Source organism: Myxocyprinus asiaticus, chromosome 43 (genome assembly GCF_019703515.2).
Source record: "Myxocyprinus asiaticus isolate MX2 ecotype Aquarium Trade chromosome 43, UBuf_Myxa_2, whole genome shotgun sequence".
Classification (NCBI taxonomy): domain Eukaryota; kingdom Metazoa; phylum Chordata; class Actinopteri; order Cypriniformes; family Catostomidae; genus Myxocyprinus; species Myxocyprinus asiaticus.
In genome coordinates, this window is record NC_059386.1 from 28,859,458 (window position 1) to 28,931,546 (window position 72,089).

The window sequence follows — 72,089 nt, forward strand, 5'->3', positions numbered from 1 at the left end:
TATGGGGCTTACGCCATAGAGAGACATTGCATTTCAGTTTTATATTCATCAAATAAATGTCATCTTGAATTTCACTCAATTCTGCGAGTCTTCCTGATAGAACTTAAAGGAGTACTGGATATGAAGAAAACGTCAAAATTGACAGGAGGAAAAAAATTATGTTTTGATTTTGACATCATTACATTTATGCAATGTAAAATATTCACACACTCCAAAGGTTTCACATTAAACCATAAAAACAGAACAAATTTGTGATGAGGATGAGGGTGGGGCCGGGGCCGGGCTGTGACTATGCAAGCCCAGACCCCAATCGGGCTAATCATTCGAGGAGAGAGATAGGGATGAGCCAGATGCAGCAGTTTGAGAGAGAGAGAGAGAGAGCCACACGCAGCTGCCGTGTGTGTTTATGTTTGTCTTTTTGTTTAAGTTTACATTAAATATTACTTTGAATGTTCAGTTGATTCCTGCCTCCTCCTTGCCCATTTTAAACCCTGTTACAAAATTATATTTGGAGTTTTCCATTGGGGTCCTTTGGGGATGAAAGAACTGAGGTAAGGAAGGAAGATGAATGAAGGGATTTATTTTTAATCAAACAGTTTTCTTTTGGCTGCACAGCTGATGGTATTCTTGAAATGTACAGCCAGCACAGCGAAATCACAAAAATGAAAAGCAAAAATCCACTAGTTACTACTTGCAGACCATACATTCAATTTATCCAATCGGGTTCAAGGTTGTAATCATAAATGACACAATACAGGAAAAAGATCAATCTTTACTCTTAGCGCAACCCTCTACTACAATGAGAGGAACTAATTTGCGACTACAATGTATATTGGCAACTGGCTGGATGTTTAGATTTCACTCACCAGTGATTGTGTAGTATTGTGTAGTATCACTGAGTGTTGAGAGTAAATGTTGTTCCGTATAATGTGTCTCTAAAGACGAGATCCACTCAACCCATCTGTCATTAAATAATGTCTCTTTTAATACCCTTTCTGTTCTTTACAGTCAGTAGTTGATCAAAAACAACAAAAAAAAATCAGACGTGGGACAGATGAGATAAAGCCAATCAAGTCTCCCTTGATGATATATGCTCATTTACAAATGCTCAGTACCGACAGTACCGTTTTTTAACAGGTGTTCAATGTAAATACCTGTAAATAGTACAAATTATGTAATTAAACAATAAACATGTAAACAAAAAATAATATATGTAATATATCGTCATATTTATTGATTGAATACATGGATTTGTTCATTTTTAAAAACTAAAATGTGACCAAAACGATAAAAAACTAACTAAATATAATTAGTAAAATTAATATTTTCGTAATGTGCCAAGTTAAAAGGTCCCCTGTATAATTATCAGCATTAGCTGGGAAAGAATTTCTTTCATATGTAAGCAAAAGGGACATTATAACTAAAATACACCTATATGAATCGATGTCTAAACTAAATTGGAATCGAATCGAGAGCTTAGTGAATTGGAATCGAATCAGGAATTCTGTATCAATACCCAGTCCTACTTTTAAACTTCTGTTAATCAGCCGAATGTGCACAGATATCGGCTGTCAATTGCCCTATAATTGCAAAATAGCCAAATATCGGCTAATTAATTGGCCTTGACAATATATTTGTCTATTCCTAATGTTTAGCAAAGTGTCTCTAAGTTCTCTAGTGTTATTTGGTGAAGAATCGATTGCCATCTATGCATCTAAAATAGGAAGGGAGAGAGAGAGACTAACGGTACGTCAGAGGTAAGTGAAACACTGGAACATGTCCAGGGTTTAAACGACCAAAGAGCTATTCATCCATCGCTTGGGATATTTCCTGTAACCAGAGAGTTATGGTGATTGAAAGTGATTGGTCAGGGTTGGCACTAATGAACAATAAAACCAAATGCAGAGCTGGGAAACAAGGGGGCTGATCAAAAGGCCCCAACTGGGCAATCCCCAACCACAGAGAGAGATTGCCTTCCATCAGCGATGCCTCTCTGACTCTCTCATTTGGAGAGCCGATCTGCCTGAGAAAAGCTTTTTACGATGAACAAAATCCATTATTGTGTGATGTTATAATGCTCCACACCACCTAAGCCGGTGATTGGTTGAAGAAAAGGGTCATTTGTTAATATATATTAAAATTAATATTTTCGTGAGGTGCCAAGTTAAATAATTATCTGTATAATTATCAGCATTAGCTGGGAGAGAATTTTCTTTCATATGTAAGCAAAAGGGACATTATAACTAAAATACACCCATATGAATCGATGTCCAAACTAAACTGGAATCAAATCGAGAGCTTAGTGAATTGGAATCGAATCAGGAAATCTGTATCAATACCCAGTCCTACTTTTAAACTTCTGTTAATCAGCCGAATGTGCACAGATATCGGCTGTCAATTGGCCGATAATCGCAAAAAGCCGGTGATTGGTTGAAGAAAAGGGTCATTTGTTGAAACAAGACGGAATTGGCTGTGGGCTCCTAGTAACAGCAAAGCAAAAATAGAGCCCGGCTTGTCTCTATTTGTCGACTGATGGGAATCTTGTTCAGTCATCTGCGTTTCCATGGAAGGGGCACCTTGAGAGGGTCCCGAAAGCCACCCCAGCCCCCCCAAACACTCTAACATGACTGCCCCCTCCCGATTCGTCTCGATATAACTGTGCACCCAGCTGGGCTGCAATGTCTGCCATGAAATCACGGTCTGACACCCAGATGCAACCCAATGAGACAGCATCATTAAATGCGAAGGAAATGGATGGCTGGCAATTTCAGTGTATTTTTCTCATTTTGTTTTTATTTTCGTCTAGAGGTGCGGTGATTCTTTTCGCAAGCTTTAGCACACTAAAGAGACACCCGTTGATTGATATTCAGTTTAGGAAAAAAAAAAAACTCTCCAGAACAAAAAATATTTCAGTTGAATAGCTTTGAACAGAGTGTCCTCTGAAGCTTTTGCTCGCTGGTTTCTCAGAAAACAGACATTGGCTTCCTCAAGGGACCGGGGATATTTTAGTAGCCAGTTGTGCTCTGTATCTGCTGCTGGTCTTGCATTTATCAGACAGCATCATTTTGCATAGTTCTTAAAGATTTTTATAAAATAATAACACTTTAAATGCTTCTAGCTTTTTTCTGCCCCAAAAGACAGATACCTTTACCAGTAAATTATGTAAACACCTCCAATCATGTTCTGCACGAAGCAACCAATCACAGGGGACTCAATGCAGAACAAAGAAAATAGAGCAGCCATTTTCATTCAGTTCTTGCTATTACAGCTGATTTAGAGCAAGATCGTTCAGCAAATCTTAAACAAATTCCACCTAAACTGTTCTTTTGAGGAGAAAACAATAGTTTTACTGCAACAGAGCAGAATAAGACAGCTGGGGGTTGAGTTGCACCTTTAGTGCTTAAGCAATAAAGGGGAACCAAATATGATATATAATATATAATATTTAGACCAATATTATATAAAGCCATACATACATAGTAGTTCATTCAAAAATGAAAATTCTGTCATTACTTAGCATTGTACTGTGGACAGGGGAAAAGGAGATATCAGAAAACGACAACATATTTGTTGTCATGTATCGCAGTCATATGATCCATTCAATCCAAAACAATCAAGATGGTGGCCCATGTTCTAGCTGTGTTTTTGTGCCTGCTATTTATTTTGATACCATTGTTAAAGAATCATGTTACTTTGTACAACCTTAACATTGCATTCCTTCAAAAGTGATGGGAAGTTTACTCGGAATAGCTGTCTGTCAACGGAAAACGAGGACAATTGTGTTTCAGACCTTACATGGAACGGCAATTTTTTGCATGCACAGTAAGGGATTTTAAGAGTTTTCATACGTTTTAGTGTGGACGAGCTACTTTTGAAAAATGTCGACGGAGAGTGTTTTGAAGCAAAAATGCCATATTGAAACATATTCGGATGAATGTGGACGTAGCCTAACCTTTTGAACCTATATGCTGTTTTTCAGTGAAACACAAAAGAAAACATTTTTGAGTCTTCACGTAGCTCTTTTTCATACAACGACAGTTCATAATGACCATGTTGGTTTAACTCCAAAAAGGACAAAAAAATTGACTCTTGCACTATATTCCAAGTTTTCTCAAGCCATAAAATAGCTTTGCGAACAAACAGACCATCATCAAACATCGTTGTTTCTCGCATGTCTTGTGACCAAACGTCGTTGGCGTCAATGGTGCTATATTTGTTGTTGTAAATGTTGTAGTATGTCTTCAGAAGGCTTGGAATATAGCATATGAGTCCTCTTTAATGGTGCTTTTTGTCCTTTTGCTGGTCCTTTTACTAACTGTCCTTGTATGGACAAGAGCTGTGTAAAGATCCTTCTAAATTCCCTTTTTGTTTTTTCTATATTTTATGGGTTTGGAATGAAATGATGGTGAGTAAATAATGAAAGAATTTTAATCGTTGGGTGAACTACCCTTTAACGTTCAAACGCTGACAAAGATTTGAGCCTCTGGTGTAATCCATTCAAATAAACAGGGACAACCATGTTGTTAAATAAAACTACAATTATTAAAATGAGCAGTCATTTAAACAGACTCTTCCATTTTGCAATAAAGTTGGTAAAGTCTCTGTGGACCTACAATAGCAATCAGAAGAGCAGACGCAGGAGGCAGCTGAGCCTTTGATTTTTGACTCGCACAGCCAACCGCGACCTCCGGGCTTGTGTCAGGTGTCACAGGGTGTCTAGACAGTCAGACAATGACTTATCACCATGGAAATGGGCAGGCTGTTATCAGTGGAGTGTGGCAGTCAACAGTTGGGACAAGTCATGTTTAAAAGATACTCCGTCTGACCTTTTAAAGTCAAAACTAATAAAAATAATAATAAAAAAAAAGCCCCAACAGGCATCAGAAAGCAATGATTCATTGAAGTGAAGAAAAAAGACCAAGACACAACAACTCAAGTACAAGGTAAGTAACAGTTCTGTTTGTCTGGACATGGTTAAATAATGACACATAAGCAGATTAATACCTTCACAGATTAAGATGGTACCAGTAAACCTCTGCAGAAGAATTCATATTATAGACTAATACTGTATAGAGTGGAAAACACATCACCTGTTCAGGATTATGAGGAACAAATGTAATAATTCAAGAATCAGCTACTGAAAATGCCATACTAGTCAACCAATATTATGAATATTGAGGGGGATGTGTCTCTCTAAATGTCTATGGTGGTTACAGACCTGGAATTCTACTCTTAAACAGCCAGTGGGAAAAATCTAAAATGTATTAATGTGATTTTTTTTTTTTTTACCCCCGTTGCTGTGGTCATTGTCAGAAAATAAATATTTGCTTCTTTGTTTGTTTGTGATTTAACACCATATCATATTCCATGGTTATTTTCATGGTGAAACACAGGTTAAAATATAATAAAAGGTATAGTAATTAAAAATCTATAAAAGGCTTTTAAAATCTATTTTGATCAACTGAATTTGGTCTGACTTTGTTAAATATTTCTGGCATGGGGCAAATAGTGGGGCGTCTTCACCTGATTGTCAAAACTTAACATTCATTAATAACATTAACATACTTTATTACATTATATAATGCCTATGTACATTCAAATAGTCAGAAGGGACATTAGGCTAATATTGGATTGTTTTCATATTCGCATTTGAATGTACGTAAATTACTGATATGTATAGTATTATATAATGTTTGTTAAATGCTTACAGATTGTTATTATAAAGAATTACTTATAATCCTATTAAAACGTATGGGCTTAAAAGTCAACAGCTTACTATAAAACCAGCATTTAATTGCCATAATTCCCTATTATTCACGTTCGACATATTGCCCAATGAACTTTCAATGGAAATTCGAGATAAGCTTCATAACATGGAATGTTATATTTGTGATATATATTTATATTTGTGAAAGCTTTTAAATTAAATGCTGTGATTTATAAGAATTATCATCACATTTAAGTATGTATTTACACGCAAGTATTTCTGTCAGTTCAGAATGTAAACAAACAAATTTCACCCACTTACAAACCTCGACATGTGTAGGTCAGTCAGGAGTAGGACTGTCCATCTGCCACTTTGACTAAATAGTATTCATACAAAAAAAAAAAAAAAAAAAAAAATTTTTTTTTTGAAAAATTCTCACTTTGTTTAAATGGGACTGTCGCGAGGTCAAAGCGGTTGCCGCGGCCCGCGCGCGCCTATTACAGTGTTTCGCGGCAAAATAACGTCACGGGCAGCGTTTCCAACATTTAAAATGTACTTGCGCCTCATTCTACGGGATATGCCCACAAAAACTGATTCTTTAAAATATTGTTTACAGTATATGAGCGCAGGATATTGCTTTACTAAAACATTGAAATGAATCTGAACACACTCAAATCTTACCTTCGCGTTAATGGAATAATCAGAGTGTTTTTAAATGCTGAATGTGGGCAATAGATTGCTGTATGCAGTTAATCCACACATCAGCAGAAATCTCATTTAGTGCTACAGTCATGCCATTCATTTCTTTCTGTTTAACAAACAGGTCTTTGGTAATCTCGTGATGAATGGCTGCTCTGCATCTCTCCATCAGTGACCTTATTTCTCTTAAAAGTGGGTCATCGGGTGCACCTCTCTGGCAGAAATCTAATAAAATTGTTCCTAGAAAGCCTCTTACTTGTGTACTCAGTTTCTGCGTAGAGGTTTTAATGCTGGCTTCTTTGAATTTCAACTGCTCGTTTTTGTTCAAAATGATTGTGCCATGTTTTCCAAAAGATGACTAAAAGCTGTGAAGAGAAAATTGTATAATACAGGTATTTGCAAGACTGAATGTTTGAATAAAGAAATGGGCGTGGTTGTTGTCAGACACTCCTCCCCCAAAGTTCTCACATGTGAAACAATGTTTTAATTCAAAGAGAATCATGATTTTATGGAGGGTTTTGGTTTGTTTATTTGTGTCAGCTTTGTTTAATAGCTTTTTATGTCAAATGTGCTGAGCAAGCTGCTCCGACCAGAAAAAGAAAATGATCACACTCTTTGACAAACATAAGGGTTTAAGTATGTACAATGATAATCACTTTTTTATGAGCGCATCCATCCAGGAAATTTCCACCAGTGTCAATGATAAAATCTCAGTTCTAGTTGATGCTTGGTGGCGCCAAATTCCCCTTTTCCCATTACACTAGTGTGAACAGCTTGAACAAACTTAGAAACAAAGCATTTTATCTGCACATTATACAATGACTGCACAGCGATGGACTGTTAAAGACAGATTTAGTACATTACTGTACTCTAATGCATTTTCTTTGGGAAAGCAGTAGTGTTTGTGCATTTTTACTCAACACCTGGCTATTCCTGTATATATGAAACACCTTATGGTAAACCAAACTCAGGAAAAGTCAAAAAGGGATTTAGGCACAAACAAATCTATCCAAGTCCATAGAGAAAACATGCTCTGTTCTCTTTGAGATACCCAAAGCAGTACAGCACAGTTTCATTCAATGCCAAGTTCAATAAAGATTAGGAACATTTAAAAAAATATGTATCTGGCCTAAAAGAGCCATAAATAAAACTTTATTCTCTCAAAGTATTAACAAGCCACAGTGTATCCCATGGCTGTCAACCACAGCACTTAAAACTTGTATTAAAGTCCCAGTCGTCAGGTCAACAGACCCGTTCGAGAACCTCCAGCGTTATGTTTCACCATCCTTGGAAAACAAACAAAAACACAATGTAATAACACTGTAACAAACTGAGGATGGAGCAGCAAGTTGTTCCACCTCTGATGTGAAAGGGGTTAGTGGGGGGCAAAAAAATTCTATTTAAATTAAATGAAATATAGAAATGAATCCTCAACCTCATTTCACAAAGCTAAAGCTGCATACGCCAATGTCAAAATTTCACTCTGAGTTAAATGGATAGTTCACCCAAAAATGGAAATTCTGTCATTATTTACAAGTACATGAGGATGACAGAAATGACAGAATTTTCATTTTAGGGTTAACAATCCCTTAAATGCTTTTTTCTTCCTCTGCTCAATTTCACACATTTCTTTCTGTTGCATTAGCTTTAAAATATAACAAAATTCTCAAAATAATATTAATAATACCAATAAGGATAAACATAAAATCTCTAGCAGCAAAAGAGAAAGGAAAGGTTGGTAGGTTTGGGAAAGCCCTGCTTTAAGGAAGGCATGTGTTAGTGGAGGGAGAGGACAACGGCGCAGCTCATCTGCCATCTGCGGGGGTCCGACTCAGGGTGAGCGATGTCATGACTCGGCTGTAACGCTCGCACAGCTCCAGCGTGGAGTAGGAGGGCAGTTTGGGCGGGTCGTGAAAGCTTTTGATCTCGGCTGAGCAGTCGAGCAGTTTGGGAAGGAAGTCAGTCAGTTTCTCCTGGAGATTAGCTGGAGGAGAGCGGGAAAACAGCGGGAGAGAGTTTGAGACGATGTCACAGTGTGCGTGGGACAGTGTGGATAAACAAGCACCTGCTCTCTCTGCTGAAGCATCACAAATAGCTCAAGTCCTAACAGAACATAAATTATCCTCAGACAGAAAACCCCAAGTCTCTATATTACCCCTTCAATGCAAATCTAAGAGTTTTTTCCACCTGTTTTGTAGTCTGCTAGCTAAAAATCCTAAGTGTATCTGTCTGCGTCTCGTAAGACTACAAGGAACACCCACTACATGACACGCCCACTCCAAGTAACACCCCCTTGGATCACAAAGCGATTCTACTGACTGAAAGAATTTTTAGAATCCTATTCAATCACTGTGTGATTCATGTTGTCTTAACTATGTAAATATGACAAATAATAACTTTTAAATTGTTACATTTAATATTATTAAACCAAAGATATAAATGGTGAAATTAAACATTTCTCTGTTCCGTTTTATCCAGTTAGCTCACAAGATAACCTATTATCTTATAAACTATAAGCCTATTATCTTGGCATACAGCTAGACAATTAGCCTGCTAGTTACACAGTGGTACAGCCTCTTCTCTTTATTTTCATCACGTTTTTCATCATTGTCACCACCTACTGATACGGTGGTATGATTGTATTCAATAGAACTTTTAATTTGTGGTATATTTAATAATTTTACAAACTTTTCATTTTTTTAATCTTTGTGGTTAGGTTTAGGTGTAGGGTTTCTGTGGGACTCCAAATAAACACAAACAGATGAATGCGACATCCAACTGTTGCAAAACTTTAGCATTTTGCCACTTTTTTGAAGGGGGTGTAACTTGTGTGCGTGCCTTGTAGTAATCTTGCAGGAAGCAGACAGACCCTTCACAAAAATCAGATCACTGTTAAACACCTCTCCACAACAAAGTCCATGATTTGAGGTTTCATTCATGTCGGTAGTACAAATGAAGAGCAATAGTAATAATGATGCTTGACTTAGAAAGCATTCTATGGAAGTTAAGTGTGCTGCGAATGCCACTTAATGTAAGCCTGAGTGTTTATTGTAGACTTACGTTCCATTTCTTGGCCCAGATACGAACACCATCGGTTCCTCATGTCTTCCACGGCCACCATGTCTTTCTCCTCCATCTCATCCACCAGCAGCAGTGGAATACAGGCCACCACCAGTTCATTCATGATGGTCAGACCAGAGTTCACCTCTCTCTCCTCGCCCGTCTCAAAGAGGGCGGCCGCATGTTCGTTCAACTTCTGCAAGACAAGCACATAAAGAAACAAAAGTTAGGCTACATTCGCTCTAGACATGGAATGCGACATAGGAGAGAAACTCCATGCAGTGATAATTTTCAGAGCTTTTATTTTAGTCATTTTTGTCTTCTGATGAAAATTACCTTTCCTGTAAATTCAGACTAAAATGGCATATAATTTTATTCAATAAAAATAACATTTTAGTTGACAATGTGTAAAATCGCAAAACCATGTATCAAACTGTAACAGACCAAACTTTAACCAATTTAACAATTTGTAATTTTTTCTGATAAACTTTAAAAATTAATATGTTTTATATGTAAGATTATACAACATGAGCAAACTGTCCTGAAAACACAAGCTCCTGAAACAATAGCACATAATGAATATACTGAAGTATAAGATACTTTTTAAAAGTTACTCTGTTATGAATTCCTCATGTTTAGACAGTTTAGGATATTGTGTTACAAGTAGCGTGTTTTTAAGGAAACAGCATTTTCAAAGCGCAGGTTATGCATTCTGACTACCGCATAACTTAGTCTGTTCATTCGCTTCATTGACTGTGCGGATGCAAGTTGTAATATTAGGTTTATGTTGGGGAAATAGCAGATTAATCTCACATACACAGGATGTATTTGAGTAAGCGGATTAATCATTTAGTAAAGTTAATTGTACAGGTGTTTAGCTCTTGCAGCTCAAGCAGGGAAATCTCCAAACATACTATGACTGGATTATTTGAATCAGATCTTGTTAGTGCATTGTGTATCTTGCAGTATTATTTTTTCCATCAACAGTATTTTTATTGCTTAAAACACTTTTATTATCAACAGTGTTTATCACTATGATGTGTCTTTTTAAATTAGTCTTTGCTATTGTTGACTAAGTAAAAAAAAAAAACCTTCGTCAACAAACATTTGTGTCATTAATTTAATTGACGAGATGAACACTGACTCCAAGGATCCCACACTTAAAAAAAAAAAGAATTTCCATGACTTTTCCATGATCTTTCCAGTCATTCACTGAATAACAGTTTATAAAAATAAATGTGTTTCAGACAGATTCACTAATGAATCTTTCACAGTGATTTGTGATGAGCGAGTTCCATGAATTTTGACACAAAACTTAAAAATTCCCGGACATTTCCAAGATATACATGACCGTGAGGATCCTAGAACTCAGTATAAAGAAGAAGAAAAAAAAACCTCAAACAGCCTTCACAAGCCTTCGTCCATTCAACAAAGCGTACTCCACATCCGAGACTGTTCCGAACCGTTGACGTAAAAGCTGGCTTTCTTGCTGGAGCACTTGAATGCTTTGAGCTTCAAAAGCAGCAGTAAACTCACTGACCCCTTTTGCCAGTCCGTTTTGGAATTAGCAACTAGCTACAATGCGCAAAAACATCGCAGTACATTAGCTATGTCAATGTTAGCGGTATTTTCAATTGAAGGCAAGCAGAGGGTAAACGGCACAGCTTGAGATGAAGCCAAGGCCTCTGCGGTGCTCAGAAAGGGTGAATCAAGGACAGCAACGTACTTCCCACTAATGCGTTTACACTCAGAGCGCTGCATGCTTCCTATTCCAGGACTGATGATTACATTACAAGCACAATGGCTGTGTGGGGGTCACCGGATGCAGGAAAGAGGTTCTAGACCTAGACACTCATACATGCAGAATGGCAGTAGATATCAATCAAAACTAAAATGTATTATAGCTAATTCTGTGATGGCAACAAATGGGCCTTTTAAAACTTTGACTTTCAGATTTGAAAATTCAAGTGAATCCAAAGGGCATAATTCAAAAGCTTACGAAAAACACCCACTTCCTCTTGAAAGTCCAAAACCACACATATGCAAACTATTGCCTTCAGTGAACTCAAAAGCTATCCAGATTTGTTCCAATCATTGGCCTTGCATCTAAAAAAACACTAGTGTTTACAGGAAAGTCAGTGCAAGTCATTGAGGAGATTTTAGCACTGATTTGAGTGCAGTTTAACTTTTGGGAACACAGTTTCAGCTGGAAGAGCTGGTCATAAATCAGGGTAAATATGGGGTCATTATTTACTCACCAGTAGGCACTCTCTGCGGTAATGGGCAATAAGTTCCTCGTCATGGCCTCTGTACGGCCCTTTCGCCAGAAGCTCTTTGTTATACTGATAGGCGTAGATCAGGTACATCAACGCTTCCACGTAACTGCAGTGAACAGAACAGGATCATCTTAATACTGCACAACACTGATTCATGATTTAAATAAAAAAAGGGACAATTCATTCTTTACAAATAGAATAAATGTAAGGAAATCGTTAAAAGGTATGTTGAAGATTTCTTAAAGGAAACTCTGCTTTGAAGCAAGCTATAGTATGTTGCCATCTAGTGGTGATATTACAGCAAACAGATCTCCTGTGGGCTGTTTCGGTGTTTGATTCTTCCGTTTACTCATTTTTCAAGACGGTGTATGTCTTCTATTAAAGGCAAGTTCAAGAAATAAAAGACTTAAGCTTCACCTTTTCTTTAGGAATAATTCCAGCCCAACCAACAGGAAAACTGTTGTCTCACGGAAATTCCTGTAATCCTGATGCCACATCTGTTTCCAAGAAATTAGCATAAATGAGATGTTTAATTAAAAAGAAATTAAGAGGAAATCACTCACTGACTTCCTTCCCTCAAGTCAACAGAAACACCATTTGCAACCCATTTATCTTACGTAATGTGACATTTCACAGTGAAATTGTATATTCAACAATAACATGCACCAATGAGTCTTTACAATAAGAGCATGTACTGTATTGAGAAAGTAAACAGGGTCAATTTCAAGTAAACTTGAAATGCATAGTGAAAACATCAGATCCAATGGTGTCCAAAATTTTTAGTCTACTAGTGAAAATGCTTCTATTTCGGTTTCTTAAATTTAACAAAGTTTTCATTGCAAATTCTATTGTCAGCAGAACAATTTCAGTAAAACATTGATTGAAAAATGTAAAAAACAAAACAAAAACGGCCATGAATTGTTTAGTATTTGCTTTGTACTTCTTGTTTAAATGACAGCATGCACTTGAAATGGTATGGACTCTGCAGGTTTGTGACAAAACTGATGATCCATGTTATCCAGCATGATTTGAGAATGTTCCAGAAAGCATCTTGTGTGCTTCAACGAAAGCAAAGGTAATCTGACCTTTTGTACAAAGGAGTTTACATATTTAATTAGTGACCAAGACATGTTTCATATTCATTTATCATAAAATGTATTTGTTTGTTTGAAATCGTTCAAACTACTAAAACTTGGTTTATTTCCTGATTTAAATAACATTTTCAATGTGTTCTCAGACTTTTGGATCCCACTGTATGTAGCCTCTAACCGTCATAAACAAAATGCTCACCTCGTATTCCTCCATGTTCACCTCATCAGGCTTAATGAGCTCCAATTTAGCACGTGCCACCTTCATGATGCTCTTACACCTGCAGGGAATAACAGGGCCACCATATTAGAGCTCTGGAGTGACTCATGGGCTGCTCTCAGAGACGAGACGCAGAGCTGCTTCCTCTGGCCATGAATCATACTTTATTACCCAAAACAAAATGGAAAAATTTTCTCTGGAGCGTCGCATCTGAGGCCACACTTGCATCAATCTAATTAAGTTGCTCAAAACAGAGGAGAAAGAAATCAATTTGCTTATGAATATGGATCACGTCCCACACTGGAGCGTGCAGTCTGCTCTGGAGACGCACAAGGCAGTGTACCGAGACAAAAGCCCGTCGGGCGCGCAGACAGGAACCTGTTCGGTAACATGATGATCAGAAACTGCAGCAGACGCTTTGGCGAACTGATAATGACTGTGGCTGTGTCAGTCTGAAAGTCCTAACAACAGAATCGGCCTTTAGCAAAGGACAAAGCTCTGAACAGGGTTCCCTTTTAAGGCATCAGTTAGCCGTTTTGTCAAGCTATGGCATTATGTGTGGCTAATGCTTGTCAATTTGGTGCTCTGCTCAGATGATTTTATGGTATGATCTCAGTTCTTTTAAGCAATTGACGTAAATCTGAAAATAGCCTCGAAACAACTATTTCATTTGCTTGATTTTGAGAAAGATGATTTGCAATGAGATATCATTTGTACCTCTCATCAAAGCCCAGGTTTCTGTCTGCAAACTGCATGAGCAGAGTTCTCTCCAGGATCTTCTTGGGTGCCTGGTTATGTATGAAGTACACAATGACATGTTGTAGTCGGTAGTCCTTCTCAGGGGGCGTGTCTTCCTGAGCAAATCTCAGTAAACGAATGTACTCAACTTTCATTGCCTGTTAGAGAGACAGAGGGAAAGACAGAGAAAGCGAAAAAGAGAGAGACGTGGAGTGACAGAAACATTAAGTAGTGATCTGAATAGAGCAAGAAAATAAAAACCTCACAAATTCACCCTCTTCATCCAGACAAGATCATCAGTCAACAAAATTTAGTGCACCTCAAATGTGATTCAGACATCATACTACGTGGTAAATAAATGTGATAATATACAGCTAGAGATTACAAAATGCGCAAAATAACAAGAGGTCTATACAGTGCTGTCCAAAACAACCTCTTTAAATTATTTAACAGTCACCTTTCACAAATCAATTCACAGATGTTTTCAGTCAGTGTTACTAACTGAACAAATGTCTTGTTACTCATTTAATTTGAGAGTTTGTATGTTGTGTGAAATACATATTGCATAGGCTGCCTATCAGTGTTGGTTTATAAATAAAAATCCTTTTAATATGTTTAGCTGACAGCAGATGGCGATAGTATTGCCCACAGTACGAAGAGGAAAGTTTGTCCTTGTCAGTAAATCATTATGAAGCAAACTCAAACACAACCCTACATTTACTCCAAAATTTAAATAAAGAATAAACATCACTAAAATAACAGAACAAGACAGGGTACGCTTTATGCAACCTGCAGACAACATGCAAAACAAGGTCAAAAGTGCCACATTCTGTTTTTCGAACATAATTTACTTGGATAGCCAGTTAGGATAACCTGGCATAAACCTGGAATGTCTACTGGAATAGTTAGCCTGCAAGCAAGCAGATTTGAGAAAGTGGAAGTTAACAAAAGTTGCCCTGTTAACAAAGCTCATAAGCTTGTCAGAAAAATAGAAAATCTTGGTTTAAGTTAGGTTTACAGTAAGTTACCCTGAAACTTATATGGCTAACCAAATAAGCCATGAGTGAAAAAGTGGACCCCCAAAAAACCTGTTCCACCCCCATCTTTAATCTGAAGAATAAAAGAAAGGAAACAGTGTAAAGTTGAGCTCACAAGGATTGTGAGATGCTCAAAGGGAAGGGGTGTGGTAAAAGAGCAAATGAGATGTACAGGTGGGTGTGGCATGCAGCAGGTCATGTACCTTGAAAAAGGCTGCTTCAGGCCCACACTTGTCATAAACACTCCTGGATTTGCCAATGGCCATTATGACACCCTGCATGTTTGGGGTCATCATCGCCTGCCCAAGGAGGGAAGGATATTACTACACCGGCCACGCCTCCAAAACTCTCATTGGGCAGTCTGCATGCCAATCACACCTCAGCCACCAGCCAATAAACTCATCTCTTGCATACGTAAGCCAAGCAACTGAAATGAACTAATTAGCTTCCTATAGAAAAGCAAATTCATTGTCATGCCCACAGCACTTACATTTTTAAACAAAACAATTCCAAAGAATCATGCTGTGTTATTGTGCCTTTTGATCCTTTAACACAGTTTTAAAAGCCATATTTGACTGTGCAGTTGTAAAAAAAAATAAATAAAAGTAAAATTATGCTTAGGATACATGCTAATGCTGCATGGGGGGGGGTTAATCAGGCAAAGAGAAAATATGTTTCTTTTTTATAGCCCCCTGTTAATTTTACAGGGGGCTATTCTTATATCAAAAGTCATGACATGGCAAGACTGCATTGGAAAAAGAAAGCACAGTTAGTAGTTTGGGAGTCTTTTGGGAGCAACTTGCAAATAATGTAATTCTGAAATGGGTTTGGCGTGTCAGAACGGGTCGTAAAAGGGGATGCTGGGAGTTTTAGGGCTGCACAGAAACTCATGCCCAAACAGCCAGGGGCTTTGAGCCTCCAGGACGTCTACCTCGTCATCATAACCTCCCTCATTCGACTGAATGACGAAGGTTCCTACATTAGGAATGGCCACCTCCACCACCCGCTGGACTGCGGGCAGAGAAGAGGTGGAGTCGTCTTGCTCAGGGTCAGGGGGAGAGCAGGCATCAGAGGTCACCTGGTGGTCGGGATGAGATGACTGAGAAAGACAGAAAGAGAGAGAAAAAGAGAGAAGGAGCTCGCCGGGAGAGCAAGTGTGCGTTCTCATGGGGAAACAAATCCAGTTCATCTTTCTCAGCACAGAGTGAGCTTAACTTTATTATAATTTCAGTTAGATTGTGACAAATATTTTATTTTTATACCAAATGACCTAATTTGTTCTAGATCTGATCTGGTGCTTTAAAGATGCCAAATGAGTTTCATCTAGATGGAGGAAGCAATATGCAAATGTTGCTTGTGATAAACTCTCAGAACCACAACATTTCCAACAAAGGGCAAAATGATGACGTGCTGCATGGACAGAGAGCTCCTTTGAACATCTCTGTGTGATCAGAATCAAATACCCAAAGACCAGGTTGTTCATTAGACAGATGAAAAAGCACAAATGGCATGAGATGAGAAGCAAAGTTCTTATTTCATGTCCTGAAATCTACACAGACTGAAATCTTGTTTTTTCCCATCTGTGGACATGAAAAATGTACCCTACATTCCAAACTAATGAAGAGCAGAATGTTATAAATACACTTCTAAAGAGACTCTCAATTCAGAAATGATTTTTCAATGCAAAACCATTCAAAGTGTGGGTCTCCAAACCTTCTGTGAAGTAACAGCAAAAGTGATTGTCACAGGAGTTAGCCCAGACCTAATTCTTTATACACACTGCATAACACTATGACTCTTACTGTGTTGAGCAGTGCCTCTGGGCTCTTCCCATCTTGTTCAGCTGCTGCTTTGGTGATGGCTCTCTCTGTGTCCTCCTGCAGGTGTTTGGAGTCTCCGTTGGGCGACTGCTGCTCCATATACTCTGGGTCCTGCTGGGAGACTGTTAGGGGGAGTAAAAGATAAGTAAACATTGCATTCTATTTTTTACCACATATAATGTTAGTCAAAAATAGTCAATTACATTTTTCATGACCATTTTCCCCTTAGAATTAAACAGGCTGCTTTTGTTATGATTAATTAACCTCTTCAAATGTTAAATGACCTAGTTTTGAAGTAGCAACAGCAACACCAAGTTATTAAAAACTAAATGTAATGTTGATATGTAAATGTAAATGGCAGAAATATGTTGATGTGTCATAGTTGTAATTAGGTATGCGCCGATCTGTATCGGACGATATTCACGTCTTATGACTCCATCGATGATCGGTAATTTGTCGATCGCGTAAACCGATCGCTCATGATGCAAAAGAAGCGTGGCTCCTTTAAAATTTCAGCAGCACTGTCATGGCATCACAGAGTGTGGGGAATACTGGCATAGTGTTGTAAGAAAACAAACTTGATTCAGCAGTTAAAAACGATGCAGTGGGAGAGGTATGGCGAATATGAAAATTACTGTGGCATTTCACACGCGACAAGGCAAAGGGAAAACAGCGTGAGCTGTGAAACGGTCCTTCTCGTTCATGGCTGCAGCTTCTCAGTCTCCGCCAGCCATAGGCATCTCAGTAATAACGCAAGTTACAAGATGTGGTGTAATTAAAACATCTTTATTAAATATCTCTATAAATAACATTAACAATAGTAGCACCTGTAGAGTCCAGAAACATGCGCTCTTTCTCCACTATCCTTTAATCCCTTGCCCTCATGAGAGCGCACGTATTCCCCTCATTAAAGTTCAAGCAGCAACAAGTGAAAAATGAACTATTAATGCAATCATCCAACTAAATGAAAAGGCAGGGAAGGAATTTATAAATATAATAATTCTTTCTACAGTATTAAGATACCTTAATGTATTAAATATAATGCAAAAATAGAAATAAAGTAAAAAATAATAATAATTACAGGATATGAAATAATGACAATGGATCAATAATCAAAAGTGTCACATTAAGTTTAATTGCACCTATGGGTTATCAGTTTGTCTTCAGTTTGGCACTAAGCTTCATTTTCTTTATAGGGCTATCCATCTTAATGTAGAGAATATTTTGTTAGCATATACTTGTTTTAAAGTCTTATCAAAAACGTTTTTTTGTCAGCAAAAACTAGGCAAAGTGATATTACTGGTAAGAGGAAAATTCAATCAATAGAGACAGTGTGCAAAAGCTTACATTTAGCCTGTTATGACAGAGATCCTGATAAAAGGTGAAATGATCAGTATTGGCCGATCAGGTGACAAGAAGATCGGTATCGGCTGTAAAAATCCTGATCGGAGCATCCCTAGTTATGATGTCAATCCCATGACAATTTTGGAATGATCTGTTTTTGCAGCTTAGTTTCTTTAAATGTTCTGATTGGACTATAGAGGAACCTTTCTTTGTGAAGATTGGAATATGTCTACCTAGTACAAAGTTTCATTTCAAATCAGAAAGGAAAGCCCAAATTTCCATGAAGTGACGTCTTTAAAACCTGAGCTGCAAAATACACAGCTCAAGAACACACTCTGAATACTGAGGATTAGGACACTCTATGTGTTTTGAGATGCTACTTTTTTTACATACTATATAGTACTGAAGTATGCATATTTTCGGATGCAGGGTAAGATTAAAAAGCTGACCTGTGTTGTCTGGAGGGCAGGGCTCTGTGCTCATGGGCTGGGCAGTCATACTGGAGGCTGTAGCTAGAGCCAGCTTCTCCTGCTGGAGTTTACGTGCCTGTAGAGCATCCCACTCCTCCATCTCCCTCTCAAAGAGCTTGTTATCTGCCTCCACATACTCCTTAAGATCAGGAGGAAGCTTGTCCAAACCGCTGAGCATCTGCCCTGTCTCTTTATCAAACTCCTCTGAGAAACATAAAATGACGTAAAATCAGCAATTCACACATACACTGAGTGGTTACTTAAAAGACGAGATAAAATTAAAATCAAACCTTCTCAGCCAATATTTTTTGCTTTTTTTCTACTCTGCTCATTAGCTGTGCTGATATCACATAAGAGACTCAATAATTAAAGAGCAAATTAGCATATGCAGATGAGGTTACCTTCGATGAGGAAGGGTTTTTTATCATCAATGTACATGAGGCAGTACGCGCTGGCATTGCGATATCCACCAAACGAGTCTCTCACCAGCTCCTCCCAGGATGATTTTGTAACAGAGATGTCATTGTACTTCATCCATCGCCGGTGATGTGGGTCGTAGATGTACGCCCAGTAGTGACCTGCGTTTGCCTGACCCTCATGGACCAAAACAGCATGCAACCGGTACGGCACCTGAAACACAGAAATATATTCAGAATGAAGAGAAACTAGTCATTTCTGTGGTGTAATTTCTGAGATGGTTAAGACTGTTAAGCAGTCATTGCACTGCAGACTCCAACATTTCTCACCTGCATCATGGACTTGTCAGAATACATGAGCTCAATAGTTCTGTGGATTCTGGATATACTAGCTTGCAGATCTGTCACAAACACACAACAAGGGTTCCAATAAGTTGATGTACAAAGCCTAAAATGATGGGAAACAGAAAACAGGCTGTACTGCAGTTTCATTTTGTGTTTTGCACGCATGTGTAATGACATCTATATGCCTCTGTACAAGTATAAATGAACGAAAGGGTTTGCATGTATATATAATAATGTTCATGTGTGTCTATGTGAATTATGCTATTGGGGTGGGGGGTGATTACTTGCTTGTTTTTTAACATTGGGAGGGGGTTACCCTGAGACTTTCCTTTTTACTTTAATGCATAAAGCTCAATGTGTCTCAAAATGTGTGAATCTAAGTGAATGACAGTGTGAGTGTTTGCATGGATGTGTACTGTTAGCTCTGATGTGTATATGTGCATGTGTGTTTGTACCCCTGGTGTCGTACTCCACTTCGCTCCTCCAGCGGTGTAGACAGCCCTCCAGAACCCTCAGCTCCTCCTCTGTGATGTGTCGTGGTGCGGGGTGCATGGGCAGGTCCTGCGGGACACGGGACTGAGTGAATGGTTTATGGATTGGCACACGCTGCTGCTGTGTCTGTGGACCAGTGCCGGAGCCCTCTGCAGAGACACATGCATCCGGCTGCTCCCCTGTGCTGTGAAGGTCAAACAGAACAACAGTATCTCAGAAATGCCTCTGACAACTGAAGAAGACATAAAAAATTGGGCTATGTTCTTTACATATCAAAATATCAAAAAAGCTACAGTGTTGAGGGCCCACGGATATTAGAGACATTGAAAAAGTTAGCTGGTTCTTGCCTTGCTGCAGGTGGAAGCTGTGCAGTTGTGCCACCAGGTGGTGCTGTTGTATCAATGTCTTCTACAGGCGATATGCATACAGGCTTGCTGGATGCAAACTCCATGGCATACTGGAGAACATCAGCCAGAGGAAACCGCTTGGGCCCTGAGCCATAGCTCAGATACCTAAAGTAGTATTACAAAGAACATTCTAGGCATACTGATTTAAACTAAGAGAGAGAACTAGTTAGCAACAGACCAAACACACAGAAACAGCACAGAAATTAAACAGACTCATTCAGTCTCAGTTTTAGTCAATCTTAAAGCAAATTACAACCAAATTTCAGAAAGAAAACTGAGCATGTCTTTAATCTTTCCATTAACAGTCTTAAAACGTCTTTCATGTCTAAAACTGAGATATTCTTGCTATGTTAGTTGACAGCAAGGTCAGTAAATATCTGAGGTGAGGATAAAGTTAACAAACCTCTCCAGTCGTTGCTGTAGGACGGTCAGTTGCTCCTTTAGTCTTCTGATCTCCTCTCGTTTTATCCGTGTGGTATCTCGGTTTCTGTCCATGTACCTGAAATCAATTGAATTCTTATGGTTTGATGCAAAATACAAAATACACAACACAAAACAAAAAAGAAAAAAGAAACTTGATTTTGAACAACAAACAAATGAAATAAAAACAAAATGTCCCTGGCCACTTCTACTTAACTTTTATTCTCATTATAAACTGGCACTGGCTTTCTGTTTGCATCCACTGAATGCACTCACTATAGCACTTCATTGTGGTTTTTGTAAGAATTCATCCACCAAGAACACATTTTCAAATGCAAACAAAAGCTGACCACACCAACCTGTCCATGTAGAGCATGGAAGGAAACTCCAGCTTGTTGTGGATCTTCTCAGGTCGACCTAAGGCTTGGTTAAACTCAAACCTTGACAGTTCAAATGTCAAAACCGGTGGGAGTTCTGTAAACCAGTGCTGAAAAAGAAATAATAATAATAATAATAATAATAATGCCAAATGTCTCATTGACTTGGCAAACACTAATGTGCACGTAGAGTCGTACAGTTAATACTCAGGGTTTGGGGGTTTGTTCAAATCCTAAACCCTAAGTTTTGAGCAATAGTGATAGGGATGCTTGGCTTATCCATTTCACACAAGTCAACCGGTTTAAAAATGACACCTGAAGGTATTTTTTTCATTCTACAAATCCTTCATTAGTAGTGTTTCTTCACAACATGCTTCATTAGAAGCCCATGAATGTGACCCATCCCAGCTTTGCCTCCTTTGCCGACTGCTGTAATGAGTGCTGGTGACCTGCCTCTGTTGAGCAGCTCACTTTCTGAGCCCTGAGAGAGATACAGTGTGCTGGGCTTTCATTAAAACCCCAGCCTGACTGGAGCGGCTGGTGCTCAGAATAATCTACACCAGAGAATCTCCTTCTTTATTTGCACTCAACCGAAGTAATTAGCAGGAAGCAGCTGTGTAGGGATCTGCCAAGGGCAGCACTGATGAGTGAAAAGCCATTATGCAAAACCTCGGTCAGAGGTCACATGTTTTTTCCCCCTCTTAAGATTGTGATTGGCTGGCAAAGAAAGGATGATTCTTAGAGAAGGGACATGTTTCAAATGTATATGGTTCATATTGTGGTGCACTGGGGTGGAAATAGAGAGATGACATCACTACAAACCTCCTGCCCTGATCTGGCAGAGTTCTCAGCAGAATGCAATGACTCGATCTCGCCCTCATTCATGGCCGCCTCTAAACACTCATGTAGATCTTTGAAGCCATTCACCTGAAGAGGGTACTGCCCAAACATCTCAGTGTTCTCAAATTTCTTTCCTGTGAAAAAAACAGTGACACACATATTCACATAATTGTATTCTTTAAATACTCTCAGTAATGTGCTCTGTATAGTGATAATCTTGTTTTATACTGTAATCTCTTATTTAGTGAGCACCATATGGAAGCAGCATAGTGAAAGTGTGTCATGCACAATAAACACTAACAAACACAATGCATGCAAGTTTGACTAGCAGCCTTAGACCAGAAACACACTATACGAAATTATACAAATGCAGATTTGAATGCTTGACCGGTGTTATTATTCAGGTAGCTAGCTAGAAAAGTCGACAGTTTAACTAATTTGCTCAGCAAAATTGTTGCTACACCATTACAATAGTTGACCTGATAGAGAAAACTGACTATAGAAGATGACAGTTTAAACTAATGCCCAATATGGCGCCCCTTGAGGCAATGTTGAGAATGCATTGTGCAAATGTGTTTTATTAAAGGAATAGTTCACCGAAAATGAAAATTCTCTCATCATTTACTCACCCTCATGCCATCCCAAATGTGTATGATGTTCTTTCTTCTGCTGAACACAAAGATTTTTAGAAGTCATACACATCCGGCATGGCATAAGGGTGAGTAAATGATGAGAGAGTTTTCATTTTTGGGTGAAGTATTCCTTTAACTGCATTCCTTGACATTTCTGAACACAACAAAATGTGAAATGTGTTTATGTACTTGGGTAGAATATATTTCAGGCCTTACACGCACTCACACACAGGTTTGTTTGCACATGCAGTACTTCCCACTGACATGTTTTAAAGCCGTTTGCAACAGTGATGCATTTCCGAGCGAAACAGTCTATTCAACAACAAAACAATGGTGGGATTTGCTATTATCCATTAGGCATTGATAGGACTGTGAGAAGTTGTTACTATATGACAGGTGGCTGTCAGTAGGAAATGTAATTCATTTTAGAGCTAAGCAAGCTAGCACGTTTCGAAGTTTACAAAATTTTTGGGTGCGGATTATGCAAACCGTTGAATAGTTCACAATAAGATAAGGAACATGTATTAAGAAAGTTAATAGGGTCAATTAAAATTTCCTGTTGACTCACAAATAGAGCAAAAGGTAGAAAGGTCACCTACTAACAGTATCTACCCAGCCAGCGTCTAATCAGTTATGATCATTGCTGTCATATTTAATAAGCACATAATCACACAGACATCAAGGTCTCGATAGATCAATTAGAAACTATAGGTTACTTGCGTAACCCCGGTTCTCTGATAGCATTAAGTGAGGTGTCTCACTGTGGGATACGCACTTTCCACGTATTCCTCAGAAGCTCCATTACATTACGCCTGGCGGACTCAAGAACCCACACTTAGAACAGAATGCGCTAACGTCTGTGCAGTAACATCCAATTAATAAAACCTTGCAAATGTGTGCAGTGAAGACCAGCTTGCCGCTTCACAAACCTGTATCGTAACCCCCTTAAAGAGAGCCCACGATGTAGACATTCCCCTCGTGGAATGTGCACTTAAACCAGTTGGGGCCATAAAACCCTTACTGGAATATGCCAAAGAAATAGCTTCTACTATCCAATGCGAAAGCCGCTGTTTGGTGATCGGTATATATATGAATGAATGATACGGGACTTTTAATTATAAAGAAGCCCAAAATACATATGGGACTGTTATTTTGAAATGTCTGCACTCCCAGTTGTGAGCTCACTGATGGCTGATTTGCTGAGAAAGTGAATCTTATTCAAACTGCTAACCTGAGCTCCTGAGTTCAAACCCTCAGTTCTTTTCAGGTGATTCATGAAAAAGATCCGGTTCAAAAGAGTAATTTGGTTACGACTCTTGAGCTGGGTTTGTTGTTGCATGTGGTGCAGCGAGCTTGTTAGAAACAACCAGTGAAAAGTGGCGTGAGACACATTAGTGTGCGCTCTATAGAAGTCTTCAATAACTCACAAGATGATATCTGACGAAACCACATATGAACGCACACAACCAGACTGTCGCCAGTGGTGACTAGATTTTAAATTATAGCCGCAATAAAAACATTTTGATCGCATTTGTGACCATTTTAGTCACAGTCTGGAGCCCTGCTGGCATAAATTGCATGCACGCATAATTTACTGAGAGAGCGTGAATTTCATTAACGCGTTTAGCTGCAGCTAACGCTAACAATATTGCCGTCTTGAATAACAGTATTTTAAAATCAACTTTGTCCAGTGGCTCAAATGGAGACACCGCTATAGCTTCAAGCACCATAGCTAAGTCCCATGAAGAAGAAAGTGGTTTTGAGACTGGGAGAGTGTGACGTGCACCTTACATAAAGCGACACATTAAGGGATGCTGCCCTACTGTGTTTCCATCAAAGCCTACATGACATGATGATATAGCAGCCAAAAACAAAAAATCTTGTAGAACTGATAGTATGACTGCCACTGAACACTGAAAAAGAACATCGCGCTTATCTGCGCACCACCGTTTGAACACACCCCATTTACATTTAAGAGATCTTGTAGACGATGCTCTAGCATTCTGTATGGTCCTAGTAACACTGTTGGGTAAACCAGTTGCGTTCAAATTTAACCACTCACAGGCCAGACCCACACAGTGCCAGGCGCTCTGGATGAGGATGAAAAATCTCTACCTGCGCTTGCGACAGCAGATCTCTTCGTAGCGGAAGAGGCCGCGGCTGTTCGTATAGCATATGTATGATCTCCACCAGCCAGTACTTCCCCGGCCAAGGCGGAGCTATTAATAACATTCTTAATCCCTTCTCTCTCACACTGGAGAGAGCTGGAGGTATCAACTCTATCGGAGGAAACGCATGAAGAATACGAGGTCATTCATGCGCCAGCGTATCTATTCCCAACGGCTTGCCAAATTGGTTGCAGATATTCTTGACTACTTATCTGTTCAATCTCCACTCCCCGTAAAGAGGATTGCCCCTCAATAGCAAATCGGTTCTTAATTTCCTGTACGTGCATTGCTCTCAGGGACAAGAATTGGGCATTGTCCCATAGAATTAGTTTGCATGCCATCCTGTGCAGGAGCGGCGACCTGAGTCCTCCTTGCCGGTTTATGTATGCTACCACTGTATTGTTGTCCATTCTCACGAGAACATGATGCACCCTCAAAAAGGGGAGAAAATGCTTCAAAGTTAAGAAAACTGCCAGCATTTCCAGATAATTTATATGGTTACTGATGAGATGTCGATACCATCTCCCGTTTATTATTCTGCCCCCCACCCGGAAAGTGACGCGTCTGTCATTATGACATTCCTGGCCTGAACACCCATGGGCACCCCCTGAACCAAAAAGGCTGGGTGTCTCCAATGCCGCAATGCCAGCACCGCTGCCGGTGTTACCCTCACTCTCCTCTGAGAGTGACATAATGGGTCCAATCTCAGAGAGGCTACCCAATGCTGGAAATCTCTCATGAATAATCGACCTAGTGGAATGACCATCAGAGCCGAGGCCATTAGCCCTAACAGTCTGAGGCATGTGTGAAAGGAAACGCCGTTTCCTCTCCGAAATCCAGCCAAACACTGAGTGAATCTCATCACTCTTTCCTCTGACAGCTGCGCTCTGAATGTCACTGAGTCCAATGACAGCCCCAGACATGTAATGGACTGTGTTTAATCTTAAGCCCAATATGCTCTATAAGCCTCACTGTATGCTTTCTCACTATGCGCTCTGACTGCGCCGTCACCAGCCAATCGTCTATGTATGTAGCGAGACGGATGCTTTTTTCTCTGAGCGGAGTTAGAGCCGCCTCCATCCACTTGACAAAGACCCTTAGACTGAGACCCAAGTCGAAAGGCAGAACTAAATATTCGTACACCACCCCTTGGAATGCAAACCTCAGGAATCTCCTGTGGGGAGAATATATATTTATGTGAAAATACGTGTCCTTCAGGTCGATGGACATGAACCAATTGCCTGGGCGCACTCACTTCAAGAATGTTGAATGAGTGAGCATTCTGAACTTGTACTTCCTTAAATACTTGTTCAGTGCACGTAGATCTAGTATGGGACAGAGAGCCCGAGTACCTTTCTTTGGAACTAGGAAGTATCTTGAGTAAAAACCACTCTGGCTTTTTTCGGGTGAAACCACTCTTATTGCTTTCTTGTTCAGCAGAGAGGAAATTTCCTCCTGAAGAACATGAGCTGATGTCCCATACCTGAGAGTGAATTATTCCTCTGAACTGAGGGGGGCGAGAGGCAAACCGCTGTCTGTACCCATATTGTATCATTCTCAACACCCAGCGGGACTTTGTACACATTCACCAATTGTTTGTATGTAGCATTCTGGCGCCATCTTGTGGCTGGACTGTGGGAGCACATGGGATCTGTACTGCGCATGCGTGAGCGCTTTGCGTCTGGACAGAGTCTAAGTGGCTCGCCACCTCTAAGGGAGCGGTGACTCCCAGAAAAGTGTTATAATGTTTCATTGATATATTTTTCAAATTTTTTTGGGGCACTTTGTTTTGTAACACTTTTTGTGGGGACAGTGAAAACATTTGAGTTTTGAGAATGAAAAGTGCTTGTGACTAGTGAGTGGGTGTGCACCACTGCACCATCTCTCGCTCTCTTCACTGCCCTGCGTCCCCAGCCGGTTTCTGTCTGCTACACAGAACATTTGGGAATTTCTCTCCTGAGCGCTGAAGAACTAAAGGGTGGGAGCCAGCAAACAGAGAAAAGTCTCGTCAGGGTGCCTTCTTCCTCCTCGCTCCCTGAGTGAGATGAGGAGCAGGCTGATCCATCTGAGCTGTAGCAGGTGGACAGTTCTTCCTGGGCCAAACATTCTTTTGCTCTGGAACTCCACTCTGACCCACCACAGTCACATGTGGTCTCTGTCGCCTAGGAATGCAAAAGCTCGGAGGCGGGCAAGCCGTAACTTGTGCGAAAATTTGTCAAGGTGGCGGGGAGGTGCAGTCGGTGTATTTCTGGGCAGACAGAGCTGCAAAGCTTCATCATCCCTCTTCTTTTCCTCGCACCTCTTCTGCATCCATGTCAGAGACGAACCAAAAATCCCCTCTGAAACAACGCATGCATCCAAAATCGCCACCTCCTCTCTATCAGAAAGGTTAGCCAGGTTCAGCCATCGCCCCCTCTACTGAATTACCATTGTGGCCATGGCCTTGCCCGCAGCTTGGACAGCACATCTCTGAAGATGGAGAGAGAGGTCCGTGATGACACAGATCTCGTCCCATTGTGCCTGACCTGGCATGGCAGACACCTCCTCTTGCAGCTCAGCTTGGTACGTGGTCAGCATGGAGATAGCATTCAAAGCCCTAACAGAGAGAGTGACTGCTTTATAAGCGTGTTCAGGCAACGTCAGATTTGCAGCCACCGTGCGCCTCGGGTGCAGATGCGCCGCTACTAAAGGCTCCATGGGAGGCATGCTGAGAAGACCTTCCTTCCGCAACCTCTTCCAATAGCTCTGGAAATATTGGAAGAAACTGTCTCCTCACATATTTTGCCCTCATAGTGAGACTTTGCAGCCTCTGCTACCACAGTCAGCCACGGAATATTTAGTTTCTCTGCCATATGTTTGCACACATCTTGCAGATCAATGCTGAGAAGTGGAGAGGATGGTGCCTCACCCGCCTCTTCTGTGGTTCCTGCCGCGGCGAGGGGTTGCGACGATTGTGCAGTAGGAAGGAAAAGGAAACCCTCAAAATCTTCCTCCTCCTCAGAGAAAAGAAAATCTAACTGTCCCTCATCCTTGTAATCCAGTGCCGCCTCCTTGTCCTCATCTGTATTGAGCACAGTGGACAAAGGGGCACATACATTGAGCTGTTCACCCCAGGTCAAAGCTAACGTGGTGGGCAGCTCTACAGGAATGGATACCTGTGGGGCGGTAGCCAAAGCAGGGCTAGCTGACTCGAGGGGATCCTGGCCCGACAGGCTAGCTTGGCATGCTAGTCTGCAACGAAGGCTTTTCATGGTGAAACATGCACAATGCTCACACGATCCCGGGTTGTCAATCGCCACTTGGGCAAGTTTCAGCTCAAGACATGCAGAGCAGACCTGGTGTGTGTCTTTGCATGAAATTTTGTTCCCACAAGAGCAAAGCCGCGAAGAATCCCCCACACTGGCCAAAGTACTCTACATTGCTGCAGACAATTAGCTGGAGTGCTAAAGAAATCTTAACAATTAGCTGGAGAGTAAATTGCAGGACAAAACGAACACAGCATGGTGGCCAGTAATTCGACAAAAGAACTCCGTACTGGAATGAGTAGTCAGCGTCCAGTGTGGATCCTATTCGATGACTATTCCGAACAGTAATCCAGGCTTCTGGTGTGAAGCGAGAAGAGGTTTATGAATAACGAAGTGACGCTGTGTCGCTCCTTTTATACTGGGGAGCGGAGTCACTCCCAGACACGAGCGTCACGTCTGCCAGCCAATGAGGGCTGGCATAATGTAATAGAGCTCATGAGGAATACGCGGAAGAGGTGTATCCCACAGTGAGACACCGAAACGCATGCTTGAAAGAGAACCCCATTTCCACATTTCACATTAATGCAAGGTCACCTATTCTTAACTGGAGGCAAGGACTCTCGCAGCCAGTTGATAACACCCCGCCTCAATCTACTCACCCTCCAGAACACCCACAGCCAGAAAACGTCCATAAAACAGCTCAACCATCGGGTTCTTTGGCTTCTCTCCCTCCCTGTGTAGAACAAGAGCAAACATGGGAATCACACCAGCATGGAAATGCTCTGAACTAGAGGAGTCAATGTCCTTTGGCTGTTGGACTCAAAGCCTTCATTGGGTATTTAATGGTGCTAACTGAAGTCATACAGGTTAATGTGAAGCTTTAATCATAATTAATGTCATTCCAGCTGAATATCTGGTTTGGTCATACATCATTCTAACTGACATGAGAGAAACACAGATATACAGAGGATGGCCATGTGAAACGGCTGTGGGATGGCCATTAGCTTTTGGTATGACGTTTAAGGTCTCACCTGTCCTCCTCAGCCTTAATCTGAAATGCATCTTCCAGCCAGTCTAAGAGTTTGTGGGTGAACTCGCTCACATCCTGCTGTACACACAAATACATACCAATTCAGATTATGCACAAATGTGTTCTTTTTTTTTTTAAACAGGTCTCAACTGGTCTTAGAAAAAAATATTTTGTCCTTGTCTGTATTCTTTCTGAAAGCATCCATACTTAGAGCAAGAACATGAAACTATTATTCCCTATAAAGATGAGAGGGTGTAACAGATTTAACCTCGGCAAGAATATTTCCAAAAATAGTTGTTCTATCGGGATCATCAGTGAGGTTCAGAGGCTTACCTGCTGAGACTCACTGGACTTGAAGGCATCCTTTAGGATCTCCACGGCTCTGGATGGGTCCACATATTTCCGCTTGGAACCTACCAACAACGAGAATAGGCATCTCAGCTCCTGCATGAAGGGCAGGTTCCTGTGCTCCTAAAGAAATAAATATGGAGAATAAATTATAATACACAAACCACAAAAAAAAAAAAAAAAAAAAAGAACAAAAACAAATTAGATTTTTTCATCCTCACATATAGTAAAATACTGTGTGAAATAAAATCATAGCCAGTAAGAACATATTTAAATGTTAAATATACAAATGTAGAGGGTGAATTTGGATAAAAGAGATTTTACTGTGAGTGGAGCTACCAAGTATAATGTAACAAAAAATTGAAACAACTGAGAAAATGTCTTGTTGCGCATCACTTTATTGGATGGAGATTGACTGATTGGCTGGATCTGACACGGAGGCCAACACGTGAAGGGACAGAGTCCATGATCAGCTAACTTCAGCTGGATTTTCTTCTTCATAGGAGCTTTCATTGACAATAGATTAAAACCTAAATCCAGCAAAAGCTTCTCTACTGGCTCCAGAGAGGAAAAGAAAGACTTATAAAAGAGAAAGAGATGAATCCAGGTCTCTGTGGTCTTCTAACAGCAGATGAGGTTAAGATCAGATTATCAGCTATGTCTGCTGACCCCATTCACAAGCCCAGGACCCACAGAGATAGACCCAAAGAAAGAAAGTGATCACAGCTGGCCTGCTGAGCCGGACACTGTCTAGTACTCTCTCACGCTCAAACACGGTTTGTAGAAGACTAGCACCAATATGACAGTTTAACAGTCAGAATACAGAGACCCTTGAAAAAGCACTTCCTCTGGTTCACCTTCCCTGGTCTCAGGCCAATGAGATGGATTGAAATCACTGCTCTCAACAGCAAGATGATTTCATAGCATTCAGGCTTTCAAACCAGGTCAAGCAAGGTCAATGCAGTTGAAAGTGTGTCTCAGTGAGAAATGGAAGCTATTATGGCATGTTGAGTCCTGGTGAATATCTGTGGAGCTGTTTGGGGGGGGGGGGGCATCTTACCTTCTGATTGCGGGGCAAGTCCTGCATTCGGGCAGGGGGCGAATAATGCAACACCAGTCTCTGGAACTCCAGCAGGTTAAAAAGAGACTGAAATAAAAAAAACAAAAACAAACAAAATAAAATCACTATGAGAACAGTTTGTAACAGCTCTGAATATCAACCCAAACTGGAATGATACATTAGACAAATAGACTGCAAACACCTCTAACAAATGTATTTGCCATTTTTCATGCTTAGCCAATGAGAAATTTAGAGACTCTTTCAAATGTATATATCCACATAGATCAGTGTGCCCAACCTGCCTGCGGTTCTCACATGAGCAGGGGCTTCTTCAGGAGTCAGATTACACACAGGTGGTAAACAGCATGTGACATAGTACTCAGCAATCATTACTCAGGTCTCTACATGGTTCATGTTCTCACATCGTGTAGGAGACACAAACAATAAGCTTGCAGTAATGCCTGAAGTTTTCCTCTCTCAGTATTATGCTAATAAAATGACTATTCATACATGTCCTATTTGAGCATTATAAAAACAAGTAATGAGACAGTATTTTAAAAGCTGAACAAAACTTAGGGATACATTGATTGAAAAATTGTGTCTTATACTGATATACACTCACTGAGCAATTTATTAAGAACACTATGGTCCTAATACAGTGCCAAATGTGGTCTTGTTGGATGTGGTTTTGTTTTTGGCACCACTGTGAGTAAACTCTGTGTTGTGCATGAAAATCCCAGGAGATCAGCAGTTAGAAAAATACTCAAACCAGCCCGACTAGCACCAACAATCATGCCACGGAAATCACTGAAATCATATTTTTCCCCATTCTGATGGTTGATGTGAACATTAACTGAAGCTCCTGACCCATATCTGCTTGATTTTATGCATTGCACTGCTGCCACACAATTGGCTGACTAGATAATTGCATGAATAAGTAGGTGTACAGGTGTTCCTAATAAAGTGCTCAGTGAGTGTACAGATAATGATAATTTAAAGGAATGTTCCAGGGTGAATACAAGTTTTCAGTTGAGCTTAACTTGTATTCACCCTGGAACATTCCTTTAAATTGTCATTATCTGTACACTCACTGAGCACTTTATTAGGAACACCTGTACACCTACTTATTCATGCAATTATCTAGTCAGCTAGGGCTGGGTATCGATACAGATTTCCCTATTCGATTCGATTCCGATTCACAAGCTCTCAATTCGATATCGATTCATAGGAGTATTTTTCATTTATAATGTCCCTTTTGCTTACATATGAAATAGATTCTCTCCCATCTAATTCTGTGAACTATACAGGGGACATTCTAACTAGATACAATATGAAAATATTAATTTTACTAATTATATTTTCTTAGTTTTTCATCATTTTGATCACATTTTAGCTTTTTAAAAATGAACAAATTAATGTATTTAATCAATAAATATAATATTATATTGCATATATTACATTTTTATTGTTTAATTGCATATTTTTGTACTATTTACAAGTATTTACATGGATTTGTTGAACACGTGCTAAAAACCGGTACTGTCTCTTTAAGGTAATCCTGCATTTCTGTAAACAGCTTCTTTAAATAAGCGCTTGTTAATGAGAGAGACTCGAATGGCTTTATTTCATCTGTGCTATGCCTGATTAGAATTAAATGTTTCTTTTTTGTTTGTTTATGATCAACATCTGACTGTAAAGAACAGAAAGGCTATTAAAAAGACATTATTCGGTGACAAATGGGTCGCGTGTATCTCGTCTTTGGATACACATGGAAAAGATCTCACTGCTTAACACTCCACCACTATACTAAACAATTCATTCACTGGTGAGTGAAATCTAAACATTTACCAGCCAGTTGCCAAATATGTACATTTATAGTCGCATGGCGTGAAATTTGGTCTCATATGCGAATTGATATCGAGATTGTTCAAATGAAGATCGCGATGCATCGGAAAATCTACATTTTTACCCACCCCTACTGAAAGCATTTGTGGCATAATCTTGATTACTATAAAAAAAAAACTGTTACAGTAGGAACTTACAATAGAAGTGATAATCAGTCCATATACATTCAAATACACACTTTGTCAAAAGTATAGCCACAAGACACTACACGTTAACATGATTTTAATGTGAGAATCGCCTACTAACATTATTTGTGTAAAGTTAAATCCAATACCAGGATTACAGGGTTTACCAGTATTACGTTGTCAAGACAACTACGTTTTAATATTGGAAATAACTTGACACAGATGAGGTTAGTGAGTGATTTTATCAAACTAAAATGATGTTAACATGTATAATGTTTACATCTTGTGGCATTACTTTTGAAACAGAGTGTATTTTAATGTTTATAGACTGGCACCATTCACTTCCATTGTGAGTGCCGTATTGCTAAAATTATTTTTTGTGGTAAATCAAAATGATGAAGCAAATGCTGTTTCAAGCTAAACTTGTATTGAACACAAAACATTCCTCTAAACTGTTATATTGATCGATACCAATTACAGTGCACCCCTAACAAAGGCCCAAAGCAATTAAACTGCCATTTGTTTTTTGTGTTATTGTTTTATTGAGATGCAATCACAGTGACTGACACTGACCTGTATAACTGCACTGAACCAGCAAGTGTTGCCCACATTCTTCAGGCCTACGGGACAATTCTCCTGCCTCTTCCTGTCATAAGGATTGGGAGAATCGCTCCATACTTCTGTGTGAGTGCGCTTCAGGCTGGCCTTGTTCTCTGCAATGCTGGCCTCCAGGACTCTATAGCAGAAAGACAATGAACTTCACTTCAATCTGGTCATTCCATAATGAAAAAGTTCCCAAACAACTCTCCTGGTCAATGTAATGAATTAAATAAATGACGTGCATTACAATAATAGACAATAACATAAACAATAACATAGTTATCTATTATAATGAATCTATAGCTTTTCATCTTGATGTCCAAAATAACATAAAACACAGCAGTCTAAGGGTTAAAAGGCAGTCCAGAGAGCAGTGGACCCCACCTGCTAATGGCCTGCTCTTCATCAGTGATGCCTGTCTCCCTGAAGGCCCTGCTCGACTCCTCCAGACTGAGAGCGATGGCTCGCTGAAGGTCATCTTTATCATCTCCAGTAAGATCAATTACATCTGAAACAACAACCGTCATTTTCATATATGGGGAACTGCCAAATGACAACTGCCTTTTGAACTACCACAACACACTTACAATATGGCATTTTTGGGCCATATATGATGAGACCATAGGCATCAACTATGATGCCCAAAAGTTTAGTGCAGACAGCCATAGTGACAAATACTAAATATCTCTTATTAAAATCCTAAATATATTTTATGCTCATGCCTAGAGAAAAAATAAAAACATTCTCTGTCAACATTTTCTCAGCACTAGATTTGGAGTTTGTGTCATCATCATTTAAAACAAGCTGGGAGGACTTGCAGTCCGAATCTTTGTGAGTGTCTGAGTGCTGCCAGAACTCCCACTGTTATGAGCTACACAATGTTTTAAGTATCTCTTTCCAAAAGAGGAATTTCAGCAGGACTTGTCACTTGTGCCATGCCTATTCATTCTCAAATTTGGCACAGCAGTGGTTAGTCCACTATATTCATGTTTATAGCATTTATAAAATAATAAATCAGCCCTATAATCCCTCTCCATCCAAAAAAGTGATGCACTCCAAAATCCAGGGAGAATATATATATAAGGGGTGTAACGGTACATGTATTCATCCCGAACCATCACGGTACTGATGTCACGGTTCGGTGCATGCAGGCAGACGAAGACTACATCTGAGTCAGTCACAGGCGATCAACTCCAATCCAGAAGGGGGCGCGCACGGTAATGTAACACTGTTTGCTAACGGCCACAACAGGAAAAGCAGCAGAAGAAGAAGAGACCATCTTTGCACCAACCCAAAACAAGAATGGCTTCTCCTAATGCACAAGTTTTATTTTTCATTATTCTATTTATTTTGTACTTTAACACAAGAGATGCTTTTCAGTTTTGTAGATGATTGTGATCAAATACCTTTTGTTTTTATCAACCCTACAAAAAAATATGACCTATGCAAGAGTGCATTCTGTTTACTGTTTAGTGCTTAATACACTAATGGAGGCTGTACTGTACCAACTACCTCAGGGGGGACTAAATGCCGCTAGGTGGAACAAACTGTAATTTGCACTACTGTCTGTTCAAAATAAATGAAAATAAACCTAGCATTTGGGATTTGTTGCTTTTTCCTGTTGTACCGAACTCGTATCGAACTGTGACTCCAAAACTGAGGTACGTACCGAATGTACCGTTACACGCCTAATATATATATATATATATGCCTAAACAATTATTTCCACAAAATGGAATCTGGCTGCTGCTTATTTGTGACTTATTAAACTGATTTTTCACCCAAAAATGAAAATTCTATCATCATTTACTCACCCTTATTCCAACCCAGGTGTGTATGACTTTCTTCTGCTGAACACAAATGAAGATTTTTAGAAGAATATTTCAGCTCTGCAGTTCCTTAAGTGAATGGGTACCAAAATTATAAAGCTCCTAAAGCACATAAAGACAGCATAAAAGTAATCCATATGACACCAGTGGTTAAATCCATGTCTTCAGAAGTAATATGATAGGTGTGGGTGAGAAACAGATCAATATTAAAGGCCTTTTTTACTACAAAATTCTCCTCCCTGCCCAGTAGGTGGCCATATGCATGAAGAAAACAACTGGCAAAACAAAAGAAGAATGTAAAAGTGGAGAATGATAGTAAATAAGAACTTAAATATTGATCCGTTTCTCACTCACACATCATATCGCTTCTGAAGATATGAATTTCACCACTGGAATCGTATTGATTACTTTTATGCTGCCTTTTTGTTTTTTGCTTTTGGAGCTTCTACATTTTGTTACCCATTTACTTGCATCGTGAGGACCAACAGCTGAAATATTCTTCTAAAAATCTTCATTTGTGTTCAGCAGAAGAAAGACAAACACATCTGGAATGGCATGAGAGTGAGTAAATGATGATAGAATTTTCATTTTTGTGTGAACTATCCCTTTAATAAGCATATCAGGGAATCTGAGCACAACAGGGAATCTAATCGAATCTTCCTCACATCCTTTAAAATTGCTAAACAGCATGACTTGGTTTGCTGGCCGGCGTTAACAGAGCATGTGCACCTGGATCTACAATCTGTTTTCATGTATGTCATGGCATTTCCTTGACCAGCATCACAGATTAGTGCAACCTTCCTCTGCATTCCAGCCAATCAATGTTCTGAGATTTAAATACATACTTGTGTCAGCCTGGCTGCCCACGCTGATGTATCTATCATTGGTGATCTGAGCCGTCTGGTAATATGTGGCTTCATCTTGCTGAGGGACCTTAGCGTTCTTCTCCGTGAGATAAGCAACCGCCTCAGCTAGGTCACCGTTACTGACCTGGACACAAACAGAAACACAAAGAGCAATCAGCAAACGTCTTCTCCATACACAAATATGAAGAGTACCACAACCAAATTTGTTTCAAATACACCATACAGGAAAAAAATAAATAAATAAATAAAAAAAAAAAGAAAAGAAAAGAAAGAGTCACAATACAAGTACTAATTTACACTCATTGTGGCAAAATGAACCCAGACAGGGTGATCTGGATGTGGAGGGGTCTTGTATCACCTTGAAAGTGTTTATGTTGCAATAATGACCAAATGACTGTACATTATCCTGCTTAATACATGGCTAATTACCCAATAAGTAAATAAATGTACATGAGTTTAAATTATTATATTATGTGAGAAGAAACAGACTGACAACTGCTAAGAGAGATAACTAACATAAAGGAGCACATTATAGGGCCATTATAGTCAAGTGTATCAGTCTGCGTCCTGCAAGACTACAAGGAACACTCACTTCAAACACGCCCACTACACGTAACGGCCCTCTTGGATAATAAAGCGATTTTATTGGCTACAAGAACTTTTAAAGTCCTATGCAATCGCTGTACGATTCATATTCCCTAAACTCTTTAAAAATGGCAAAGAACAACTTTTAAATTATATGTCATATATGATATTATTAAACCAAAGATATCAATGGTAAACTGAACTTACTTTTTTAATGTTACATTTTGTGGAAGTGCTTATACTGTATTTCTGAAGGTATTTGTACAATTTCTGCTTGTACAATAACAATAAAAAAAAGATATAAATGGTAAAATAAACATTTCTCTGTTCTGGTTTCTCCAGTTAGCTGACAAGCTAATCTGTTAGCCTATTAGCTTAGCATACTGCAAGCTTCTTCTCCTCTTCATTTTCATTTCATTTCTCCTTACTGTGTACTTACCTAGTGATACGACGGTATGATTGTATTCAAAATAACTTAATTTGCAGTTTAATGATTTTACAATGTTTTCATTTTAAAAATGATTAATTTAGATTTATGAATTGGTGAAGGTGTAGGGCTGCTGCGGGACTCAAAATAAACACAACAAACACAGTGTAAATGTGGCATCCATCTGTTCCAAGACTTCAGGATTTCGCTGCTTATTTGTAATTAACATTTTTATTGATTCATATGCACATGACAATGGAAAAAACTCAACACATATCGCTGCTTATTTGTAACTTGTACTGGGCGTGCCTTGTAGTAGACTTGCAGGATGCAGACAGACCCTTCTTATTACAGCGGACATAATACAAAAATTTGACTGTAAGATGATGCAACTGACCAATAAGAATCAAGTATTCCAGAGAGCTGTGTATTAAAGCTGGATTATAGCTGGATGCTTAAGGAAACTGATTCACCTGCAGTGCCTGCTGTAACAGCTGAACATCTGTAGTTCCAGTAACTTCCCTCAACTGGTTCAGTAACGTCTGCTGGTGCTGTGAAAACAAAACATTGAACGTTACACAACAGAAAGCAAATTTTAAACGCAACAGAAACGGCCAACCTAGACTCACAGAATGAACGTTACTGTAACTACATTTCTGCTAACTGTTTACATGCCACTTTCTACATCTTGCTTCAGTTTCCTGGTGAAATGAACACTAAAGGCGCTACAACAACTGTTCGTTTTATTCACTTTAATACATATCATTGGAACTATGGCCATTTAGGACTTTATAAATACTTATTTTCCACTCTATTACTCACACCCTGCTATGCTACAATATCAACACACTTTTATTCTAGGGGGCCTGTGTAGTTCAGCGAGTATTGACGCTGACTACCACCCCTGGAGTCGCGAGTTCAAATCCAGGGGGTGCTGAGTGACTCCAGCCAGGTCTCCTAAGCAACCAAATTGGCCCGGTTGCTAGGGAGGGTGGAGTCACATGGGGTAACCTCCTCGTGGTCGCGATCAGTGGTTCTCACTCTCAATGGGGTGCGTGGTAAGTTGTGCGTGGATCGCAGAGTAGCATGAGCCTCCCGTGCTGTGAGTCTCCGCAGTGTCATGCACAGTGAGCCACGTGATAAGATGCGCGGATTGACGGTCTCAAAAGTGGAGGCAACTGAGACTTGTCCTATGCCACCCGGATTGAGGTGAGTAACCACGCCACCACGAGGACTTGGAACTGGGCATTCCAAATTGGGAGACTAGGGGATAAATACAAATAAAAAAAACGTATACTCTAACGCATCATTTGAAAGACTACACAGTTTTAAGTTTACATTACAGACCCACCTGCATTTACACACTTATTCTATTGTGATTAACTTCCGCAGTGGCTCACCTGATAGTGTGCTGGACTTTGGACTTGGAGATCGAGCCTCGAGCCCAGCAAAGGATGCTCGGAGTGAAAGTGAAGCAAAATGGATATAGAAGTGACAAGATATGACGTGGTTGCTTCAGTAAATGTGCTTTTCATGTCGAATTTGCTTTTAAGAAACTATTGGTTAAGTTTAGGTTAAAGTTTTAGGTAAGGGAGGTATGTTTTACTCATGAAAAAATCCATCATATAATCACCTTAAAAATCTTGTCTGATTACAACATAATTTCACTCGATTTTGGCACAGAGTAAAGCCCTTTATCTCAGTCCTGGCTGTGATCAGGCAAGGCATGAGTCAAACACTGACTGTTCCAGACTGAAGAGGGTGGAACAGCAACTCCTCCCAAGACTGAATTCCAGAATGACTGATCTGTTTCTACTCATCTGGCCATTTCAGTATGGGCTTAAAGTGGAAGTCCCATGTTCCATGCTGTCCTGTGCAAACATTCTTCTCCTTGCCTCATATGCTTCAAGCAGTCAGCACCGAATTCTAAGTCTGAGTTACATCATTACATAACACAATTGTTGCCAGGGGTAAGAAGATGCTCCGCTGAGACTGACATCTGACTGCAATTCTTTCCTTTCGGTTCATGATATGACATGAAACTTGGTATGTGCGAAGCATGCATGCCCTAACACTCACTGTGGAAGGCGCCGTACTCACCCTTTCAGCCTCTGATTATGATGCACTCAGCTAATGTAACACACATTTCACAAGAGTAATATGATAAAGCAGCACAAGCTCATGGCCAATTCAGGGCTGCTGAAAGTCAAACGTACAGTGTACAGCCTGTTCACTTTCAGTTCATATGAAACACATAGCTTTCAGTTCCAAACTAGGCTATCAGCTGTAACTCTCAGCGAAGGATCAGGCTTGAAACACACCCTGTTTACAAAGCCAATTTTTAGTTACTGCATAGGGGTCCGTTTATTCTGATGCATATTCAATACATGTAACTGAACAGATGATCTGACTATGTAACTTGAGCCAAATAACCCCCTCAGTCTATACTTAAGCTGTATTACATTAAACATCCACTGCAAAGAACCATGTTTATAAACAGATTAAAAAATTTCCATCCACAAAAACACTTACATGACCCAAACAAAAAAGAAAAGCCTATTGTTTACAAACATATGAAACAAACCTGCAAAACACTAAGGACACAAAGGAAAGTGTAATGTTTACAAACACATGAAATGACATCACCAAAACACAAGCATGACTCATACTACCAAAAAAGCCTAATACTTACAAATTAAACGAAATTTAAACCATCAAAAACACAAACCCACAAGACAAAGCCTAATGTTTACAAAAATTGGCTAAATAAACCCACAAAAACACTAATAAATGACACAGTAAATAAATGATTAACGTTTACAAACAAATGCAATTTAAGCCCTCAAAAACACAAATTATGAGGCAAAAACCAACAAGAAAAATCTGATGTTTACGAACAAAAGGGCACAACAACATGCACATATAACAATAATAAAGCAGCTGTTCGTGTGTGTCAAAACATAAACAAACCCACGAAACCACGCAAAACTCAACATGAGTAATTATGACACTTCTTAACACTTAAACTGAGACTTTTCTGGAGATTTAGTGCAATTTCAGTAATAACTGAGTGATAATTGAGTGATTTGTTTGTGAGATTTCAGTGTGTTTTGCAGGGGATGTTTAGCCGCTTTAGCTCTGTTAGCACACACGAGACTGTTTCACATCTTTACGAGCGCGTGCCGTTTTATTTGTAGTTGTTTGTTGTCTTAAACCTTTAAAACTCTTTGGTGGACTAAAAACTCGTACGTTTATAAACAGAAATAATAATTTAAAGAAAAAGAAAAAACACAGAACGTGTGGCGCGGCTAATGCTAACACTAGGCCGCAACAATCACACTGACCCACTGAAACTTTCAGCGCGTCCAAAAACCTCCTCGCTACACCGACCGAGCCGAGACGAACTGGACCGGACTGGGTCTGTATGTTCGACCAGTGAGTGTGCGTTACCTTCTGAGAGTGCTGCTGCAGGACATTCTGCTCCACCGTCATGGCCGGTTCCGATCCAGGCGAGATGGACTCAGGTTCGAGGGTAAAACACGAAGCATATAGGAGTTAAAAGAGTTTCAAATGTGAGAGGTTAAACAAGAAAAATCCCGTACTCATCCGCGCTACAACGGCGCCATGACGAACACGAGCAACACATCTGACATCTCTGACATCTGTTAGCTGGGTCTGGATCACACACACACACACACACACACACACACACACACACACACACACACACACACACACACACACACACACACACACACACACAGGCGGCTACGTCATTGTGATGGAGTAAACAGACACATGAAACATGCACAAACAAAGCAATACACAATCTCGCTTACATATACAGACACATTAACACACACACACACACACACACACACACACACACAAAAAAAAAAAAAAAAAAGCCGCTTTAACCAGCCAAAGATGGTTGGCTGGTCTTAGCCGGTTTAAGCTAGTCTCCCGACCTGAACAGCTAAAAATGCCCCAAACCGCTCTATAATCAGCCAACAGAGCAACCAGCTAAGACCAGGTTCAGGACTGGGAGGGACCAGTTGTATTAATTCAAGAAAATCTCACACTGGTCTATCATTATTATGAATTTTGGGGGAAATGTGTACCCTTCAATGTATTATATGCTCTTTATGGCCCTGCCTCAACATAAACACATGCATATTGGTCATATAATAAATGTTGAGAGCACTGCGCGCGCACACACAACACACAAACACATCAAGTCAGCTGACTTTGAGTTTTGTAACATCAATGAAACGAAAGTGGAAAACAGTAATGAAAACACAACTATGAGCAGGCCACACTGAAAAAAAAAAAAAAAAAAAAAAAAAAAGAGTACGATTTACTTAATTTTTATTTAGCAAGTTTTTGCACACAGTTTTTCTAAGTAAATGTACATTTTATAAAATTAAGTAAAATCTACTTTATTTTATCACATAATATTGATTGAAGTGAGAGAGTAAATGTAACTTTTACATTTGGTTGCATTTCAGTAACTTTCACTTACAAATCTGATGTACATGATATTCAAATGAACATTTTACTAGAACATTCCACATTTTGAACTTTCATTTAACATGTTAAATAATGTTCCACATGACATATGATCAACATCACCTTGCATTATTAGCAGTAGACACAATATGGAGCTGCGCATGCAGACCTCAACACTCAAAACACCATGATGGTAACATTTAACAGATCTTTTATTATTATTATTATTATTATTATTATCATGAATGGAAAATTTTGAGTAGAAAATGAACTTCAGACTACAAAACATAATCAACAATATAATAAAAAGTTGTAAATAAACTTGCAAACATGGAAACCAAGCAACCTCGTAAATTATTCAAGCCAGGTGCATGTTGCAGAATTTACTTATTTTATTTACCACTGAAATTTACTCAGATTAGCAAATAAATATGACTAGGTTTTTCTACTTTAGGATTGCTACATGGTGACGCATTATAAAAATAAGAAATAATAAAAATAAAAAATATTTTCTTATAAGCTAAAGCATTAATTTTTACATGTTTGAATTAAAAATATACACATATTTACTTAATATATTCAATTTCACGCTTATATTAACTTATTTAATGTAGAAAGTACTTAATATTTTCTGCTATAATTACTTCACCACAACATATTTTTTTCCAATGCAGATGGAATTTTCCCTCAAAATCAGCGCACAAAATGCAAAAAATAAAAAATAAATAAAATAAAAACTCATCAGATTTCATCTGTCCCTGAGTATGACCCAACCATGGCTGTGTAAGAAAAGGAAAATGCAGCTTGGTGGTGTGCAGTCTGGCTTATATCTTTACATTCATCCTTGTTGTTTCTTGTTTATTAATATGAAATGTTTATGTGGGTGTTCACATATTAAACGATAGTGTCAGAGATGAACTTTTCCATTAAGGGGCAATATTTGCCCCCTGGATTTTTTTGTTTTTTATATTTATTGTTTTGTTTACATCTGCATTTATGATTTAATTTGTAGCCTACTATAATTTACCAACTGGTGTCGTAGAGTGATTTTAAGTCTCTGCAAAAGGTGAAAGAAGCTGGAGAGGGTAAAATGTTTGGATTTGGTATGATTTGTTTTTAACCACTTTGTTATTTTTATTATATTTTCGTTTTGTTTAAAGTGTCATTTGAATTGAAAAATATTTTTGGTTTAATTTTTTCATGTTTCAATACATTTATAACATTTTTCAAAATCAAAATCGAGTTTTTTTATTTTTTATTATTATTATTATTATTATTATTATTATTATTATTATTTTTTTTACCTTTATATGCATATGTTTTCAAATCATAAAAAAACTGTGTCATCCTTTTATGTTAAATATGTACATTTAATACATTTATTAAGTAATTAAATCTTATATTTTATGCAATACTATGTGTACTTCGGCCTAGAATATAATATTATACAAGATGTCACAATTCATGATATTTCGAATTTTGGGGGCATTTTTGTAATTTTTGGTGGCATGTTTTTCCCTGAGTCACCATTAATTTCTGACACTGACAAGATATAAGAGAGATTCAACATTTATAAAAGTTTTGCTATACATTTGAAAGAATATGTTTTATTTTATTTTATAATATACTGAATTACTACATTAATTATTAAAACATAAAGAATGTACAAACATTTGAAATACATATTCATGTAAGATTTAGATGTGGATTTATTCCCCAGATTTATATTCTCAACCTCAGGCAGTTAGCTAAGAGGCACGACCACACACACTGTTGAGAAAGAGAGAAATTCAAGTCTCTTGAAGACGATGTGGTCAATAATTTTTCTTTTTTCTTTTTTTATTATGTTTTAAGTGGGTTGTTATTTCTGTTTGCTGTGGACACAGTTTATTGAAAGTAATGTTACATACTCCATGAACATACTTTTCTGTTTCAATCACCAGTAAAAGATAATAGATAGATAGAGCTGTAGCTACAGCAAAAGTAATATGCTAATGTTTTGTTTTCCCACCATATGCCACACATTACATTTGTGTTGGTCAGTGTGCAGTGATACAGGTTCACATGTCAAACCTGAACGCTGCCAGTAGATGGCACTCTTGTACATATTTTCAATTAAAAGAAAGTTGCATAAGCTCTGTGTAAGGGCCAAAAGGATACCATAGAAGTCACCAAAGAAGGTCAGAATGTTTGTACTTCTTTTTATTATTATCTCTATTTAATTCAAACTATGTGTTTCTGAGGGTTACTTTCCACACAAGCTTTTTGAATGAATACATTTTAAGTTTGAACCAGTAACACAAATGAGAGCACGTCTTAAACAGGAGTGTTTGCATCATCAGAGTATTTAAGGTGTCATTTTACTAACACCATGATATTGAATGAGGTGTTTTGTATCCCTCTTCCAGTTTTTTTCTCTCATAAGTAATGGTATTTAATGTATTACAGCATGTGCATATATACAACAATAATGCAAGCAATATCTAAACAGTTTCCTGTACAGTAGCCTAAATAAACACGGCTCTGTCAGGTTACATAAGACTGCTCTACTTTACATTTACAGATCAGAAGTCATGCAAATCTAATAATAAGGCCATTCAGCCCCACCAGAGGCAGCCACATGTCAGTTCATGTAACAGCCGTAATATCGCAATAGAAAGCAGATTTTAGAAGGTTAAATAACACACTTAATACATACACAATATTCTTCATAGGTAATTCACAGAGATCTGCATGTCTTTATTTTTAAACTAACTAAATTCCAGAACATCTGAAAAAGCTGACCTCTGTCCCTCATGTCATTTCCCAGCTCTCTTAACATTAATCTGAAGTGTAATCCAAAGGTTTCCTGGTCCGTCTGGGGGATTTTCCATAATTTTGGGAGTGGAAATTAATCTCAGGCAATATTTCGTACAAATGGGTTGGGTGCGGGGGCCACTCGCTGACCTTTGGCCTCAGAACCAATAGTTCTAATCTCAATCTGGCCTCAGTGAGATTGCTTGACACTAAAGCGCCCTTTCACATTTAAATGTTTGCACTGAAAGTCCATGACCTGTAAAGCTGACTTTGAGCTGGTCATGTCGAGAACATATTCAAAGAATGCAATTTACAATAAGATTTAATGGTTAATGATAATTCATAAATACACGATTCTTTACTGTTTTTTTTTCTTCATAATGCATTAACCAGTGTTGACATATACAACTTTTAATGTTTCAAATGTATTAGTATATGTAGAAAATAACATAAACCAAGATGTAAAAATATTGATAATTTTTAAGTAACTATTAACTAAACAAACACAACTTAACTGTAAAGTGCTGCAAACATTTCTAATAATAAAATGTAAAAATATAATATTCTGTATAAGATGAACAATATATTATTTATTTTATTACATTTTTTAGCAGTTTTATTAATTTAATACTGAATTTATATATAACATAAAAAATATAATACAATTATAAAAATGCTAAATTTTTAATTAACCTTAAAATACTATACTGTAACAATGTTGACACAATCTTGTTAAATACTGCCATTATTAAAAAAAAAAAAAAATTTCTTCCATTAAAATGAGGAAATTATATCATTTGAATGAGTGAAAGTGAGAACTAGTTTTCATTGAGCATGCATGCATATTCAAGGCTTCCTCATATCATGAACAAAACATCATTATCAGAAGTCAGAGGGACACATTTTGTCCTGCATTGAACTTGAAATATCAGTTAATTCATTGTTTCATTAACCCATTAAATGTTAACTCCAATATAAGTTAACTGTGTTAAGCTCTTTTATGTTCTGTGGCATGGGGTCAGCACATCACCAGTTGCCGTGATCAACAACAGGGCTCAGTGAGCGCTGTTAATGAAAAGAGAGGTTCTACTGCCAAATGTCACGTTTCTGGTGGCCTTTAAAAATAGGGGTTACTGGGAAATCGGAGGGAGGTGGGGTCACAGCTGCTGGGCAACTGCAGATCAACCACTGTGAGTTGAGCTGGAGATGTCAGAGAGAGGCAAAGGTCACAACCCCTGAGGCACTGGCACAGACTTCAAGAAGCTCACCTTTACAAGCATCAATCAGGGGACTGGATAAAACAATGGATTAAAAGAAAGAATACCTGAAGCATGCAGCACTGATTAAAGCAATAAGCCACTCGAGGATGTGCATTAAAGTGCTTTATCACTGTTAAGTGGTGTTGTTAGGCACAATGAAAAACAAAGTGCCTTAAAACCCTATTAACCATGGTGAAATGACTGTAATGCACAGCCTCATGGCTTTTTGCTATAAAATAATGGTTGCAACGGCAATATGATGAAAGACAGCTATAAATATGTAAATAAGGATATAATATATAAAGATTGTATTTTAGTATTTATAAATATAATATATAATAATTGTATTAAATATAATATATAATAACAGTAAATATAAAATATAAATTATACAAATATTGATATGATATATATATATATATATACACTGGCAGCCAAAAGTTTGGAAAAATGTACAGATTTTCCTGTTTCGGAAGGAAATTGGTACTTTAATTCACCAAAGTGGCATTCAACTGATCACAAAGTATAGTCAGGACATTACTGATGTAAAAAACAGCACCATCACTATTTGCAAAAAGTCATTTTTGATCAAATCTAGAAAGGCCCCATTTCCAGCAGCCATCACTCCAACACCTTATCCTTGAGTAATCATGCTAAATTGCTAATTTGGTACTAGAAAATCACTTGCCATTATATCAAACATAATTTGGTTAGTTAAATGAAGCTTAACATTGTTTTTGTGTTTGTTTTTGAGTTGCCACAGTATGCAATAGACTGGCATGTCTTAAGGTCAATTTTAGGTAAAAAATGGCAAAAAAAGAAACAGCTTTCTCTAGAAACTCGTCAGTCAATCATTGTTTTGGGGAATGAAATCTATACAATGCTTGAAATTGCCAAAAAACTGAAGATTTCACACAAAGGTGTACACTACAGTCTTCAAAGACAAAGGACAACTGGCTCTAACAAGGACAGAAAGAGATGTGGAAGACCAGATGTACAACTAAACAAGAGGATAAGTACATCAGAGTCTCTAGTTTGAGAAATAGACACCTCACATGTCCTCAGCTGACAGCTTCATTGAATTCTACCCGCTCAACAGCAGTTTCATGTACAACAGTAAAGAGAAGACTCAGGGGTGCAGGCCTTATGGGAAGAATTGCAAAGAAAAAGTCACTTTTGAAACAGAAAAACAAAAAGAAAAGGTTAGAGTGAGCAAAGAAACACAGACATTGGACAACAGATAATTGGAAAAGAGTGTTATGGATCTTAACCCCATTGAGCTTTTGTGGGATCAGCTAGACTGTAAGGTACATGAGAAGTGCCGGACAAGACAGCCACATCTATGGCAAGTGCTACAGGAAGCGTGGGGTGAAATGTCACCTGAGTATCTGGACAAACTGACAGCTAGAATGCCAAGGATCTGCAAAGCTGTCATTGCTGCATGTGGAGAATTGTTTTGATGAGAACTCTTTGAAGTAGTTTAAGAAGCTCTGAACATTTTTTTTTTTTTTCAAATTGTAATAGTAATTTTTCACGTTATTAATGTCCTGACTATAATTTGTGATCAGTTGAATGCCATGAAAGTACCAATTTCTTTCCATAAGAGCAAAATCTGTACATTACTCCAAACATTTAGCCACCAGTGTGTGTGTATATATATATATATATATATATATATATATATATATATATATATATATATATATATATATATATATATATATATATATATAGTTCAATAAATACATTTAAACGTATTTATGATAATAATCTTGATAAACAGTTCTTCCATCTAGTTATATAGTTCATTAGCCTAACTGTAGGCTGTATGTGGTTGCCAAGCAACATAACAATTAACAATCAAAGGTCATTCTAATAAAGGTGGGACTAATAATCTTGTATTGATGCGGAATTCGATTGATATGTGATTACAGATGTGCAAATATTTTACAACAGCTTCAAATATAAATCATTCAAATGGATATGGAGCCAGAACTATCAGTTTTATAAACTGTCTCAGTTTGTATATCTGTCCTTAACAATATGAACAATTACATTTTGTGTGTCCCAAATTATAGTAAAAGTGTCAGAAGTGTTCATCCATTCATGCCTTTTTGTAGCCATGCAATGGAGGATAACTTTATAGCGTTTCTTTTTCAGCTTTTTCAGAAGTAGAAAGCAGCGGAGAATTGGAGGCTGAAGCTGCAACAGCAGCTGTTTCATTTATGTACCTTATCGTTAAAGGAATGATCCAGGTTCCATAAAAGTTAAGCTCAAAGAACAGCAATTATGACGTAATGTTGATTACCACATATAATGTTTATGTCTTGAGGCTATATTTTTGAAACCATGTGTATTTTGATGTTTATGGACTGGCCCCCATTCACTTCCATTGACTCACTCTAACTGCAAATTTAGCTTTTTTTTATTTTAAATTATTTTCTGTGGTTATCAATATCATGTCATTAATGCATTCGATTGAGCTTAACTTGTATTGAACCTGGAATAATGAATTAAGTAATAATTAATTTTAATGACAATTTATGTAGCTAGATGCTAACACAAATCTATTGTTTCTTTCATGGTAATTGAACGGTACACAATTATTTCCTTGTCAAAGAACAATTTTGACACCAGCCTGTAAGAGTCATTATGCCAGATAAGCCCTAAGATGTAATTCAGCACCTGTGAATGAGTGTGGATGGTGATGAAGTTGAGTTAAACATTGACCCACAAGACCGTGCTTATTGCAGGAAATACACACGGCTACTCCAGCTCTCCATCTCAACCTGCTGAACCTTGTTGACCCGAGTACTTTGTCTTCCTGGAAGTCCAACACATTTCCTTTGTGTAGTGGGCTGTAGATAAATTGAAAGTAGTTTCTGGGCTGCCTCCAAACCCCCGCTATCCACCAGTAAAATCCAGGATATCAGAGGATGTGAGACAGACAAATGGCTGTTTGTGCAGTTAAAAACACTGACCTCGGGTTAGACGTGTGACTTATGCGTATGCCCTCTCCTCTGTTTTGAAGCCAAAAAGAAATCAGGGGTTATTGGTAGTTCAAGCATGATAAGAATCTCTGGATGGAGAAGTTCACATGGAGCAAAGGTTATAGAAAGTTAAAGGAAAGAAACCTCATGAGAGGATTAAAGTGAGGGAAGCTGAACTGAAACAGTCACTCTAGGAGACGTGGACAAATCCTCTCATTCAAAAAGCCTGGCATTAGGCCAACACAGTCTCATGAGAATTCGTAAGACTAGTAAGAGATGGGCAATTCATAAGAATTCGTGTAACTTCATTTGCACGACAATGTACGACTAAAGCCCCAATTATACTTCGGTTTTGACGCGAATGCTTGGCGTATGCGTACAGTCAAACACTCAGCCTTTCAAAGTATACTCCATTTGACTGTACACGCATACACAGGCGGTTGGCACATGCGCACTACGAATGCTATGAGATACTGGAATATTTCTCTTCAGGAGTTTAGACCCATAATAATGTCTTTATAGACCTTCAGACTCGAGTTATAGAAGTGGAGGCATCTCCTGACTTCCTCACACACGAGCTTTTGACGTGCACATCCACTGTTGTTGTTTCCTCTCCGTCTCCAGTTGTTTACTGGGGATGACATCTTCTTGCATTTCTTCATGAAAGCAACTGTTGCATTGTGTGTTGCGACCTTTTTGACCCAAAAATTAGTGCAAATAATTCTAGCTGAAATTTGCGTTGTGCTTCCTGTACGCAGACACCTAGCTTTTTGTCTAACTGAAGTATACTTTTGGCTTTATACACCAACCGATCACATATGCTTCCTTCATCTCCTTCAAATCCCTCATATTTCCTTATGGTGTTTGGGTTGGGTGTTAAAATGAACAAATACCTCATGAACTGCGTTCGGAGTCCAGAACTTTTGCTTTTTTTTGTCCAACAATATACACAACAGGGCTTTTACATTACTATCATAGTAACGTTTAGGGTCTGGGTAAGGTGTTACAATGTATGGTTAGGTTTAAGGATGGGGGTTTGGGTCAGGGTTAAGCGTTAAAATTAGGGAAAATATCATTAACGCGTAGTCGAAATATGGAAGCCTCTCTTCTTTCCATCGAACACAACAGGGCTTTTTACTTTACTAAAATGGTAAGGTTTAGGATCTGTGTAAGGTGTTACATTTTTTTGTTAGATGTATGTTTGTGCAGACACACATTTTGTTTAACAAGGAGGAAATAAAACATTAGGTACAAGGACACGAGGGAACCATATTTGATAAGTCGTACGGTTTCATACAGATTGTTTCGATTTGTTACAAATTCGCCATCTCATGCTTTTTTACAAATTCTCATGAGATCGTGTTGAATTAGACACAAGCAGTTAAAAGTAAAATCACATTTGTTCACTTTAAACAAATCCTACATTGACTAGGTACATGTTCCACAAATGACCAGAGATTGTCCAAATAATCTTTGTCTTAATATTAAACAGTTTATCTACAGTATTGTTTTGCATTGTACCATTTAAAACCTAACAAACTTCGTTTGGATGAAATGTGTGTTTGTGATATCTTTCTTTAAATAAGTGGCACTTAAATATTTTGTAATGATACTCATACGTTAAGCATGGTTTAATTGTCCAAATACTGTACATGTGACAATAGGGAAATGTCATGTAGTCCTTTGGAACACGCAATCCAACAACTGTCTCGATTTTAAGATGAAATGTTTACTCTGACATTTGTTTTAAGTGGCCAAGAGGAAGTTTAGAATTGAGATCAATGCGTTTCTCACAATGGTTGGACAAGCCACTTTTCAAAATGGAAGCCAACAACCTGTTTTCCCATAATTATAAGACAATGTTTTCCAAATACTCCTTACCATCTCTTTCCTGCCATTGTTGAAAACTGGCAGAAATGCACATACCAGATTGGAAAGTCTTTTTATATATTACAGTCTCTCACGGTTGGAATCAAGGCCACACAAGTGATTTTGGGGGGGATGAATGCACATGAAAGCTGGCAGTTAAATGTTAGTTAACATTTATTTAACCTTCACATGTGTAAACATTTCACACTAAGCTACTTATAGATGCTCTATGTATAGTAAGCAGGGTTCCCAAATCTTTTGACCAACACTCAAAAATTTTCGTCTATTTAAGTTGAATTTTTATAAAGATTACAAAAGTCATTTTGATGGAAATTGGTTATACAACTGAAATGTGTAAATATTAAAAAATAGAGTGAATTAGATTACATGACTTTTCTAGGTGTTTATGGTTAAGGATTTTTAAAGATAATTTTATGATGATTATTGAAGCATAAATTTGTTAGTCAGGTACCAACCTGGAATTAATAGATGTAAATGATTACACGTATTAGTGTAGAAATATCTCTAATAAAAGAAAAACTTACATTGGAATGTGGAAAATATGTATATTCTTATATGACTTTTAAGATTTTATTCATTTCCTGGAAATCATAGTTTTAAAATCCCATGATATTTCCAGGTTTTCCATGACTGTAAGAACATGTAAGGAACTAGTAAGTAACCCTTATAAGGTTCTAGGAACCTTTTAATGTTATTCATTTTAGATGCATTCCCACCATATTTAAACTTCAATGCATAAAGTAAAAGTAAAAATGGCAAACATTTATTTTTGTGTTTTTCAATATTTTATTATGCTATCAGTGCAAATAAACAACAAAGACAGAACACAAGAAAACCAAAAGGCTCCGATCATTACCGGAGTATATTACAGAGTGACTAAATTAAACTTAATGTTTTTTTTTATTATTATTATTTAGCTTCTTTTTTAACCGATAACAGAAACATAAAACCATTAACAAAATGCACATTTGTCCTCACAGTTTTGAGCATTGGCTCACAAGTCTAGGACTGCATTTGCACAGATTATAGTTTAAGTCCCCATCTCTCCATGATAAAACATCTATTTTAAGACTTGACATTTCCCCATACACAGGCACTCCCCATGCGTGTGCATGCTACGGGCAGCAGAGCAGAACCTCAGACAGAGCAGTAGATGTGAACAAAGATTATCGTTAGCCCACAACATGCAGAAAAGTGTTTACTCCAGTACCCTATGTACATTATTACAGTTTTTATATGTACAATACAAGACTTTAAAAACTATTTTTGTTTTTGTTTTGAACAATACAAAATAGTCATCTTTCATCATGAAAGCAATATTTACATAAATATATCTAACCATTGTCAAAACATATGCATCGTATTAAGAGAATGTGGAATAAATTCTGACATTTTCTAGGATCATTTAAGACTTAGTGAGTGATGGGCCTTTATCAGAATAAAAAAAACACATTAAAAAAAAAGAAAAAGATATACTTCAATTAAACTGGATTGCAATCCCTTCTCACAGTAGAACATACGATTCACACAGCGTCCTAAACAGGGATCTGTTTTCCCTGTAGAGACATCTTTGTATTTCATAAATATTAGAATTCAAAATAATTAACTTTTGTGGCTTTGGTGGACAAACTGTATAACCTCTTTTCAAAATTCAACATAATTCATTTAGAGATCATAAGACTGTGAAATGCTACATGCAGAATATTTAGATAAAGTACAAAACAAATTATACAAACCTGTAATAAACATTTCATTGGCTAAAAATATGACACTCTGGTTTGTTTGGGTTTATTTTTTGTTAAACATCATGCCACTATCACCACATAACATATACGGTTTCATTCCAGATGAAATTAAAGCAATGTAGATCTGACTAAGCTACAATTATAGAACATTCCTGTAAAAAGGCAACAAGCCTTTTGAGCACTCATTCCTGAACATGTGAAAAAATCTCTTGACCACAACAAAGCTTGACATAAAAGATACCTGATAAGTTACACTGCCATTCCTTTAAATTCTGCTGTAAGAATATTACAATTACAATTTATTCCCCTGTTATAATTGGACTTTCAATGCCACAAATCCATAACGGTATTGTGCTTAGACTGTACAATATTATTTGCATAAAAAAAACAGGAAGGGCCCTGATTTGGCTGTAGATAAATATAGAGTGAAATTAACAGTAACATTTTTAGATTCCTCAATAATAAACGTAATTGAATGTTCAACATAAATATTTCAGGTACAGGAGGAGGGAGGGTTTTTCATGGTGTAAATTTTTATGTTGTGTTGGACAGTTAGCTCAGCATACACAGTACAACTGCATTCATAGCAGAGGCTCAACAAAAGATGTGTATGCAAAATAATTAAATCATGGAGGGCCATGTGACCATCTCATTTGGACATCAAAAAACACAAATGAATTAAACATACAAACAAAATAATTTTAAACAGCGGAAAATAGCCAAACAGTCTTGGTTTCATAATTTTAAGAATAAAAATGGACAGAAAAGCATGACTGTGCATCTTGCTGTCTTTGGTAGCAAAGATCTACCATTTCTCCACTGAGCCATTCAGACTCTCCTCTCTCGGGCTGTGAGTCTGTCTTTGAGCCACAGAGTTTATCCTGTGGTAATAGTCAGTGTTATCACAACAAGGTTCCACTTTTACACTCACTGCACAGTGGGCTGGCTGTACCTGATCCCGTATCTCATTTCTTAGCTGGCCATTTCCCCGCTGGAGCATGTAGTACAGAATCGGGTTAGATCTGGTAAAAGGGGGCGAGTCTGGACTGGATCTCTCCTCCCTGCTAAAAGTTTCTCCAGGTGACCCCTCAGGTTCTTTTTTAACAGGTTTAGGACAGGCTTTGGGAGAGCCCTTAGCCCAAAGTAGAGACCCCCCATTGCTATCACGAGATGCTGCAGTGGACACTGATTTGGGAACACCAGGCCCTGTACTGAGAGAATAGGGGTACCATGGCAAGTTCGATAACTCATGAGAAAAACCAGACTGAGTTAAGTTTCCATTGGCTGCAGGGAGGAAGGGATTCGGGGTCCCTCTGGGTTGGGATAACTCCTTCAGGCAGTTTTCTGAGAGAAGGAGTTGCTTGAGAACATTGAAGCCTTGGCTTTCTCTGGACAGAGGAGCTTCGCTCCTTGGACTCCAGGCTAAATCTTCTTCCCTTGGTCTTATCAGCTGTCTGTTCTTGTATTCAGAAGTTCCAGACACCAGATTGTCACTAGTTGTATCTCCTGATATTTGACAGAGCTTATTATTCAGGTGGTCGGCCAGCTCAATGCACAGTTTTCTTTTTTTAGGACTAGGGCTGTGAAAATCCAATGACTCCTCTTTTACAGAGTTCACGAGGAGCTTGTTGTGTGGCTTTGAAAGGTAGGTAGCATTCTGCTCTTTCAAAAGCTGGCTAAGAAATTCAAATTTAGCAGCTGTTTCTTTAGGACATAGCTCAGATTTGATCTTGTCCTGTGTTTCCGAAATGGGAGTGGGTTGCTCTGATTGTCTTTGATGAGACATGCCATCATCAGAGCTGTCTGATGAAAGATTCACCTCTGCTGGCTCCGTTTTTATCTTGACGTCCAGTAAAGGCCCATTTGAGCTGTCACAGGTGGCGGAGGTCCACTGAGGTTTCTCCAGCCCCCTTGGTGTTACTTCCGAGACCCTGTGCACACTGGATCTTTCCTTGTGGGAAGCAGTTCCCAGCAGAAGCTGCAGTACAGTGCGCTTCTCTAGAAGGTTTTCTAATTGCGTTGATGCCAAGGGTGACTGCTCAAGCTTGTGAGGTGTGAGAGTAGCAGGGGGTCTATCCAGAATGGAGGTTCTGTTCTGTTTGATTGGAGAGACAAACTGATTCTGAAGAGCCTGTGGCTTGTCAAGCTCAAGTTCTGGGCTTTGCCTTCTGCTGGTTGACTTGTAAGTGTGTAATGGAGGAGAAGGGGACAAGTTCTTTACACCACTCTGTGCCAGATTCTGTAGTAGTTTGCTGGCACTGAACGGAGGCTCTGCCATCTTCTCACTAGAATGAGTTTTAGACTTGCACAGATCAAGGGGGCTGGACTGGGCACGGGGAGATGGGTAGGAGTAGGAAGGAGAGACTGAGCTGAATGTAGATAAACATCCACCTGTCTGCCAGTCCAGAGGACTCCGGGTCCTGCTGTACTCTGGTGTACCAATCCGTTTAAGCGGACCTGCAGTCAAGCTACTGATGACTGCCTCAGGCCGCAAACCAGGATTATCTGGACTTTTGTTTACCTTCTCGTTATTTCTGCGCTCTAGCAGTAACTGCATTAGGGTGACCTTATCATGGGATTTCATGTCTGGGCTGGCATCCAGATCCATGGCCTCACGAGCCTTTGCCACAGAAGGTTCCGGCTTCCATTTGTTTATGAGAGACTCTGTGAGCTTGTCTAAAGAGGAGGTTAAGGAAGAGCAGGCCTCAGATTTTTGGCTAGTCAATCTGCCTCTCACGGACAGGTCAATGGGGGAACAGCTGGAAAAGCTCTCAGCATCACTGCTGTCTTTGGTTAGACTGTTCTCCTGGTTGGAGTAGTCGCTGTCAGACTGCAGGGAGGAGGCCTGGCTTGGGAGGATGCTGTGATCATCCTCCAAGTGTCCGTTCTTGGTGAGCTGCTGCTGGGCATTGTGGTTGTTGAGGAGCAGGAGCAGAAGGCTGCTGCAGTTTTGTGAAGGTCGACTGTGTCTGTCGAAGGGCCGTCTCTCTTTGGGGGCTCTTGGGGAGGACAAAGGAATGGAAGGGCTTCTCTTGCTGGAGTTTAATGCTGGTGGGGGGAGTGTTCCATTTTGAACATTTAGGGAGCTTAGCATGTTTGGGGAAGTTGATGGCAGCCCCATGCTGGGAGGCCTCTTATCCTGCATTTGCTGTGTGGCCATGGCAGCTAACCTCTCGCTTGCTGATCGACTGGCTAATTGTGCTTTTAAGGCCTGCTCTCTGGAGTACTGCTGTAGATGAACCTCACTGGACAGCAGTAAAGCCAGCTGACTGCAGGCTACACTGGGCTTTGGGGAAGGGGCCGGACTGGACCTTGCCTGCACTATGTTGGCCACAGCCTTTAGCCGCTCTGTGCAGGACATGGTTTCTGAAGCAGTGGGCTGGTCAGAGCTTTGAATGGAGCGAGGGGACTCAGAACTTCGGTTCTGGTTACTCCGATGACAATAAGGCACAGTGTTATGGTTTTGCTGCTTGCTTTTCCTCATGAGGCTTTTGAGGTGGCCTGATGCTGTGCCGTAACTCTGCTGGGTTTCTTTATCAACAGGAGAGCTTTCACTGCTCTCCCTATTGAACTGTTTGTGGCTTTGAGAAATGTGCTGTGACAAGGCGACACTCTGAAGCTGGGAGCTGAAGGACTGCAGCAGAGAGGCCAGCAATGTGCTTTCCCCCTGCACCGGGCCATCCAGGTCTCGTCCATTCACTTCCACCACATCTCCAGCCCGTTTCTTGCTGTCGTCTACACTCCACGCCCCTGAGCGAAGCAGTCTGGCCTTTTTAAGGTGCTGTGAGGTTGCACTAGGTGGGCTGCCCTTGTCTGGTGAGGGGGAGCCATGGTTGGGTAGCGGAAATGCCCTAGTCACCTTGTTGGCATTTTCCTCGTTGTTGTGGTCTGGCTCTGATCTCAGTGTAGCAGTGGCAGTTGGCCCAGTTGTGACCGGATGCATTAGCAAACCCTCCAGATATGTTAAAGCAGTGGAATCCTGTTTAGTTTCAGGGCCAGACTCCACCCCATGAGTCATGTTCTACAGTAGGATGCCCTGATGTGTTTTTCTACAACTACTGAAAATGTCTTCGTAAGATCTGTGCCATGAACGCTGAAAGCAGTAGGGGTTTGGATTGTCCTCCTTTTCCAGTCAAAGAGTTTTACATACAAGACCATCAGGTATTTGTAAAGTCTTTGCAGGGCAACCCAGCTGGCATCACTTTGCAATCAGTGACATTTTGACTCAATCCACACTGGTTTAGAATGACACTGTGAGCACTGTCAGAGGAATGAGGTTTCTCTGCCCTGACGAAGCATTCAGTGTCGCTCTATATTTGGAAGTTCTGCATTCCCGATCTCAGATGTGGCCACACGGGAACCTGCAACACAGGGAAAGAAGACACTACATGAGTGACAGGTGTCAACATCACAGAATCACCACAACAACCAAGGAACCATTCTTTTAATCCAAAAGCAACAAATTCTCAGTAGTCAGGCAAGCAAGAAACAAAACAAATAAATAAAAAATGCTTGTCACTTGATGATCAAAACCTAATAGTTAGGGACTCCAGATAAAACACAAGGCTGGTGAAAGCAATTGCCAACTGCACTGACACCCAGTTGGGATTCTGCTTTAAGACTTGTCAATGTTTTATCTCAGATGTAAAAGGCTTTTAAATGTCCATCACTCCCCATGTGGCAGAGCACTTCTGAGAATTATCACCAGAGATCACAGCAAGTGGAGTGTAAATTGACATTTTAAGGGTTTCTGAGCCTAAGAAATTTATAGGCAGGGCCTGCTCATAGTGTTACATTCAATGGAAAGATATTTGCCTAAACTTTGTTAGTAAGATAAAGGCCAAATTCTTGCTGTGCTTAAGCATCTTAAAACAAATTGAAGATCAAAATCTCTTTGCTAGAATATATACTAGATGCTTTGTTATAGAATATGTAAAACATGAATATCAGAGACAGCACAGAGGACTGCTGGAGCTGTTCACTAGGTCCTGGAGAAAACAATGAGAAACAAGTGAGTAAAAGATTGCAATATACAGTATCGGTTTTGATTTGCAATACACTAAGCAGTAATATTTAGCAGCATAAATATTACGACTCAAATATCAAAATATTATTGAATCACCAGGTCCCTTCTGATTTCCACCCCTTCATGTGAGTAAGTATCAACTCATAATATGGTATGAAAAAGGATTAAAACATAAATAAAATATCTTCCTCTTTCTTAGATATGACAGTCTCCCTGGCATAACAGGACTATAGAAGTGAATCCCTTTCAAAAACGGCTGTCAACAGCCTTTCACACTCAGGTCAGCAGTGGCTTGGCAGGCCTGGCAGGTGTAGAGGGGCACACATGGCACACACCTGTCAGACTGCTCTTCTACAGAGCCACAGCATCAGATAACATGACAGCGCCTCTGGCTTCTCAGTCGACGGGCCTGAACCCTGTCACAACTGCCTACATAAACACTCCTGACATCACACTGTCAGGCCCACCACCACAAAGGTTAATTAATACAGGATTCTCCAGCTTCCCCCAAGGCAGTGTTCAGCTGCCAGACAGCATCTTACCCATCAATGTCCTGCATCTTCAGCAGTGGGGAAACGTGTTACAGTGGTTTGCCGAGGAGTGAAGCTTGACCTTGAGCTGGGGACGCGTTAGAGCGATTCATCTGCATGTTAATGCCTGAAATATTCAAAGAGTGGAACAGTAACTAAAGATTCTCAAGATGACCTGACAAGAAGATCCTTTGAGAATCATTACTGGTGTGTCCAAGGTCAGGCACATTTAAATTTGATGCAAACTTCATTAAGTTGAAAAGGTCAACCAAAACAAGTTGCGACAGAGGAACTGCAAGGACACAGAAAAGAAAAACTAATTCAGCCTTGGTTACCTGACCATCCTGAGCCACTGAACCAAATTTAACAAGGAGGGCAACCTGCCAAAATTGGGCCATCTGACGTCTTGCACTAATCTTAATCGGCCAGATTAAGATTACTTTCCTGCCAATGCACCATGCTTGGAAGTGTTGCTACTCTACAAATAAAAAAGCTTCAACTTGGGACTGGAAAAGAAGATAAACAGACAAAAGGAAAAACTGGACAACAAAAGAGTAAAAGTATAGGAAACTCATAATTAAAGAATAATAAAAACTACATTAAAACTGGACCAAGCAAGCTCTTTACAGCATGTACAAGTTTTGACTTGACAAAAAGGGTACATTTAAAGTCTCACGAGGACTCAATATATAATGTGACACAAAGGTTACAAACAGAGTTGGGATAGGGGAAAGTAATTTATCTTCCCCATTCATGACCATGCTAAACAGGAAATACAAAATATGCTCTCCCGCACCCTCTCTCTCTCTCCCTCTCTCCAGCCGCCCGCAAGTGATTATCCATTATCTCTGACAATGTCAAACATTCACACCCAACAGCATTTTAAGTGACTTCCCTAGCCAGTGGTGAAGGGAACAAAGGCAGACAGGAAGCTTTAAAATGGCAGGGCATCTTTCTTTGCTAGGCCAGACATTATGAGAAGGAAGGTCAAACCATCAGTGGCTAATAGGCAATTTCCCTTGAGGAGTAGGACAAAATTTGTTCCTTAAATGTGACTTCTTGATGCAAATGTCAAGAAGAAATTTGAATATCCAAAGCAAAGTCCTCACATGTAGGGTACGAAATTAACTGGACTCCGACCCTTCCGAAAAAGTAGCCAGACAAAAAAAGGTTAATGAATGATTCCTATTAAAAGGAACTGTAATCCATTGGCACCATTTAAAATGCATGATTAAAATAGGGTGAGCCGCAGGAATTGTGCCGCAATTCAAGGTCAAGTACATTGCAGTCTAACTCTGCGCAACAGCTGGAGTCAATGCAAAGCATTCAGCATTAATAAAAAGTGACAATATAGTCATAGCTGCTTGTATCACTAATATCTGGCACCAGGCTGGCAGACGCTTCCACAGCGTTAAAGGTAAGTGAAGGTTAAAGAAATTTTAAAGGAGGGGAACCAGGTAAACTGCTTTCCATCATGTTATCAGAGGCAGCTGGGCTACAGGAGCTCACTCAGATATGCAGGACAGAATTTTTAAATTTAATATGGCTAGAGAAAATTAAATAAGGGGAGCGACATGCTACCTAAACAAACACAACTGTAACGTCCACAACAGTGAACTTTTGCTCCGGAAAAAATGTACAGTAAATAAACAGCTGATGTGATCTTATGGAGCTCTGAAAACCGAGTCTGCTATAAATCTAAAAAGCAGTCAAACAAACTTACAAAGACACAAACCAAATAAAAATCTAGGGCATATTGACCTTATTTTAAAGAGGCCAATGACCAATAAATGTAAACACAAACACACACACACACACACACGCACACACACACACACACACGCACACACACCCTAAACATGCTGTTTTCCACATTTTCTCATGTTAAAACAAATAAAAAGCAACATAAACAGTAGAAATATAGCTGTTTGCATTGTTTGAAAAAGCAGCTTGTAAATGTGAATAATTTGTAATGTGTTTATGCATTAATCCATTATTTAAAAACGAATGCATACTTTAATCTTGTGTAAAATGGCAATTAACACAAAATAGCATAGATGCCATAAAAGATAAATTTTCAAAGAGCTTTCAAAGAGAGAATTGTGAAATGTCTGATGGTCTTTGTGTGTCTGGAGACTGATGTGAACCAGAATGCCATTACATTCCTCCTAGTTGAAAGAGAGAGAGAGAGAGAAAAATAAATAAAATTAATGCATACTAGAGTGGGTAACAATACAAAAATGCACTTTTTATGGCACACTGAAATGGACAAATTAATCAAATAAAATGTATTTAATGGTGTTTCTTCAATTTCATGTTCAAGTTGTTGATTTTGATTAAAACTAACTACATTTAACTACATGGTCACATTAAAACTGACTTAAACCTTTTTTTACCATGCCTTCCATCATTTATTTTTGGGCACTTTTAAAATACCTTTTATGTACTGATTTCATTATTTTCAGCTATGAAAATCCATTACATGTTTGAAACTATGATATTCAAAACAAAGAGTGACAAACAAACCATTTAAATATTTATTGTGTGAACATTTTTCTATCAATTTTTCAAAAATTACAAATGTCCCACAGTTGTGGCATCATTTCCACCATACCAAACCATTTTGCATCTATAATAAAGTTTTTTTTTTTCCACTTGTGTACTTGTATACAAGTCAACAAAAGTGTCAGTGAAGCGCATGCTTAAGATGAAATATGAAATATGAGACAAGTGGTGTTTGAAGAAAACAAATGAACTAAAGGTAAATTTCACTTATGAGCAGAATTGTTTTTTTATTGGGCATCATTTCCAATCAGCTGTAACTTTGCCAAATTATGCAAGAAGTGTGAAAATATTATTTAATTATATTTAGAATACATAAAATGATAGCTATGAAATTAGCTTTAGCAAGACAAAGGAGTCGGCTATTTTCTTTTAAATACATTCAAAATGTCATTTCCATCACCGTCATTTCCACCATGAAATTCTATTCCACACAGTAACAAATTTGAGATGTGGTGGAAATGACACTGTGATGGGAATTTTCATGACTTGCAGAAAAAAAAAAAAAAAGAGAGACATAAAATCTCCTGTTAAGCATGTACATACACTATTGGACATTGTTAATAGACAAAATAAAAAAGTAATATTGAGAGTCACTTTCTAAAAGTCCAACAGTGCTAAAAGTACACAAAGTTGAAGAAGAAACAATGAATGACTTGGTGACTTTAACAAAATGCTCACACAAGGTTATTATATTTCTCAGTATAATTCTATTGGTCAGCATTGTGGTAAGTAATTCCAGAACTTTCATATTTATGAACTTTAATGTATGCCACCTAATTAAATTCAATACAAGAGGTTCTATTATTTTTTTTAATCAATTAAGTGCACTTAACCATTGAAAAGGCAAAGCACTTCAGTTCCTCCTCTTGGCGCATCATTCCAGCTGGCATGGATGCTGGCAGAACATGCCAATGAAATGCCACCTGGGTACAATTACAGCATCTCATTCACTCTCCACTCTTATCACTGGAGCTCCAGCGCACACACAGCCACACAAATTCCTACTACTCAGAGAACTCCACTTGCCAACTCTACACACCCACTGTCTCTTTAATCAAAACACTGCCAGTTCCATCGATCATACAGCCTCCTCCTTCACCCTCTGAAGTTACTCTTACTACAACAGCTCTTCCTACTCCCCCTCTGAGCCCTACACCTCCTCCTGCACCTGCCCATGTTCACATTAAGTGGACAGAAATAAGTAAGTCTAATGTTTCGTTCCCTGGAATTGCCAGACCACCCATAACTGTTTGCATTCAGGTTCATTTCTCGGCACTCCACTTCACCCTTTTTTAGCACAGATATCAATTCCCATGCTACTGCAATCTTATTGCATGAGTCAATTTAAAAAGCAAACATGAAAATATACAAACTACAATCCACTCTCCTCTTTTACTACTACTCTGGGAAGATACATATTAAGAAACCCCGCAGGACTACATCGGCAATCTTCACACCCGCTCTCGAAAAGGTGTGAAAATACGCAAGACAAGAGTGTCCCGACTATAAGCTTTTTTTAATGATGCCTAATGAGAGCGGCCCTTCGTTGCCGAGGCGACAGGAGCTCAGAGACAGAGCAGGCGTATTTGCTGCAGATCTCGGGAGGCTCAGACAGGTGAAGTGTGGTAATCAATTTGCTCTACCGGCAGGACGCCTCAGCAGAATACTAATGAATCGCTCTCTCTCTCCTCCACCCACACAAATAATTCCACTCTCACACACTCACTCAAACACACATTTCAGCATTTCCCCAGACTGATCGGGCTGCAGGGAATGAGAAAGCAGCTGGAATGATCACTGCCGCCCTCAAGGCTGTGTGTGTGTGTCAGGGCACAGATTACACTGCCGTTCCACTCGACACTTCAAAACAGCTACAGGGGAAACAAGGTTACAGTCAAACCCAGAGTACAGCCTCAGCTGCATGGCCCCTTTCAACGCAAACACACACACATGAGGACACACTTGCAGTCTGATATATACAAAACAAAAACCACAAGCACCTGTGTCGCCACACACATGAACAGGCACATCAGAGATGTACACAGAGAACACTCATGTGCAGTCATTCATTTAAACACACACACCAAGACACTCAAGGGGAAAGAAATGTGATAGGAGGACACTAATTCACTACAATTTACAAGTGACACCATTGTTTTTTTGTTTTGTTTTGTTTTTTAATGGAGATGCATTTTTAAATTCCACCTCCAAGATTCACTCTTCAGGTTGCACTGAACGAGACATAAATGCAGACTTGCTGTATTTATAAGCATTGAGAGTCTAATCTCTCTGCCTTAGCTATCCCCTCTCTTCTCTCCACCATTTCCTATCCTCTCTTCTGTATCAATAATATAGGCAACACAAGTTTGAATCGGGCTTGCAACATTTGTGAATAGCAAAAATATAAGTTTAAAAAGCTTTAAGACAATAATGACCTTCTGTGAGAATTTTGAAACTTAATAAGATGTCATTCCATGATACTAGCATAAATTAAAGCTAAAGTATGTCATTTCTGCGACACTAGCGCCACCGAACGGAATTGCAAAAATAAATGTTTTCAAAACAGATTTCTGAATACACCCCTCATCTGCTGTTGTTCATACATTCATATAGTCCCACTCCCAACTCACGCCATTGGTTGAGTTATTTTGTTGGGGGGGGGCGGGGGTCTAAGTGGGTCACTTTAAAACAAACTGGAGATTTTTAAAATGCTACAGAGGCACAGTGTTTACAGTTTCAGAAATTTTACCTATAAATTGCTTATAGTTGTCTGCATATTAAGATGGGACAGAAGTACATTAACAATGAAAAAGTTCCATCAGTTTTAAAGACTAATTTTATTTAATTGCTCATTTCAGTGTGCCTAACATTTCAATACCGTATCAATAAAAGCGACAAAAAGGACACTCAAACCATCTTAAATCCAGACACTACAGAGCACAGACTGTTTCTTGGTAACATTTCATCACCCTATAGTGAATGTCATGCTCTAATAAACAAAATGCAGTCTCTTTGGAATTAATTATGTAACCCTAATAATAAAATCCCTACTTGACATAGACACTGTAAATCTGTTTGGTGATTATTTTTGGCCTTTTTGCCACTTTTATAGAAAGCGGAGAGGGAAATGCTGTAAGCTGAATTGCATTGCCTGCATGAGCGCCTTGGCTCTGGGTCAGGATTCTGACAGAAAAACGATTCTTAAAGTGGGAAAAATGCACACATCTGTTTAATGCTCAAGTATGTTCTTGTGCGCTGTTAAGGCCGAAACGTACTCTACATATGTACTTGACAGTAGATGATTCTATCTATGCAAGCTCAATTTCATACATTGTTGTTGGACAATTCATAACTCAACACAAGTACTTGTTGCATTCTCAACATTGCCACAAGGGGCACTATAGCGGACTGTCCACTTCTACAGTGAGTTTTCTTTTTCAAGCCAACTACTGTGTGTAGCTACAGTTTAAAGAGAATCTTGCTGAGAAGTTAAAATCACTATATGTATAGCAACTTAGCTGAATAATAACTCATCTAGTTTTAATGGCATAAACATTTGAAGGTAACTCTATCTGCCCCTTGAGTACTGAGGTTTGTTACTGCCACAGTAAAGTATGTTTCTGGCCGTAGTCCTGTCCACTCTGTAGTCAACAACGCAGCAGTGAAAGAGATACAGTAAAGCCAACAGCACATTTTTCATCAGCAGAATGTTTCATTCTTTACATAACGAGTGTCATTAATCACCTCTAACAAGAGGACACAACCTCACCTTGGCAGTTTAACACACACAGCTGGAGAGCAGCATGACAACACTCAGGAAGCTGCCATCCTTTGCTCTCTCTTAGCTAAGGCGTGAAGAGAGCTATGAGCTATAAAACTGGAGCTCAAAAACAACCTAAAATTTTTTTTTTTTTTTTAAAGTTGCCACAACTTTACTGATGTCTGCGCCCTTGACATACTGACATTGTCATGTGACACTCTGTCATCTGCCACCTGGCACAACCCCACCACACCCTCTCACTTCCTCTTCCTGGTAACCCAGCAGTGTTGAACTACACCACATCGCCCTCCTAACCCACCCCACATGCCAACGGCAGGAAGGTAGAGAGGGTCACTGTGTCCTCATCTGTAATCCGCTGCTATTCGTCAGCAGCCCGGCTGGAGGAGGCGGCACCTGCCACAAGGGGAGATTGCCCAATTAGGCAGCTGTCACGCAAGGCAGAGGCTCCAAACTCATCCCTGTCGAACTGGAGAGCAGCTGCGGTTGCCAATTACAGCGAAACATTAACCACTTCAGCTCTAGGAAAAGGCAAGTGCAGGGGCAACACATGATGTTCCACGCTGTCAGCTCTCTAGGTTGCAGGCACTGGAACCCAATAACTGGCATGATCCGTTCATCCTACAACAGACACCCAGACCAACATCCACTTTGAAAAATATCAGAGACCGTATAGGATGAGATGGGTCACTTGATATACATATGAATGGGAGAAATCTTAATGCTGAAAATGGTGGTTGTTGGAATGGAAGTCCCATCTTAACTGTTTTAGCTGGACCAACCTGAAAAATAGTGGGTTTTGTGTTATCTGGGCTAAAGACATTTGTTATTTGCTTGTAATCTTGACCAATCATTTTGGAAATTTTGGTAATTCCCCATTCAAGTAGATAAGAGCTGTGCTGTACATCTATACAAAAATACCGTCTCGCAGGCTGCCTGAAGGCATTACGAACTTGGACACCAAGTGACCTGACTTGCCTTAAAGGGACTTTGTAAACAACCTGCACCCATTCTGAAAATAAGCTTTTTGCCACACCTGACAATGGTGGGCGAATTGTGAAAATTAACTTGCGAGAAATATTTCTTACAAGCCTTGAAACTGTATTTTGCATAAATTTTATTAAGATCAGATGTACTGAATCATGACATATGTATTGTGATGTGCATCGCATCGTATTGTATATCGGTAGTTGCTGATACACATGCCCTAATGGAGAATGTTCCTGCGAGGACTGATGGACCGGAATTTTGTTTTATTCTATTACAGTATATCCTCTCCAACCTTTTTCAGCCAACATGGTGACAGTAATGTAACATTTTCACGTTTAAATCAGATCTTCACAGGCCTGGGACTTCCGTAATATCCCTACTGTTAATTAAATGACGAGGTAATGTAGGTGAGCAGAGAGGAGAGAGGGACAAAGCTGCTAGGTCTCTTCCCACAGAGAGACTCGTTAATATTAAAGATTTATGCTCTTCCCCTGCCATCGCTACACCTTTCAATGCTATGTGTGCAAATGTGTGTTCTGGAGTGTGTTTTTAGGACAACGCACTGCAATGCAAAACTAGAGAATAGCTTTGGCCTCAGCAATGTGTCTGGGAGAGTGGAAATTGCTGAAAAATTTGTTATGATTGTATAATTTATCATCTTAAAACACTTCTGTTTTGTGTACGACGAAAACTAATTTGCAACAGCGGAATGAAATGAGCTGGACGCCAGCCCACGGAAGATTTACATTGGAATAAATAAGGAAATATGACAGTGGTTATTGATCATATAGTGTCCATTTTATATAAAAAAATTTTTTTTTTTTTTTAAATTCGAAAATGGTGATAACAGATTAGATTAGCACAGATAGCTCATACACATGACCGCTGCTTTTCTGATGGGCTCTTTTCAGTTCAAACATTGGGTCAACTGGGTTCACTCTGCTAAATCCAGCTTTAAGTGGTTAGCGTGCTGATGTTGTCTCACAAAGAATAACACACAAATCCCATCCGAGAAAGACTTTTAGTTGTGAAGGCAACGCAGATGACGACTCACCTGAATTTAAGTTTATCCAAGACCTTATTGTCAAGATTTAATTAGAAAAAACTGCTCAAATAAACTGCTCTGTGAAACAATCTATGGGGATTTTACACTAAGCTTGAGTGTGACCACAGGGCACAGGGGTGGTGAGACAGCAGAATTAATGGAGGGTTAACTGTAAATCATCAGAGAAAAAAGGATACACAAGTTAAAAGCAAGAGAGGAAACAGTCATGAGTCAGTGGCCCTAAAGCTTAATTGGACACTTTAAAATGTATCAATGCCTTTGCAATATATCAAAATATCAAAGCAATGGGATTTATTGTGAATACATATAATCACAGATTTGTTTCAAAATAAAGTCTGTTAGGATTCAAATTATAAATCAATATACACTCACTAAGCACTTTATTAGGAACATCTGTACACACCGACATATTCATGCGATTATCTAATCAGCCAATCGTGTGGCAGCAGTGCAAGGCATAAAATCAAGCAGATACAGGTCAGGACCTTCAGTTAATGTTCAGATCAACAATCAGAATGAGGAAAAAAAAAAAATTTGAACTCAGCGATTTCAACCGTGGTATGATTGTTGGTGCCAGACGGGCTGGTTTGAGTATTTCTGTAACTGCTGATCTCCTGGGATGTTCACACACAACAGTCTCTAGACTTTACTCAGAATGTTGGCAAAAACAAAAAACATCCAGTGAGCAGCAGTTTCGCGAACGAAAACGCCTTGTTGATGAGAGAGGTCAATGGAGAATGGCCAGACTGGTTCGAGCTGACAGAAAGGCTACAGGAACTCAGATAACCACTCTGTACAACTGTAGTGAGCAGAATAGTATCACAGAATGCACAACACTTCGAACCTTGAGGCATATGGGCTACAACAGCAGAAGATCACGTCGGGCACTTTATTAGAACCATAGTGTTCCCATTAAAGTGCTCATTGAGTGTATATTACTTTGAGTTAAGACCACAATGTTGGTTATAAAACTTTGTGGAACATGTCTATAGTTGGTCTGTGGTGATACACAAAACATTGGCTTCATACATCAACTAAAAATCACCTTAACACCATTTGGTTAAATTAATTGGAAAGAAATGACTCAAAAAAGTATGTTTTGAGAAAGGGTCTAGCATCAATTGTTTGCCGATGCCACTTGGTTTGACATTTCGTTATCTAACGCAATGAAATCCAGACATTTTTAAGTGTGACTTAAAAGTTTACAAATACTTTTTGAAACAACTGTAAATTACACTGATTTTAGACCTCTCTCGCTATATTTAATTCCTTATACCTAATGGCTCTGCTGGAATATGTGGCAAAATAGAGTAGTTTCAAAGCCTCTCAGCTGGGCTGAAGATAATTAAAGACATCACTCGACTGGCGCCGTGGCTGCATGAAGACATTGAGGGGTTAATGATAGCTCTTTGTATGCACAGGCGGGGGATTAAGGATTTTACAGTGCCCCCTTTCCCCTCCCCCCTCTTCCTGTTGTTGCTGCGAGTCACAGGGTGAGCGCATGTGACCTTGAGATGCATTGCTGGCACAGTCAGGGCATCCTTGCCTGCAGGCATCCTTGAACTGGATCTGCAAGACAAAAACCTTCACACTGCCAGATAGACATATCAAATCTTCCTCTTCCAATGTCTCTCTCTCTCTCTTTTCAATCTGCGTGGCTGTTATCTCCAGCCCAGTGGGGAGTCTTATCTGAATGCTGGATCTTCAACCTTTACACTGAACAGACAGAGGCGGAATTAAAAAAAACAAAAACTCACTAGTGTACTTCAATATGGAATGCATCATGTGTTACAACATGGAGTTCTGGAGAAAAAACAACAACTTGAGGCAGCCTAAATAAACTTCTGATGGTAAATTTTCCACTGAGGTGAAGTTGTCCAAACATGCGTGAGTTGTGACCGAGGTTTTCTCAGCAGACGATTTGTATGCCTTTTATTTGAATTGCTTGCATCACTTACATCAGTTAGGGTCAGACTTCTTTCAATATGTTTAAACCATGTAATCTGTTGCAATTCCTAATGAAGTTATTGGCCAAATTCTAGCCTAATTTTTACAAATATCTGGCACTTGGCAAGTGTTAATTCTGGAAACTGTCCCATTCATTAACTTTTTAACTCAAGTGGACTTACACATATTCTCACACAGTAGTTCTGGCACCATATCCTTCTCCAGTGCCCTTCCGAACAAGGGCGATTCTCCAAAGAGAGCAAGCTATGCACGGCAAGTGTTACAGGAGTGTATATAGCGCCTTTTATCATCATGCAAATGCAGTGCCCTTGGTTGCACAAGGTTCATCACTTTAAACAAATATTTGGACTGTCCTCTGTGCACTGACACTAAGGTGAGGGAAGAGAGGAGAAATGTCATGTTTAAACACTAACCCTGCCTCACAGCTACCAGGAATACAACACGCATGCATGCAGCACGCTCAGGAATGTGTGGATCCTTCGTGGGGGACTTTGCAGTGCCATACGGACTGACCTTTCCTGACTGAAACGTTATCGCATGTCATATGTGATTCTGCTGGAAGCCATCTGCCGTGGACTCTTATGGCAGCACGCAGGGGTCTGAGACATCACAGCTCTCCTCACCTTTACTGGAATTCATCAGATTACTGCAGCCTGTTTTGAGACACGGTCTTCAGGCAACATGTTAAACTCAATCAGACCAAAGGTCTTTCGTACTGAGTTACCGACACATCAATTCTGTAGGTTATTAGTATATACACCCCAAACCAGGGAAGTGAGTGGATAAGGAATATTTCACAAGAGAACATGTTACAGTGATTTTATCATGGTTATGTGGTGTTGTAGGCATAATACGAAAAGAGCAACAGCAAATAATAAAAGGAATAATTAACAATAATCACAATTAACAATTCTTATGCAAAGTACAATAAACAGTTAATTAGCCAAACAATAGGTTTAAAGCAACTTGCTGCATTAATATAGAATTTAACTCATATACAGAAACAGGGGGTGCATATAATGGCAACTTTACAACAGCTTTGAAAGTGGCTCATTCAATCAGATTTTAGAGTCATAACTATCTGTTTTTTCCAGTTTTCCTGACCAACCACTGGGTGGTGCCATAAAAATTCTGATTGCCACTGGTTTCAGTCTCCATAAAGGCCCAGGTATACTTAAGTTTTCAGCGTTGTGGATTGGATAGCACCTGGCTGACCGCGCTGCCTTCCAAAGTATACTTTTCTGACCGCGAGCGAATATGAATGCTTGCAGGGCATGCGCACTACTATGGTTTGTGATACTCTTTAAGTACAGTCAATGGGTGGTGCATGCGCCGACGATGCGCACAGATGAGGACCACGTCCACGGGTCAAGAAAATCTGGGTGGCATGCAGTCAGGCCACGCAGCTGTGTTGATGTTGAAATTTGTGTCACACATACTGTGCGCAGAGCGATCAGCAATGCGGACAACTGAAGTTTACTTTAGCTTTAAGAAGCAATGTAAAAACTATCGAAAAGAGTGATCCAGATGGAGAACAACAACCATTTTAAGTGTTAGTTGGAGTTAAAAATTAGTATAGTTGTAATTCATAACTAACCTAAGGCTATCACATTATGTCATCTACCCATACCATAAGACAGTAATTGGACTCTAAACTATCGGCACTACGGAGCCAAATGTTTTTTGTTGGCAATAAACATAACGTTCACTAAAAACATACGCCGATGCGGGGGCCTGGGTAGCTCAGTGAGTATTGACGCTGACTACCACCCCTGGAGTCGCGAGTTCGAATCCAGGGTGTGCTGAGTGACTCCAGCCAGGTCTCCTAAGCAACCAAATTGGCCCGATTGCTAGGGAGGGTAGAGTCACATGGGGTAACCTCCTCGTGGACGCGATTAGTGGTTCTCGCTCTCAATGGGGCACGTGGTAAGTTGTGCGTGGATCGCGGAGAGTAGCATGAGCTTCGACATGCGGAGTCTCACTCAACGAGCCACGTGATAAGATGCACGGATTGACTGTCTCAGAAGCAGAGGCAACTGAGACTTGTTCTCCGCCACCCAGATTGAGGTGAGTAACTGCGCCACCACGAGGACCTACTAAGTAGTGGGAGAAAAGGGGATAAAAAAAACCCATAAAAAAAAACAAAAAAAAAAACACATACGCCGATGCAAGTGAAGAAAATGTAGACCAGAAAAAAAAATGAAAATAGTCTTTCGTTATGAATTGTTGAACACTTCAGCGTTCTAGGAAACAGGTGGATAAGTCCTGAAATAATTTTTACACAAATTATTTTTGTTGGAGTCCTGGGTCACCCTGTTGGGGTTTACACTGTGACAATGATAGGACTGGAAGTGTTGGGAATCGAACATTTACTCCGGTCAGGGGAATTGATTCCTCTAAGAGGCGTGACATGATCTTTGTCATTCATACCACCAATTTATATGTAGTGTGAATTATGCTTCATATTGCTCTGTTTATAGTAAGATTTCACTGTGCCTCACTTTTTTTCTTAAAGGAATATTCTGGGTTCAATACAGGTTAAGGTCAATCGACAGCATGTGGCAAAGCATGTTGATTGCAACAAAAATTTATTTCGAGTTGTCCCAACTTTTCTTTAAAAAAATAAAAAATCTGGGTTCCAGTGAGGCACTTACAATGGAAGTGAATAGGAACAATCCGAAAACTTTAAAATACTATTTTTAAAGTATAGATACAAGATGTAACCAATGTGTGTTAACATGATTTTAGTGTGATAAAATGGTGTGGAGGTGAGGACGTGGTCGAACGTTCATCTGGGGAGAGAGAAAGCGGTAAGGGTTTTCACCTGAGATGAACTGCTGGTAATTGCTGTTTCTTTGTTCACAGTGAGAGACGGGGAATTAAAAGGGGCCAGGCCCCAGAGTGAGGTTGAGAGGGCCCCAGCTGACAAGCTTCATGTGTGTTGGTGCTGCCATTCCGTTTGAGTGTTTATATATGAAGCTTCACCGTTACGCAGAAAGGCGAATTCGCTGTCTCCCGCTTCCTCATTCCTCGATTCTGTTACAAATGGCTTAGTATAATTTTCTGTGAAAAGTTATATCCAATTTTAACACAGTGCTATGAGAGACATTAAACTAGCACAGCTATTTAGGAAATCGTCTGCCTGGAAAATACGGTTTAGTGGTGATACAAAAATATCTGACCACAGAATACCATGACTGACCTATCAGAATCAAGCATTCCAGAGTGTCGTGTAATAAAAAATATACTGCAATGCACTGATGTTGTGCTGGACTGCATGCTATTTGCAGACAGAGGCCTGCCCACTTCAGTACACTTTCTGCGCAGCCTGCCTTCCATTAGTCGGAGTACTCATGTTTAGAGTCTTGGCCTGTGTGGCCCACACAAAAAAAACTGAAACACCCTGGTCAGGTCAAAGTCTGTCTCTGCTGGTTAGATTCAGAACAGTGGTTCATTGTAGCAGACATCTCTAGATCAAATATTGAATAGTGCCATAAACAGTCACTACTCTAAAGAAAAGCTTTTTGAGGTCCAAAGTCCTGCAGTTCATCAGTCTGCTCTCTGCTCCTGGCCTGATGGTTTGGCTGTGCCTTTCTCGGTACACAAGAGGTTTGCTTGACCTTTTGTGTTCGACAAAAACAACAATTCGTCATAAAAGGCCACATCCACAGGGATCTGTCTCCAAGGGCATAACGATGAAGCAGATTTTCCCATGACTCCTGGTTTTCGCCTGTGTGGTGATCCTGATGTAATCTTAATTACCCTGAGCTACGGAAAAACCTTTGTGTGTCAATAGTGCGTCATCTCTTAAATTCAGTGACATGGCTGTGATTGGATTAGAAATTCAGTGGGGTCTAAAAGTCCGAGACCACTAGTGAGAAATGCTTCTTTTTTGCATTCTTTTTATATTCATCACAAATCACAAATTATATCAGCAGGACTCAAAATTAAGGATATTTTCTGATGGACATGTGGTGCCAATAGTTCAGATTTTTATTTGCTATGCCAACATTTAAACTGGCCAAACACACACACACACACACACACACAAACGATTATTAGCAATGTATTTTTGCATCTATATGTGCCAGAAACTATATTTACCCTGTTATAATTATTATTAACATTTCTATTATTACAGTGTAGAGCCGAGGAGGGCGGGGCCGGGCTGGAATGAGACACACCCGGTCCCCAATCAGCCTGATGGGGGCGCGCGAGGGATAAAGGCGGCCGGGGACGACAGTTCGAGAGAGAATTACAGACAGCTGTGCTGTGTTTTTAGTTGTGTGTTTTGGTTAATAAATTATTATTTAAGTTGTCAAGCCGGTTCTCGCCTCCTCCTTTCCACTGAACCCCCTTACATTGGTGCCGAAACCCGGGAAGGAGGAGGGATTCCCGTCG

At 39.3% G+C, this 72,089-nt stretch overlaps 2 protein-coding genes across 4 annotated transcripts in view; both read right to left on the reverse strand.

Moving 5' to 3' along the window:
- Nucleotides 1-6,910: 6,910 nt before the first annotated feature.
- LOC127434027 (ubiquitin carboxyl-terminal hydrolase 25-like) lies at nt 6,911-40,261 on the reverse strand. Of its 3 annotated transcripts, XM_051686451.1 has the most exons (26): nt 40,027-40,261; nt 37,050-37,127; nt 35,544-35,688; nt 33,254-33,377; nt 32,843-33,005; nt 30,240-30,326; nt 29,165-29,302; nt 28,833-28,909; nt 28,461-28,534; nt 21,739-21,890; nt 20,899-21,026; nt 20,523-20,618; nt 20,060-20,224; nt 19,676-19,896; nt 19,206-19,276; nt 18,861-19,089; nt 18,439-18,663; nt 16,628-16,767; nt 15,757-15,924; nt 15,029-15,124; nt 13,768-13,946; nt 13,033-13,111; nt 12,160-12,239; nt 11,725-11,848; nt 9,467-9,662; nt 6,911-8,390 (listed from the first exon to the last, which is right to left on the reverse strand). In XM_051686451.1, the coding sequence occupies exons 1-26, from the start codon at nt 40,066-40,068 to the stop codon at nt 8,212-8,214; spliced, it is 3,456 nt and encodes a 1,151-aa protein (XP_051542411.1). In that variant the 5' UTR covers nt 40,069-40,261; the 3' UTR covers nt 6,911-8,211. The 3 variants fall into 3 exon arrangements, with proteins under 3 accessions (XP_051542411.1, XP_051542412.1, XP_051542413.1); XM_051686452.1 differs by lacking the exon at nt 15,757-15,924 and having other exon boundaries at nt 40,027-40,260; XM_051686453.1 differs by lacking the exons at nt 15,029-15,124; nt 15,757-15,924 and having other exon boundaries at nt 40,027-40,259.
- Nucleotides 40,262-50,782: 10,521 nt separating this feature from the next.
- The window catches only part of LOC127434028 (nuclear receptor-interacting protein 1-like), a 33,553-nt gene continuing 12,246 nt past the window's right edge, over nt 50,783-72,089 (reverse strand). The window contains exon 2 of the mRNA XM_051686454.1: nt 50,783-56,126. Coding sequence (XP_051542414.1) covers nt 52,571-55,783 — 3,213 coding nt within the window. The 5' untranslated portion in view covers nt 55,784-56,126 and the 3' untranslated portion in view covers nt 50,783-52,570. The remainder of the gene's footprint in view (nt 56,127-72,089) is intronic.

What these genes read in the sequence shown, in the direction of transcription:
- LOC127434027 (XM_051686451.1), bottom strand. Translation starts at nt 40,068, where the DNA reads ATGACGGTGGAGCAGAATGTCCTGCAGCAGCACTCTCAGAAG. An exon ending in ACTTGCCCCGCAATCAGAAG is followed by an intron (nt 29,303 to 30,239) that starts GTAAGATGCCCC and finishes TTATTTCTTTAG; the next exon opens with GAGCACAGGAACCTGCCCTT. An exon ending in AAAACCCTTCCTCATCGAAG is followed by an intron (nt 18,664 to 18,860) that starts GTAACCTCATCT and finishes TATGTTTCTCAG; the next exon opens with AGGAGTTTGATAAAGAGACA.